The 72,089-nt window shown below is 42.0% G+C and overlaps 1 protein-coding gene across 1 annotated transcript; it reads left to right on the top strand.

Annotated features, from left to right (window-relative positions):
• Positions 1–37,730: 37,730 nt before the first annotated feature.
• TBX20 (T-box transcription factor 20) lies at positions 37,731–71,555 on the top strand. The gene is made up of 8 exons (XM_053988938.1): positions 37,731–37,857; positions 40,007–40,241; positions 41,539–41,703; positions 46,918–47,026; positions 52,568–52,726; positions 56,089–56,165; positions 66,804–66,913; positions 71,215–71,555. Exons 1-8 carry the CDS (start codon positions 37,731–37,733, stop codon positions 71,553–71,555), a joined length of 1,323 nt encoding a protein of 440 aa, XP_053844913.1.
• The last annotated feature ends 534 nt before the right edge of the window (positions 71,556–72,089 follow it).

The following is a 72,089-nucleotide window of genomic DNA, read 5'->3' as shown; positions in this document are numbered from 1 at the left end:
GCATTTTGGTTTGGTCAGGATAATGTCTAGCCAGTGACCTTGTTCAGCCCCAATTAGCTGATAACTGCCAGCCAATCGCATTCCTCATTGTTAGGAGTGAAAAAGGCAATCATGGGAGAAAGGTAGTAATAATAGGAACAGCTAATTAGACTGTGAGTGGTGCACAAGGCAAAGAAAGGAGGGAGAGGGATGTAAGAGTTTCTAGATGGTCTGGCTGCCAGCTGAAGATGAAGTGAGGATCTGGAGTCCAGTTCATAAGCATAAGGCTCAGATCAAGGTTCAACTCCCTCTGCTTCTACAGCCTTCTGTCCCAAGCCCTTTGAGCACATTTATGTCTTGCAGCACAGCACCCTCGCAGCTCTGCACAGATAGGCTCTGTCCTCATGACACCACAGACCGTGACACACAGGTGACAGCTCCTGGAGAAGGCAGCGTATTGCCAGCAACAAGCCAGTGCTCTCACACCTGTTCCCTTTTCCCTGAGCAGTGGTGGAATCGAAGGAGCACAGGGAGATATGGTCCTCGGGTGTTTTAGGGAGGTAATAGGAAAATGGCATGTTCTGTGGGAGCACCTTCAAGAAATCACAGAATCATTAACATTGGAAAAAAACTTAAGATCACTAGCTGTCTAGCTGCTAATTTAGCACTGCCAAGATCACCACTAAACCATGTTTCTGTGTGCCAGAGTTCTCTTGGGGACTTTGTGCCCACAGGATTTTAGTATCAGCAGCATTGATATTCATCAGATTGGAAAAATTTTCTTTCTGAAACGCATTTTTTGAGATACATTTCTCTAATTAATATAGGATCTGTAGAAAAGCAAAGCATCATTTGTAGAACCCAAGGGAATTCTTCATATACTGCCAAGATTTCCAGATGAGGGGAAATATTTTCCTTTAATCCTGTTGCCACATTCAGGCCTTATACTTCCTGCACAGTCACTCGAATTCCAGTTTGTGATATGTCACTTGGAAGAAAAATGTATACTTACTCTAGCTTAATTGTGCCTACAAAAATACCCAATCACAGTAGAATAATCCTACTGAAACTATGAGATTACCAATATTTCCTTACCTACAGTCTTTTTTTGTGTGTGCCATCAGAAAAGCCATTAATATGGCATTTTAAAAAAGTATTTGTGGTGGACTATACCCTGCTTTCACTAATCCTCCTAAAAATCTGACAATTTCTATCAAAGTTGCTAGAGCTGATGTGAACTTGCATCTGGGCTGAATAATGAAAATTGACCTTCTGCATCTATAGGAAATGTGGTTTTCCTTGTGCTGCTTCAGGAGAACTGTTTTTTCTGACTTGGATGGTGGGTATTCCAGGCAAAAATTATTGATTTGAGAAGGTACAAATCAGTGCATCATGAGAGGGTGGGGATGAAGCCTAGAAAGCTTGGTTTGAATTGCAGGGAGGCAGGGAAGTTACATAAGCCTGCAGAGGCTGTCATTGGACGGGATCCCTGAATTTAGCAGGGAACTCGGGGCATTACTGTGAGACAGATACAATAAAGTGTAAGTCGTTAGGCAGAGAAGATAAAGCACCACTTAAGGGAACCACTGACAGATGGGAGTGTGGCTCTGCAGCTCCGAGCAGGGAGAGACTTGGGTGCTTGCCCCTTCTGCCGCTGAACCTCCTCACAATGCCTGGAGAATAAAAGCCTCATGGCATAATGGTGGTGGTGATGACAAGGGTAATAAGGCTCATGATAATAAGGACAAGCAGGGTTTCCATTTCCATTACCAGAGCAATCGATTGGAGCTTAAGGTTTTTTCTGCCTTTTTTTTTTTTTTTGTCTAAAGCAAGTTCTATAAGGGCCATGAGATAAAACCCTGAAAAAGGCCTTTAAAAGAGTCTTTGGGAACAGTGTGGAATTTTAAAACCTAATCTGTAATTTAAAGAATGAAAACTAATGTAATTGGTGTACAGTCTGTTTCCATTAGGAGCAGGATACTGCTGAGTTCTTTCTGCTCAGTGTAGGCTGGATTAAACATACAGGTGAACTCTTCTTTTTTTTTTTTTTGGAGTTCCACGCTCTAGAGCATCTGCAGAGTAAAAGATACAGCTTTTTGGCCTTTATACACACACACACACACACACATATTTTGTTCCCCATCATGGAGAGAAAAGCAGCTGGCCTTTAAAACAGAGATAGTTTCAAAACTATGGTCATCTCAAACCTGCCTACATGCTTGAGGGTGGTGGCACCTTGCTGGTCACAAGAGATATAGGCTGCAGCACTAGGTGGCCCCTTGGCACAGAGGGGTGGTGTGATGCCCCTGAATCCCCACCACACTCCTTTGCCAACACCTGCCACAACTAACCACTGCAATCAGATAAATCAGCCTGAGCTGGCCTCAGCTAGAGTCCATGCCAGCAAAGTGAGGTAGAGACTGTGAGGGGAAGAGGTGCTGCACGATGCCTGGGGCCATGGAAGCACACAGGGGTTATCCTGAAGGGGCTGCTGGCAGGGAAGTTGGTGTGAGATGAGGGTGAGGGAATAACCTGGCTTCTGCTCAAGGTAAAACCACCTCTTTCCTCACCAGGAGCTTGGAGCCAAGGCTGAAACTGAAGTGCTAAAGAAATAATCCTTGCCCAGAGGAGTTGGCTATGTTTCAGGATTGAAACTGTGAGTCAAAGATGTTTTTATGTCAAGACTTGCTTGAAATCTCTCACTGTGGTCCATTTATTTTAGTCTGTGGCTGCTGGGGATGCAGTTCAGATGGATAATGATATTTGGGAGCTTGAGGATGAACTTCACTTCCAAATCAAAATGTCTTCTCTGTACTCTGCTGCCTCTTGCTCACAACTGTGAGATGCCTTAGATGCTTGCATACATTGTGAAGTTCTGAGTGTCACACAAAAAGCAGTTGTAAGCTGTATCTTGTGGGAGTTGTTAATGATGCAGCTTTTCTCAAAAACATGACATACATGGCCATCAGTCAGATGTCCATGCAGACAGCATGTTATCTAGAGGAGAAAATTAGCAACTATTACGTATTTTAACTCCCTCACACCATCAACTGACTAGATTGTATCTGGAACAGTAAACCTCAAGCAGATGAAACAAAGGAGAAGGAGCAACTTATTTGCTAAGTATCACATTTAAATAACTATCTTAATTTAAGGTCTGTAGTTCAAGCAGGACTGGGCAGAGATAACAAATATTTGGTAGCATGGGATTTTTCCAAGGTACTGAGAACAGAGAGTGCTTAGCACATGAGAGAGGCCAAGAGCAAAGAAGGGTACTATAGCAATATTACACAGACAAATAGAAATTTTGTCCCCTAAAAAAAAATCTGACATGAAATTGGAACTTTTGCTTCCATTAAACTTCAATAGTATAGTCATTTCTCCATCAATAGGATGCCCCTAGAAATCTCAAGCTGCAGTGTTTTATTGAAACCACTTATGCACATCAACAATACGTTTTTTGCAGTGGTCATTACGCCTCTACCTTTGCAACATGTTATTTTTCCCCTTCTATGAAACCGTGACTTAATGCAAAGTAATGGCATGTCAAAGGCAAAGTTACAGCCCCCGTCTTGAATGCAATGCTGAGTCTCCTGTCATGCGTGGAATGTAATTACCATTAAGGCTGAAAAATGAGGGAGATGAACAGTAGTGGCAGTTTTTCTCAAGTTTACATAAACACTGGCTGCAAGAAGAGGGCAGGAACATTAAAATCAAAGAGCTCCTGTCACATCAGTGCTTTAAATCTCTAAGCGGCTCCTTGAAAATCATCTGGCCTCGGTGAACACAAACAACCGATAAAAGCTTCAGTTAAGGTCTGCTCTTATCTGCTAATTTCAGGGCAGTCTTGCCCTTTACACACTGTCCCTAGGAAAGTAGCAGATTTGGCACTTTCTCTTGGCTTGCTAAACTCTCTGCCGTGGCAATAATATTAACTAGCTGGACAAGAAGTAAAAATGGGGTTGAAGGTGTTTGAAGAGGAAATCCCTGTATCACTCAGCAGCTGTGGGGAAACACTCTGTGTGCTTTGCCCATGCATCCTTACCGGTAAAGACTGGGTGATGGAGAATACCACTCCTCTTGTTCCTGGGGCTGGATGTTAACTCCTGGGCACAGGGCAAGCCCTAAGCCTGACCCAAAATCTCTCAGAAATGTGGGCAGCATGTCTCTCCCACCCATTCCCACTGAATCTGCAAGGTTTGTCTCCTACTGGCAGTGCCAGGAAGCAGGAATGCCTTGGAAAGAAGGAGAAGACAAAGGTGTTCTAAGTGGTTTCTCCACCCTTGCCTAGTTGTGGGGGTCGTTCTTTCCCTGACTTGTGCTGAGTTAACAGCCAAAGCACAAGCCCACAGGTTTCGGGTTTCATTAGGGACCTGAAGCTCTCATCAGGTTTGCCAGAGGATGTTTCAAAGGTAACTTGTCTGCACGAAACTGGGCAGATTTATTGTCTCTGTGGTTTTATTGAACGTTTTTGGCTTCTGTTTTCTCTTTTTGGTTTTTTTCATGTGAAACCTGATGGCTTAAGGCAGGATTTGTTTTGTGGCTTTGATGGATTGGAATCTCCTCATCCTGCCGCTCTTAATGGAGCAGAGCTGTAAAGCACTTCAGGTTCAAAAAATTCAGTGCTGGTAGGAAACACAGGTTGCTCGTGTCTCTGTCTCCTGGGTTTTCTGTGTTGCCCTCCCTCTCCTTTCTCTGAGGCTGGCTCTGGGCACTGTGCTGGAGCCACTGGCAGGCACCCAAGCAAACAGCCTGTGCCTTAGCATGGCCCTTTTGGTCCCCTAGTTCCCTGTGGCTACTCCCCATACCCAGCAAGGATGGGAGCCATGCCATGGAGATGCCCCTGTCAGTGTCTCATCGTGCTGCAATGGAGAGGAAGAGAGAAGGAAGCAGGCAGGAAAAAGACAGGAAAAGGGACACTATGCTGGCAGTCTGTGTACCAGAAATGTCTTCATGAAAGAAGGCAAAATTCTGGTCTTCTCTCTGGCAGTCTTTTCCTGCTGCCATTGCAGTCAGCAGCTCTGCCGCTTCTGAGCTGTTATGAAAATGGTCCTCTTGAGTCCAAATGGGCTCTTCTCGTCTTCCAAACTGCAGACTGTGTGGAAATTGTAAACAGCTGCAAGTGGTTTACCTAACAGCAGCAGAGAAATTACAAAAGCAAAGAATAGGAAAGTCTAAGGCAATCCTGATTGTAGGTTTTGAGACTGGTACTGATTTGCCACAAAATAATCATGTGTTTTCAATAAATATCTTATTTTTCAATAAAATATTGCTTTTTGTGGCAAGCATTTTTCTTGGCAAAACCTTCTCCCCACCAGTGTTTTGCTCAGCATTTGTTTCTGAGCTGATAGAAATTTGTAAGCTCCAAATATCCTGGGGAGAAAAGAGGGTTTCACACCTCAAATTTGCCAGGTTGAAGGTTCCAGGTGAAGCCAAACTTAAGATCTTATAATGCAGCTAAGACTTAAAAGCACAGAATCATAAAATTGTTGAGGTTGAAAAAAACTTTAAGATCATCAAGTCCAGGTGTGAACACAGAATTCCCCACCATGTTCACCATTAAACAAGTATTTCCATGCTCTTTGCAGAATTTGGATCTCCAGATGGGCTGGAGAAGTCTCCAGATGCTTGCAGAAGTCATCTCCACAAAGCACAGATTGAGTGCTGTGGCTCATCCCTTATGATAAAAATAGTTCTAAGCCCATACTTGCTGAATCTTTTGGGATCTGTCCCATAGTACTCAAAAGTTACAAGCAGAGCATGTCTGGGGATGGTTGCCAGGCTGAGATATGAGGAGCCCAGGTGAATGAAGGAGCCCATAGTGATAAAGCTGGTCCACAGCCAAGCCAAGATGTCTAGTCCAGGGGTCAGGGATGTTGATATATGAGATTGAGCACTGGCAACATAGCTCAGGCAGAGACTGGGGTGGAAGCCTGAGCTTCAGTGTAGATCAGGAGGCAAGTGGAGACCTGCAGAGACTTCTCACGGCCGGATGCCTAGGATGAAGCAATCCTCCCAGGGCCCTGACACAGATATGCTCACCCTTCAAAGTTGTGTGGACAGGTGTTTGCTGTCCTAAACCCTGGAGAGTACTTTCAGTACTATAAATCGTAAATTGTTCTGGTATTAATGTTCCTCAGCAACAGGAATCAATATGAACAACTTCAATGTTCATTGCTAGTGCTCAGGCAGCAGGACTTCATCCAACTTTAACCCCAGTCAGGTGGGGGGACATGCCATCCATTAAATATTATCTTAATGACATAGTTGGAATAAATGTATAAATGTAAACACCACAGCACTCAAGTAGAGTTGAAAACACCCCAAGGGACAAGTATTCTTCTGTACAAGTGAGACAAAAATTGGATACTTCAGAAATGGTGAGAATGTTCTTGAGAGTACAATCCTTTTTGCAGTGTCACACAACTATGATGGACTTTTATCAAACCACTATGGTGATAAAAGCCCAGAATTGAGAAAATCAAATGGAAAAACTAAAAGTGGGAGGAGGGTATCAGTAAAGTCTAATGTGTAATGTGCCGTGTATTAGTTTTTAATCAGGTTCTATATGTGGCCACAGTAAAGAAATATGACAAGATTCCTCTGCTTATATTTCACATTTTAGCTGCTGGTCTTATTTATTCATGCTTTGTTTTTCTGAATAAAAGCACTAGGGGTGGACAAGAAGAGGTGGGAAAAGCAGAGAGAAAAAAGCAAAGACCATGCTGGAAAAAGAAAAACCCCTCTGAGTATTCATCCTTTATATAACGCATTCTGCATTTCATTCCATGTGTGAAAACAAAATGCAGTTCTCCTGTTCCCCAAAGTATCAGTAGACCAAATGGGTTTGATTCCTTTAAATATAATGGAGTAGGATCATTCGGGGCTTGGGGTTTTATTCTATTACACTGAATTTTCTACTTTGCTTGTACTCAGATTAATTTATGCCTCTGTTTAGTCCTAGACAATATGTCCATTCAGATTTGTTCATTTTATAAATCTTTGACCTTTGATCTGTTTTGATACATGTAAAGGGATATGGTTTAGCAGCTAGAGGTTTTAGTTTAATTAACAGCTATATAAAAAGTTTTGAACTTTCCTAGCACTAGAGCAGCAGTTCTTGGATCACTGCCTCCTGGTTTGTCCCGCCAACCAGAGGGCAGCACATGCAGCAGGATGCATTTCACTGGCTAGCTGAGCAGAAAGGGATAAGCTCCAGTCTAAGAGGAAATCATCATGCTGGGGATGACTTTTATGATCTTAAGGATAGCAGATGAGACAATTTGCATGTAGCATTTCTGCAGTTAGGGCCTGCAGCTTTGATCAGACACACAGACACAGAGAATAGGTCCCAAAAGAAATTTTACACTTTCTTGTGTTTCTCTGAGTGAATTCTCTGCTGCCATGTTAGGCTTTTTCTGGATAGCTTCTTGCAAAGGTTTGAGTGATGGAGCTTTATTGGTATGTATATTCAAAGGAGGCAGCTTAGGAATTACTTCAACATGACTAAAAGGAAAATTTCCTTATGAAATTCTAGAGATGGTTGCACATTCATTATTTTAATAAGAAGAGGTGGTACTGTGTGGCTTGTCTGAACAAATTAATCTAAAAATTTATAATTTTTTTCCATTTATATTTGCTGGTCTGCTAAAGGATAATATCTCCTCCTGTGAGGATTGTCAAATTAGTACAGTTCAGACACTGAATATCAAACCTTGGCAAAGGACTTTGTGTGGTCTGAGAGAGAGAAATATTTGGAAATAAAGGACACAACACAACAGGTTTTTAGACTTTTTAAAGGACAGATATTTTGAGGAACATTTTAAATTACTATCAAAACTAAACAGGGGTGTTTTTTTCCCATATTTGCTTCATATTTGTTTATTTATTTATTAATCTGTATGACATTTTAAAGAAAGGACATCAAAGAATAGAGTGGTCCGTAATACCACCTATAGATAAAACCAAAGAACAGCCCTTTTGCTGCTATGGGACCCTGCTTCAGCCCAGACTATTGTCCAGAATGTGAAATGCCATGTCACGTGCATGAGATCACTTGTGGCACAGGGCACCCAACTGCAGTGGGTTTTTTTGGTTTTTTTTTCTCATGTACCATTTTTATAATTATTGTTTTTCATTTGGGTATAACATTGCACATGTAAGATACTTCATCACTCACAAACAGACAGAAGTTACTATTCAAAGGCCCAAGTATACATTATTTATGATTTGATCTAAGGGTGAGTGAAATATAAATTATACACAAACTTAGAGAAGATTCCCTCTCTCCCTAAAAAGCGGTTTGCACAAATATCTATATCTCCTCAGTTTTTTCTGGCGGTCACCCCTAGCTCACCATTTGAAGACATGAAATAAGTGCAGCTCTTTTAGAAGGAAGAAATAAAATCAGATTTTTTTTTTTTTTTTTTTTTTTGTTCCAGGGACAAGTGTCCTCAATTAACACTGACAGCTATTTAATTTCATTTAAAGTAGGTTGGTTTAAAATATGATTCTTATCTCATCACCGCAGGATGGACTAAGTCTCTCTTTTAGAGCCACCCAGCAGTGGGGATTAAGGGAACTCAGTTACATTTCTTTCTACAGAAACCTGAGCTCCATTAGCAAAATACAGATTTGAGCAGATATGGACCCAGCATCTGGCCCCTTAGAAATAAGATAAAACTGTGAGGAGGAAATTAGAGAAGATCCAAAGGCCATTAAAATCAATAGGGAGGCTCCATAACCTTCAGCAGATTTTGGATCCCACTCTCAGAGAACAGAAGTACTTGTTTACCATAAAGAAAGAAATCATTATCAGTTCATTAAGACCTTGATTTTGTTTTACTCTAAAATCTCTTATTTCTTTCTCTAACAGTAAGTAGCTCTTAAAACAAGCAGCAACCTATGCCATGGTGGAGGGGAGTATGTATTGTCCCTTGCTAAGAGGGTTGTTCCTAATCTTCTAACATATTGATCCCTTCTCAAATACTGCTCAAATTATAATTAAGCAATGTGCTGGTTTATGTGCTGGCCTAGAGTTGGTAGAGTAATAAAACCAACTACTGTAATGTTTTGAAAATGTCTTTTCATAGTAACGGATACTGATGTGCAGTGCTTTGGTCAGTTTGGTTTTATGGGCTTCTTATTTCTCATATAGGTTTTTTTCCTTTCAAAAATCACTGATCCTATTGGTAGAGACTTTTGGTTAAAACAAAAAAAACCTCCCGAAAAAGCATAGGGAGGCAAGAATGAGAAATACCTCTCTTACCCAGCCCTTCAAAAAGAATTTACTGATTTTACTGAAGTCAAAAGGACTGATGATGAACTTGTTGCTAAGAAGGAGTAATGTATCATATTGCATTTTATAAACTCATTGTTTGAGGTGATTACAAAATAGCTCCTTATCTCTGGGATTGTTTAACTCCTGAAACACAAGGCTTGAGGTCACAGCTACTAAATTAGTATTTGCTGGGCCATGGTCAGCCAGAAGAAATACCCAGGAACCAGGACAGCTATCACATGTGATGGCTTCACAACAACCTCCTAAGACATCAGGAAAGCTGTGAGGAGCACAGTCTCCATTTCTACCAAGATGTGGAGACTACTGGCAAGGATTCCAGCAGGCAAAATTGCCACTACTGGTCTTAATCCAGATCGCAGCTTGCTATTTGAGTAGTCCAGTCCTAGGTGTCTGTGAGGCTGTTTTCTCTGTCACCAATAAAGATGCAGAAGAGTTGCAGTACTGCTCTAGATAAGTGAGCGTGGTGAAGTTCTCTGTCAGCACTCACAAACAGCATCTACATGGCACTTAAAATCAGTAACTAGCATCCCTCTACCAGGTGTGGAGCTACAACACCTGCATACAAAGATATGATTCCCTGCGTGGGAGAGCATATCTGGACTAAGGAACGTGTTAAGTGCTCTCAGGTGCTTATGGTTTCATTCTAGGTACCCCTAGGCAGGTGTTGGCCTTGCCACAACCAACTGTGAAGAGTAGAGAAGTTGTGATATGCCTATTTCCTGGTTAGCAGGCAAGTGGACTGATTTGCTTCTGTCCATCTGGAGGCCTTAGGGCTGAAAAACATCTTTATTTTCTGTGGGATTAATGGTGTCAAAGATGGAAGGGCCATGGAAGGCTACCACTTTCTTGCAGGGACTTGAAGTGGTGAGTGGAGAGGAGATTTCTGAAATAATAGGGAAAGGGCTATCAATGTAGCACTAAAAATTTCCATAAAATATCTAACTTTTATGTGACGGGTCATCTACATTCATGCTTCCTGTATGCAACTGAGAACTGTACTCACAGAGTATCTCCAAGGACAGCTGTACAGAGATAACTCTTCTTGCTATGCCATTTTTTTCAAGTTGGTGCTATGTTGGTTCTCCCTTACTAAAATTGTCCTTTTTTGACCTGAGGTGCTTGCAAGCAGTGATGTTACAGCTTCTACAGCTGTGGTTAACAGGCTGTCTGGTGCTCCTGACAAATGCCTTTTAAAACTCAAGTTGATGCTGCATGTTTTAACATAGTTCTTTTTAACTAATGGGAGATTGAGTGTAGCATGGAGGTTTAGGAAAAAGTTGTCATTAACTGGAAAAATAATCGATTAGAATTTTTATTGTATTACAGTGATAAAATCATGCACTTTGTGAAGTGTCTCTGCTTTCTAGTTAGGGTGTTGGTCTCCTCCAACCTACATCCCATATTCATTCTTTGCACATTTTTTAGGATATGTTTTTGGGTGAAAGAAATGCTTCTGAGGATAGTCTTAAAAATAGATTACTCTGGGGGTTTGATCTGAATTTCTTAGTTACTAAATCTTAGTATAAAATTTTAAAACACAAAACTACTATTAGGATTAAATTATTTTTAAACTACAATATTGAAAGAGGCAGTAACAAACATAGACTCTAGAATACTGAGTTGATATACCATAGAATTACACTATGTCCCTAGTTTTAAAGATTATGTTTTTTCTTATAATCTCTTTTATACCTGTTTTTCAAATATTTGCTAATTATTAATATAGGCAGGAGAACACAACCAGCAGGCTTTCATGATGAAAGCAGTATTATGTTGAAACAGATAGGTGGGAATAAAGAAATGGAAAAAAGATATTGGTGAACAAGGGGTATAAAAGATTTTTACTTTTATTTTTTATTTCCTTAAGTGCTGCTACAGTGAACCAGACCAAAAGATCTATACAAGCCAATACTCTGTTAGTTGTTTTCCTACAAGCTGGCTGAACAAATAGAGAGGGATCCCTTTTCTGGCATATTTTTCTAGCTTAAAAACATTAGTTTTTAAGATAGAAAGACCACTATTTCTTCAATACACACTTGAGGTATGGATTTATCCTCTACAGGTTTGCCTAACTCTTCTCTGAATCTCTTTATGCTCCTGAACTTCACAGCCTTCTGTGGCAATAAGTCCCAGAATTTAACTATTTAAATCAAAAAGTACTGCCTTTCCTTTAGGATTGCTGCAGGGTAATTTCATCAGCTATACCTTCAAGTGCTTTGTGAGAGGCAAATATCATCACCTCTCTAGTTTTTGGTGTGACATCCACCATTTTTAGGAACAGTTACTCTTAAATATTGTTTAAAATTCCTACTTTACTAAAGAAAACATTTCTTGATGCCTCTCTGATGAGTTATTTTGTAGGGCTTAGTTTTATCTATCTTGATATGTGCTGAAAGTCAAATTGTAGCTACACTCTTCTTCCATTACATTCTGTCTAGATTGTCCTCAGTAATGTTGCCTTTATTTTAGTCCTTTTTTCAGTTGATGTTGTGTTCTTCTTCCTAACACATCCTTTGAAATGTATCTTTGTATTAATGTTTCACACTTGTGAAAAATTGTGTCAGGGAGACGGTGTCATTTACCTTAGGACACTGCTTTATAACCATGAGAGGTCTGATTCAATAAGGATGGAGGCTAAACTTTTGTAGATCACAGGAGCAAATAAACAATCACCCAGAACTTCATTTTTGGGTGAGGAGGCGGGGGCAAGAACTAATGAAATTTAGTTTTTGTGCTTACAAAGGTGAAATATCTTAGCTACCTCAAAGTAAATTATTCTACTTTTCCCTTATTTGGGCCCCAACATGAACAACATTGAATGAATACCTCTTTTTCTGTGAGGCAGTGACACATTCAGGGGGTATGTAGTGAGTTGTAGCTGAAATGAAGTTTTTTCAATAGCTCATTTGGACCAGTTGTCATGTGGAGATTGAATAACCCAGTGGTGTTGGGTTTTAAGGCGAACAGTGACCTAAGCTCTGCCTGTCTGAACTCTCTCCAGCTGCTCCATCGCTATCTCCAAAACTGGGCATGGCCCAAGTTAACCCACAGCTGTTAGTTAGCACAGATCATGTTAAACCCCCTCCATCAGCTCTTTCCAGCGTGTGTGCCCCAGGGTGGACGTGGGGATGTGAGGCATGGCTTAATGGTGGCCTTGGTTGTGCTAGGCTAATTGTTGGACTTGAGCACCTCAGAGGTCTTTTCTAACCTAAATTGTTCTTGGATCCTATGGAATAAGTGGTTTTGTACTTCAATGAGCTACTTCATCTTTTCCTACATGGAGATGTTCAGGAGGTCTTAAGGGCCTTAAGCATATCATAACAGGACCGAGAGACTGGCTTTTCCAATGTCACGGTAGTTTGTGTTAGTGAAAGGTGGGGACCAAAAGAAACAAAGAGAAAACTAAATAAGACCCCTAAAGTACTCAAAAAATAAATTATTTTAATGGTACTCAGCACCATGTTCAGGATTAATTCATTGCTCCTTGATATGAAATTTTATCAATTTTTATTTAAAAAAAATGGTAACATGTCAAAAAATGGTAAAGATTCATATGAAAAGAGTCTATTCACTGCTTTTACAACATTTTGAAAGGATTTAAACATAAGAGACTACTCACAACCCAGATTTCCGTTTGCAGTTATCAGGAGCGAGGGGTGTTTGTTGTGAACATCATGACTTTGGTTTTCTTGGAGTATTAGTTAAGGGGATGTTATTTGTTTTGGATTCTTTGGCAAACTGTTTGGCTACAACTGGAACAAATGCATCATCTCACTAATGATGTGTTAGAATTTCTTGCCTATTGGAAAGAAGCTTTTTTAGAAGGCAGAGCACAACACAAAAGATATCCAAAACTCCTTAGAAAATTCTGACAGACCTACCCTATGGCCAAGAGAGGCTGGAAAGGCTAGGACACTTCCAGCTTGTTAGAAAGGGAGCATCCTGATAATCCAGTGCAAGAAAAAAAATTAGGTGGAGTTCTCTGTGTCCTAGACTCCTAATGAGTCTGCTTATCTCTAGCTAAAGATAATCCCATCTTCTTCTGATTTAGCATGAGAGGCTGGGTGATGGGAACATAATTTTCTACTTCTCAGTCCTCCTGTCCTAGAGTTCAAGTACCCCAGTGCTTCCAAGTTCTTTGACACTCTTCCAGCATATTGCTCCCATTCTTCAAGCTCCTTCCCCATTCCCAAACTGTTCCCACACAGAGTTTTCTGTTCTTTCTCCCACAGACTATGACATTTCACCACCATCTATCCCAAAGTCCCCCCCTTTCCTCACCTTATCCATTTCATATTGTGGCAACCTTTGAATAAAACTGTTGGTAGCACAGTGTTTGGTGAGCTCTCCTAGGCTCTCCCTCTGTCTCCTACAGCAATTATAGCAGATGAACTATGAGCAGGTTTTCAAATATTCACTCCCAGCTGTCTACAATGGGAGCTGTTAGATGTTGAAATATTCATATAAACCTAGTCCAAATAGGACCCTATTATAATGAACAAAGGAAAATGGTGTGGATTTCCTCCTAAGAGACAAGAGATTGTGAGTTTGGGTGTGCATACTTGTGAACATCTGGTAAAATGTTATTTGGTGATGAAAGCTTCCTTCATATGCTCAAGTCCTGACAATATCACATGCTGTTTAGTCTAAACTTCTATTTCAGCAAGTGCTACAGTTTTGCTGTCAGTGACCTTGTACATCAGTCAGAGGGCATGCCACACGCACTGTGATTTCCACTCTGAATGGGGAGGCTGACGTTGAAAACTGCAGGTTGGAAACTCTACCACCCCAATACTCGGTCCCCATTGTTGCTGCTAAGCTTGTTATTGTGGAATAATTATTGTTATGTCGACAAACCAAGTGCTGGGCTGATGACCTCTGCCGTATCAAGGGTGCTGTTTTCATGAGACTCATTTCAATAGACATTTACTTGTGACCTTGAACTGCAGCAAAGATACCCCGCTGTTCTTTTGTGATTTGGATGGCCTACATGGCACAGGCATGATGCTGAAATAGATTCCTTCCACAACAATCTCTAAAAATCCTTGACTGTTGGTTGTGTTCTGATGTAGCCCTAATGATGGGACCTAAACTGTTATCAGAGCTGTGTTACCATTTTGCTTTATGCCCCTTTGCCTTATTTCTATACGTGAAAGAGAAGAGAATGGCAGGGGGGAAATACTGTGCCATCCATACTCTGGTGTTCTTGTTATAACCATTATCTGGAACTCTGGTATGTGGAGAGTTTTCCTTACAGATGTAGGAACTCTAGCATAAGAAGACAGCATCTCTGTCTTTTTGCATTTGTGTTTCTGATTACTTGATGCAACAGGAGATTTTAGAACTGTGGCTCTACCCAAGTTATCTGTATTACTCAATCCATCTTGTTGGAACATTATCAAAACATGCAGGAATAGGATGCAAGTAACCAGTTCTTTCAGAGATGGGAAGATTGCTGCTAACTTGTCTGACTGCATCAGAAGCCTAAGAGAAACCATTATTTTTTATCTGAAAGGAAAAGTTGAAGGGTCAAAACATAACACCTGATCCAATGCTTTGTAATGGCTCCCCATGACAGGATTTTGAATAAAGGCTTTGATCTGAATGCAAACTTAATGTAGGATAGTGCCTTCTAGCATTCTTCAGATCCCCTCTTTTCTTAGCAATTAATGAGGACATGTAGGGACAGACATCATGGCTGAACAGGGGACCCCATTACTTAGGTTTTCAAAGACTTTGTGCTCAAAGGGAATAGGTACACCAGGTATGACACTTTGTGACTTCTCTTTTGCATGCTTTCTTTTTTAAAAAAGCATGCAAGGATGCAACAGAAACAACAGAAACAACAACAGAAAGCTGTTTTCTGACATATATTGCTAATACACCTATAGATAAAGTTCTGCAGGAAAGTTTCCTGCAAGTCTGTGCTGATGTGAAGGTGAAGAAAGATGTTGAGGAGATAATCTTCCCCTATATAGAATGAAATTAGGGCCTACTGCAGATGCACTCAGTGACAGGGAAGCTGTTTTGCTGCTGAAGGGCTAAAATAGAGAACCTATGCTTTAAAAGTGTGAACCAAGGATGTTTTGTTATTTCCCATGTCATGAGTAAAAGATACCTGAGGTGAATTTTTGCCTGCTCCATCCCTTTTATTTCAGAAAATGTAGCAGGAGAAAGATTGTATAGTCTGTTATATGGCAGCTCTTGACACACATATGTTTGTAGAAAGTTTGAAAAAGTCTGCTTTCACCTTGAACCCCCAGAAGTTGAAAGATTGAGGTGAAATTTTTCTCTTGAGGTATTATAAGAAAGCAGTACTGGAGTAGTCTTATTCAGACTGGTAGGCTACTAAAACAGCAGTGCAAAACTCTTTTCAACCGATCTAAATACATATTACAAAAGGTGTGTGTGGGGGGGTGTATTCATTGATTTTTGTGGGTTTTTTAAGTATACATTAGCTCCTACCTATGTCAGAGATTTAAGATTGTTTGGATCTATGACAGTGCTTTGCTCCTCTGGACTCTCCTTTTGCTGGTTTCTCCCACCTGTTATGGAGTGCTGTCTCTCACTTGCTTGGACAATCTCACTGAAAAGGGAATCATATCCTAAGCAGAATTTTTTTTTTAAATGTCAGGTCCTGAAAGAAAATTTGAAAATCACATTACAAGTGCTGGGTAAAGCCCTTGTAATTTAGTAGTGACTTTTAAGAGAAAGCTGGTGTTTTGCATTCTGTACTGATTAATACATGGCCTTAGCATATCTCAAAGACATTTCAAAGGCTGGAATTTCATAGATCTTCAATAATTGCATAGTTCTTGTCCAGCCAGTTGAACTTCTGAAAAATTAATTTATTGAGGTTGAAACATTCTATCTTTATCCCTCCCACTAGCTTATGCTTCCATGCACTAAGGTGGACAGGAATATATCTGCACTTTGTCTAAAAATAGGCTTTCTGGTTGTCCAAATTCTACTGAGCAGACGATTAAGAACTGGAAGGTATATAGGCATGTGCATATGTACCTGTGTAGAACTCATTTAGTTGAAGGATGTTGGATGAAAGGAGCAGAGCAGTTGATGATCATTACTTCATCCAATAGAGTTCAAACAGAGATTTCTGGTAGATGTCATTGCTTGGGGTTTCTTCTCTTCTTGCTGTTGATTGTCACCCTTGCTCCAAGTATGACACAAGAACAGACGAGAGACCAAATTGCAAGAGATAAAAAAAAAGCTTTAATACAAAGGATTCTCCAGCTTATATAGACCGATATGAAACATTCTATTTGATTGGCTAGTTAATAAAAACATCTTTCTCACACACCATCCTTGAGAAGAACAGAAAAACAAGGTGGAACAACACTGCCTTCAGATTGTTTCTGCTAACAAGTTATCACATTCCCACAACTCCCTAAAAATTCTCACAAGGCACTGTGAGAAACGATTGCTGTTTCTCTCTCCCTGGCTCTCCCAGGCTGGCATCCACAGTTAATGTCACGGAATCGGGTCTTGTTCACTCTTTACCTCCAAGGTATGTTGAAGTCTTCCTGAGACCATCATGTCTGAAATCAACCCAAGACAGTTCTCAATTGGCTGAAAACTTCTGTTTCCCTTGGATTTCTATGCTCAGTGGGGTAGAAAGTCTGTTAAAGATGCACAATGCATCTTTAAAGATGCACAAGTCAGGCTCTGAGGAGGCTCATAGACATACAGTGATTTCCAAGCACTCTTCCCTCAAAATCAGAAAGCTGTGTCTTTCCACTCCTGGACCATTTTACTAAAATTAAAAGCATCAAAAAGAATAGAGGAAAAACCCAACGAACAAAATTGAAATCTTTCTTCCCTCTTTTGCAGAATTGTCATGCCTTGGTTGTAAATTAGAATTTTAGGACTTTAATGGGGAGCAGAGCATTTGGCTGCCTCATTTCATCCTAAATCAGAACTAGCATAATAGACTAGTTATTTCACAAAGAAAAGGACAGGAATTACTACCCAGAAAACTGCCAGTTTTGTCCTGTCTTTGCAGCCAAGCCCTTCGGCCCCTTTCATCTCAGCCTCTGCTATAATTGTAACACCTGCTCTGGAGTTACACGGAGAGCTGAGCCGATAAAGGTGGTTGTTTGCAGACCTGAGCACACTGGAGCGCCTGAGCTTTTTGGAAGGCCCTGCTTTCCCTGGCCCAAATCCAATACACCACTTAGACATCTGCTTAACTTTAAGCATGTGAGTATCCCCTTTGAAGTCCTATGTATATTGTTTTGCTGGACTGAGGTCAATGAGCTCAGTACCTTGCAGGATTGAGCTCCTGAATGTCAGATTTGATTAAATGCTCCCCTTTTCTTCCCCCCTCCTCCTCTCCTACCATGAAAGCCTGACCAGAGCTAAAACAGCCTCAGCAAAAATTAAAAAAAAAAAAAAAAAAAAGAAAAGAAAATAGAAAAGAAAAGAAAAGAAAAGGCAGGCAGCTGTTGGGAAGTGAGCCTGCCTCAGCTGTGGTAGCTTGGTTTTAAACTGTTGCAGATCTAACCAGAATAAAAGCAGAGCCAAAAATCCGATTTGAGATCGGGTTAAAAATTAAACCATCTACACTTTCCAAAGGGAGCTGGAGAATCCCAGCTAGAAGTGACAGTGATCATGATTGTGCTGCCTTTTTCTCCTTAAAATCTTGGTGCTCTTGCTTCACAGGTACGACTGTCTGTTTTATCTAAGTGCCCCCTGTTAATTGTCATCCTGTTTCTGTTTTTTTTCCATGTGGCTCCAAAACGCACTCTCCACAAGTGGAAAGGACCGTGCTCTCTCTCTCCCAGTCTGTTCCTTGTCAATTCACATCAGTTTAAGGTCAGGAAAGCTAACGGGGAACAAGGCACTGCAGCATTTGAACTCAACCTTGCCTTCCCAAGGAACAAACTGACAATTAGTACAGAGATCAGCATCAAAAAAGAGCAACCCAGCGTGAAGCCTGTCTAATTAGTCATATGAACGGAGGGCTTCCCCTCCACTTCCTCAGGAACACATGCCTGTCAGATCTGATACAAAGAGACTTCTCTCCCTAACATAATACTGAAATTAGGTTGAGAACAGGTAGCCCTGCTTGTTTAAGCAACAGGAGGCTTAACCGCGGGATCGATTTGCACACCCGTATCCCCAGTTTCAACGTGCTTACAACCATGTGCTTTGCAAGTGATTGCAGGATGTTTCCTTCCTTGCAAAACTCAGGGAAATAAAGAAAGAGTTGATCATGTTGCTAATCTTCTCGATTTAATAACACTTCTTGTTTAGATGGAAAAATGAGCAAGGGGAAAAATTAGAGATGAAAGCTGAATGACAGTCTCCTAATCTCAGAGAATTGTGCTGGTTGAGAGACTCCATGTGTCTGATTTTTTTTTTTCTTTATGAACCAAGCATGCCTTGATCCCCTACAATATGAAATAAGTATAACTTAAAACTTTGATTACTGCTAATTTTGCTGTAGGATTTGGATAGTGGATAAAAGCTTGAAACTAAGATCCTGTTGCATTCAGTCTCTGATGAAGGTGGTAATCAAAGCTCGGGCAGACTAACAGCTTGTCTAGACAGAGACACAAAGAAAAGGAATAAGGCAAATTAACTAAAGGTGTATTTTCTATGATTAGTTGTTTAAATTCCCAAGTCAAACTCCTAACTCAGAGTCAAAAAATCCTTCATCTTATTCTGTGATTCTGCTGAATTTACTTTGTAAATGAGGCAAATTAGATTAAATAAAACTGCTTTTACAATGTCCTGAAGCTTTTCTGATGTGGGCTGTAGAATGTATGTGGCATGCTAGCAATTCTGAATTTTCATTTTGTTCTTGAACATAAGGTATGTTTTATAGTGCTTTGGCTTATTTCTGAAAAGAAAAAGGAATAAGCTACTTGGACATCAACTTAAAGAAACATCTGCATAGCTGTTACATGCACAGAATAAGGAAAGGAGACACACACCTCCACCACTGCCACACTTTGTCAGTGCATCTGCTGTGTTTTTATGATGGTGACTTGTTGCAACAAGTCCCTCAGCAGTGGTTTCCATACAGACCATAGCCTAGACTGAGCTTGCTTCTCTCTCTCTCTCTTTCTCTTTCTCTGTCTCTTTCCTTTCTCCAAAGTGCTTTATACCTCAGTTTCACTGATACATCTGTCCTTTCAGACAAACTCTCTGCTCCTTCTATAGAGACTGCTAAACAGCCATCAGAGAAGCTTTGCTCCGACAGGGTACATAAGGCTGCCTGTTTCTGACAGGAGGCTGACAGCTGCATGTCCAGGTTTGGATTCCTGGCATGGCAGGAGAACACCAGTACCAGTTCAGGCATCTTTATTCAGGTTGCTCCTTTGTTTATATACCAAAAAAGGAACACAGATGTTTTTTATTTCATATAACGCTGGGCTGAGTCTTGGGAGACATGCATACACTTCCTACCATGCCATTTACCTTCTGCTGCTTCAGGGGACAAAGCTGGAACAGTTTATGTAGTTCTTCCTGTCCTATCTATCATGATCATACACTTATTTGCAAAGAACTTCAGCTGTCCCACTGAAAAGTGTGAAAGAAGGTCTTTTGATCATTAGTTATTGCTATTCATGCAGAAGCATAGGTACCCCTAGCTTGAGCTAAGTGTGGGCTCATGAGGAGCACCACTGTGCCCAAGCAGAAATGCCCAGGATCTGACTCCGTAATTCAGTTCTTTGTTTCCCCATGCACCAGGGTGTGCATGCATGTGTGTCGATTCCTCTGATATACTGCTTCAGAAGCAATGCCACATGCCTGCCAGGGAAGCTGCATCTCTCCAGTATTCAAAAACTGCTCTCTGCTTTGTTCATGCAGATGTTCCATGTATTAATTAACTGAAATCAGATACTTGTTGCTTTTAGGAGCTTGTATTTGAATAGACACTTGGTGGCACACTTTCTCTGAACAGTGCTGTGGAAATACTTAGCTCTTTTGCTAGAGACCCTTTTTGTTATCTTTCCTTGTCCTTGGCATGGTGTATCCGTACGGGCTGCCAGCCTTGTCCTCTGACTTTTGCATCTTACTTGGAGAGGATGAGCAGGTGCTTTTACAGAACAAACAAATAATTTCCCCACAGATTCCTTTCCAGTTCCCCAGAAAGAGGATATTGACAGAGTTTTCTGCAAGTTTTGATGACCACCTGTGTGACTCCAGCTCAGCTGAATTTCACTGTAGTCTGTGAGTGGTGGAAACACAAAGTCCTGCTCTCATGGATTTCCTGGGCATTCCTTCCTGCTCCTGCATTGCTGCTTTCTTGAGGGTACAGTACTCTTCAGTATTCGCATATACTCAACAAAACACCAGCATTTGCTTTAGCTAGTCTTAGTGACAAGTATTTCTGTTGCACTCACACATAAGGAAGAATCTCACTGTATTAAAAAAAAAATAGTATTTGTATAGGTAATAAGAGGATAAGTGCTTTTTGATCTTTCCTCATAAAAACATTTGTGGCTCATAAATAGTATTTATCCCACTGCCCATCTCATATGAATACTTGCCTAATGCTATTGCTCAGCCATAAAGCTGACTTTTGCTTCCAGCAGAGTTCAGTGCTGTGAGCTGGCTAATACAGGTGTCATCTCTGTGAATATGCATTACTGGATCACTAAAAGAGGAACTGTGTGTACATTGCCCTGAAATTTTACAGTTTTACATGGTGCACTGTTGCCTTCCTGTGCGTGGTGAAACATTGGCTGAAATGTGGGAAAAATATAGGCAGTACCCAATGTCTGTTGAACTTACAGCTCTGATCATCTTTCCTTTGGGCTGCTTCTAGCAGCTTCAGGGATGCAATGGACTGGGCGTGGGGGTCACTAATGAATCAGTTGTAAAGAACTCTGGCAAAAGCCACTGCCATTAGAGCACAAATGTAGAGAAATGGCCATACTGTAAAGTATTTCTTATATTTAGCCATGGACAAGAACTGAAGGGGAAGGGAAAGAACAGAGGGACAGTAGTATGTTACATATCAAAGATGCCTGTCATATGATGAACAGGTAACTAGTTGTCTGGTGTTTTATCTGCAGTTCCCCCAGCCTTGCAAGTAGTATTTTAATTAACAGGATAGTTGTCCAAAGCAGTCTTTGCTTATCTGCTCACTCTCGTTACTTGGCATATTACAGCATTTACTGCTCTGCAAAGTTCTGAGGACTTCTGTGAGGAAGAAAAGAAACAGCAGATTTGCTTCCCAAATGCTCTAAAGTTCCATTTAAAACCATAGAGTGAGTAAAGACTTCCCATCACTCACATGGGAAGGTTTCAGATGATATAATAGTGTCTTTTTCATCCTTTACAGCTCTGGTTCAGGTCTGTTAGCCATTTCAGCAGTGTCCCTCCCAGGGAACGTTAGCGATTCTGCTCCTGCTGACTCACAAAAGGCTCCACTTCCTTGACACATCACAGTGACTGCAAAGAAAGCCCTTCTCCATGTGAGCCATGCAGCAGCCCAGCCTGGTTCTTGTTATGTTCTTCTCCATACCACTATACTTCTGCATGGAAGCAGTACCCACCCAACTGGGGTCACGTCTGCTGCTAACAATCTGCTGACATATTAGATAATTTATACGGGTTTCTTCGCTGCTGCCAAGGGCAAAATATTCCCACATATACCGGGTTTTGTTATCTTTTTTTTTTTTTTTTTTTTTAAACCAGATGCAGGTCAAGCTGCAAAAGCAGGGAAAGTTCCTGAAGTATTGTGTGTTCAACACTGCTTGGTCTGCTCCCCAGAAGTGTAGGATATGAAACAACTGGGAAGGAGCAGTCAGAACTTTTCCTCTTGACATGTATGATGGGTCTTTCACTTCTTTGTTTCTTCCTATACTCACCTGATGTGGATACTGTGCAATTTACTATTGCTCTCTTTTAATTGAGGGAGGTCTAATCTAAGGATTCACCTACAGGATCTTCATCTTCAAGACTGAACACACAGACAGTTTGCAAGACATCTTAATGTCTCTCACAGAGTTTTTGAGCCCAAAGCACTGTCTTTGTTTATGTAACACAAAACAGATATGGGTCGTTGTGATATTACCATAAAGGAGTTATGTTTCTTTCCTATTTCTCAAAACTGTTCTCCTTAAGGAAACAAGATTGAAACAATTCTGCCTATCCCACCTCTTCTCCAACAAAACTTCTGAACTACTTGGGTAGTTTCAATTCATTTTGGAAACAAGGACAGGATGTCAACAAATTTCAATATCTACTTGTTTTGTGACTATAGACAGACTAATATATGAGGCCAGAATTCTCTTCATACTTCCATTCATAGAAGAATTACAGCATGGCCTGATTCTCTTATTAGAAAATTATTGACATAGCAAACTTTATCGCAAGACATAAATTCATGGGTGACCAGCCTTCATAGGTTCTACTACTTTCTACTACTAATCAAAAATATTTCTTTATGTCCCCTTTAATACATGCAATGGAGAAACTGTACCTAAATTTGCACATACTGCTGCTCCACTGCATCACAGAGGAATAGCCTGGTTCCCAGCAAACTGAGTGTGGGGTAGATGTACCAGCAATCTTGCTTCTTGAGCCTCAGCAACTGGTCTGGTTTCCCAACACATTAAGTTTTGTGAGCTCTGACATGTTCTTCCTTGCTTTGATTACACAGGTTTCACTTGTTATAAACTCCTGTTAATAAAAACAAACCAACCAACAAAAAACCAAACCAGCCAAGCAAAAAAAAAGGTAAATTCAAATTATACCACAGAAGGCAAAATTAATCTTAGTTGTTTGGCATGTGCTACTATCTCTTATATAATAGAGATAGTCCCTAGCATGTGGATGACTAAACAAGCTTGTTAGGAACTTCACTGTAAGCCTTCAAATAGGACCTCACCTCAACATGTCTTAAGCTATTTGGTATCAGTGGGGCACATGAATACCAAATCTGCTGAACAGATAGTAAATCTGTTTTCTGTCTTTTGTCTTAAGAAGGGAACCCAGCTTTTGTAAAATCTGGGTTCCATATGCAGAGCCAGCAGTGAAGTCTTTCCTTTCACAGGAAAAGCCTGCACCCGTGTCCTCAAAGTCTCATCAGCTCTGTTATGCCTCTCATGTCCCTTCCTTCCCCCCAGGAGATTCAAAGTGCCAGTGGTTTGGTCAGGCATGCCTTTTCTTTACTAGAGACAGATGGTAATAAGTACGTTTCATGTCCCCACTACCTGTTAATAAAGAGGCACATTGAAGGACCAAGGTGAAGAGCCTAGCAAGGCTCACTGCAGTTTCCAGTGGCAGTTGCATGAGTCAACAAAGATGATGTGAACAGGTTATAAACAGCCTACTAATAAATTCATGCTGAGTTTGGCTGCAAAAGTTTGTTACAATACTTCCCCCCTGATTTACGACTTTGAGAGGAGGTTATTTTAAGATATCAAGAGCCAAGTTCAGGAATATGGATAACTGATGAAATTACCCCATCTTTGCTAGATGGTACATGGCATGTTTCCTGTGGATAGCTGGGCCAAGTTCACCAGCAACTGTGTGTTAGCAAAGATCCATCTCTAAATAATGGCTTAAGAATGTATAACAGTGACACACCACAGGAGGAACACTGCAGTATGATCACTGTTTATTAACTCCTCTGGGTCTGTGGCTGGATGTGATGATGTTTCAGCTTTATATCAACATTTACGTGCTCCGAAAGAGCTAGCATTTCACAGCAGAAACTGCTTTTCTTTAAAATAAAATTTTAAAAATCTAAAATAAAATGAGAACCAAAGTGAGTTACAGATGTCAAGGACTGTAGGCTGCCAGTGATGACATGAGATAGCATTCAGATGACTTAGGTAGTGCATGAATAAACTGAAAATTCTTTTATTGAGAAAAAGGAAAAAAAAAATGGTTTTCACTTCCTCTCTTTCTCTAATGTACAGCCTTCCTTCTCTTCCTCTGTAGCCTAAGCATCTCTCCCTTACATGTTTCAGATGCATTTGAAAGTTGGTTCTTTTTGGTTCTCAATTTTCTGTGAAAGCCCTGTCATTTCGTAACAGTTAGTTCTCTGGATTTCAACATGGTGCATCTTGAAGAATGCACATTTGTGCTAACAGAACAAAACCAGGATAAGTGACATGGATACATGGATACATTTGAGATCCCACTCTGTGTTAAGTGGCTGCGTCTCCAGTCCCACCATCGCTACCATCTACACCACCATTGGTGAGACAAGTAAGTGCATGCTCCTCCTTCCACTGCCACCACCATGGAAAGCACCACAGACACAAATTTTAAGGCAAAAGAGCAAGGTGCAGAAATAGATAATAAATAATAAGGTTATAATGTTATTCAAAAGTGTACATACTCAGTTTTTAGTGGAGAAGACCAGCAAAGTGACGGTGACCATTGTGTTGTGCTTGTCACTGGTCTGCACCCATTCAGTTCTCCAGTGCTCAGGTCACACATTAGAGAAGGATCAGTCACTGTAGATTAGCAGATGTCATCCATTTTATTGACAGCAGAACTAAGTAATACTCCTTTTTCTGCAGCAGTCGGTAGTTTCTCTAAAGACATTTCCAAATTCAATTGCTGTTGGGTTAATTCCTCTTCTCTTATATCATACTGCAGACTGGACAGCTGCCTCAGCTGGTGTCTGAATCCTCAACAAAGAAGAGGTCAGCAAAACTATTTTTCAACATTTAGCAGAAATCTACTGAAACTGTCAATTTTAGAAAGCTGATGGCAAGTTGTTTGACAGATGCCAAGTGGTAAGAGCCCAAATATACTATTGGGAATGTTTATTTGTGGGCATAATCTCCCCTGTCAAACTGAAGAAAAGGAAACCATGCAGGTTTCAGATATTAAGTGACAGATTTCATGCAGTCTGTCTTTCGCTGGAAACATGAGTGCGTGTTAAACATAGAAGTGCTCTTCCCAATCCGTAGGAACACATCAGTGCAAAAGGTACACAACCCTTTGAAACTGAACTGAGAAAGTATAGGGTTCAAGTATTGGTTGTTTTGATAATAAAAATATTTTAAAACCTCTCTAAAAACTGACCTAATTGAATATGATTGTGTCATTAGCTGTTGGTGGGTAGGAAGGTCAGGTTTAAAAATAGACTCTCTTTTCTTTGTGAAAGCTCAGAGAGAGTCAACAAATCAAGGTGCCTTCCCAAGTGCCCTGTTTTATACACAGCACTTTATAGGCAGTACTACTATCTAGGTGGTACTTTTAATCAGCGAGTCTGATGCCTTTTTTGCAGCAGTTTGGTATCACTCCACTTGGGTTTGGGCAAGGCAAAGCAGGAACGCGGAGAGTTGCAGTTCTGGGCTAGAGTCTAAGACTAGTTAATTCTGACCTTGTGTTCTAGTTACCACATGGTACTGATCAAGATCAACTGTGGCATTGCCAAGGAAGGGTGGAGGCATCACCTGAGGTACAAAGCTGTCACTACAGCTGTAAAAGTTTAGCTGTGCTTAAGTCACTCTTTCTTCTTAGCATTTCCATCCCTGGAATTTAGCACTACATTTTTTCTCTGTCACTCTTAAACCTTTGGTCTTAAGTTTTTTCCCAGTACCAAATATCTGATATGTCTATACATCTGTTTATTTTGCCAGAATTAACCTTGGGTTTTCCTTTTTGACATAAAACACCTGTTATAAAGTACTCACTAAATTATGTCCTAACTTTCCCCCTCTTATCCCTCCTATAGCCTTACCGTACACCATTATCTTTCTTTTATGGTGCCAGCCTCGGTTTTATTATCTGCTTAGTAAATCCATATAATTTATTCTAGTAGGATAAAGGGAATTTTCTCTTCAATTCTCATTTATTCTAGGCCTTGTTAGGGAATCCATGCTAATCACAGTTAACAGTTTTAGTATTTTTTATACTCTATAAAGGTGAATATCACTTTCCACATGATCACTTACATCCAAGTGTTTCAAACCTGAGAGACAAGGTTTGTCTTGGCACTGGTACCCAAAGCATTCCTGGTGTTAGAAAGAAAAAAACATTAAAATTCTTGTACTGTACATTGGTTGCTGTCTTTGAAGTTGTAAGATGCAGAGTTCTGTATTCCATATTTGCTCGAGAGTTTCTGTAACAGAAAGAGGGATGTGAACTCAGTTATATGAAAAGGGGTGATGCCATAGAATTTTAAAGAGAACCCACTTATTTCAGCTTGTGCAAGACCTAAGCTCTTGATCAAATCCTTAATTTGCCAAAAAGTGACAATGTAAAATATATTCCTTCATTTGAAATATACTATTTTAACCTGTTTAAAATAATATTTTCCATTATTGGAAAAATATTTGAATTAATGAAATGTTTTTTTTATTTGATTTTTTTTCCTTTGAAATCCATGTACAGATGGATTTAAAGCCTATGACTTCGGGCTGATTTTCATCACAAAAATATCTCTTAAAGAGAAACAGACAAAATGTTTAGCCTTAAATTTAAGAGACGACCATGGAGACAAAATAGGTTGCCCCTAGTCCTCAACAGTGGTTATGGGGGAACACAAGGAAGCTAATCAACCTCTAGTGTAACACAGGGCTACCTTGGCTACTAATCATCAACTATATTGTGGCAGGATTTGGGTATACTGGGTAACTATGGATAGAGAGAAAGGCCAAATCCTGGTCCAAAGTCCTTGCAGTATCCTAGCAGGCAGACTCAGGGCAGTGGTGAATGGAGGAGTGAGCTGTCTTTTTCCACTGATGGTCACCTTGCACAAGAGGAATCTCTCCTGCCCAGCAGTCACTGGTGGGTTCCCTAGGGCCCAGTACTGGGGCCAGTCATGTTTGATATCTCTATTGATGATCTGCACAAGGGCTTGAGTACACCCTTAGTAAGTTGGCAGATAACAAGAAGTCGGGCAGGAGAGTTCATCTGCTGGAGGGTAGAAAGGTTCTGCAGGGGATCTAAACAGACTGGATCAGTGGGCTGAGGCTCAATAATGCAAAGTGCTGGGTCCTGTCCTTGGTTCCCAAGAAAAGTCCCTGCAGCACTACTAACCTGGGGAGGAGTGGCTGGAAAGCTGCCCAGCAGAACAGGATCTGGGGGTGCTGGTCAACAGCCAGCTGAACATGAGCCAGCAGAGCGCCCAGTTATCCTGGCTTGTATAAAAAACTGTGTGACCATCAGGACCACAGAAGTGATTTTCCCTCTGTACTCACCACTGGTGAGGCCACACACCTTGAGTATTTTGGCCAGTTCTGGGCCCCTCACTACAACAAAAACATTGGGGTGCTGGAGCCTCTCCAGAGAAAGGCAACAAAGCTGGTGCAGATTCTACAAAGTAAATCATATGAGACAAGTGGAAGCTCAGGGGTGACTTTACCACTCTCTCCAACTGTCTGACAGGAGGTTGTAGCAAGGTGCCTCTTCTCCCAGGCAGCCAGTGACAGGACAAGGGGACATAGTGTCAAGCTGCACCAGAAGAGGTCCAATTTGGGCATTGGGAGGAATTTTTTTCATGGAATGGGTTGTCAAGCATTGGAATGGACTGAGAGGTAGTGGAGTCATCATCCCTGAAAGTGTTTGAGAAATGACTGGAAATGGGACATAGTGCTAGGGTTTAGGCAAGGTGGTGATCAACCAAAGGTTGGACTTGATGATTTTGGAGGTCTTTTCCAACCTAAATGATTCTATATTTTTTTTTTTTAAGCTCCCCATTTATGTCCCTAATGCTGGGACAAAAGACCACACTGGAATGCAAATGTAGTTCAATCCTGGTGTAACCAAAGATCTTCTAACTAAAAGCCCAGGAAACCTGATTTTTCTGCTATGAGAAAAATAAGATGCATGATAGATAGTAAGTGTTGTCTCTCTTTTGTTAGAAAGGAGATATTCTCACACTTTTTAAATTCCCCTTGTTTTTATCCCTAAGATATCCAATGTACATGTCTTATACCCATTTATGAACTATATCTATGATTGTATTTCTTCAGCACAAGTAGTAAAGTATTATCTGATTAGTTAAATTTCATTTGTTTTATAGTAGCAGCAGAAACAATTCTGTCAAATCTTGTTAACCTTTCCTGTATCTTGAAAAACCCAGCCCAACCTGGTACCCTGCAAGAATGCTTGAGGTTAACACATCTTACTCTTGTCTGACTATATTTTAAACTGCCAGATTTGAGCACTACAAGATCATAAAGGTTCTTCATTAGCAAAAACTACACACTTACTTATATTAAATAGAAGCTGTTATAATCTCATGTCTGTCATAGGGCAATGTTTGTTTCTATGTCCCCCAGAAGCCTAATTAATTTGTATTTTCATTACTGCACTCATTATTGGTGAAGGTTTTAAGATCAACCATGAATACTGTACTATGGTCAACAATAAGTTAAGCTCTAAACCCAGCCAAAAATTCCTGGTAAGGTTGAACTGAAATATTGGTTCAAGCTCTTCTCTGATCCATGCTAAATGAACTGTTAACTTTAAAGGGGCCATAATTTCACCTCTGATCACCTGAAAGCTGATGGCAACCTACTTGGCTTGTAGCCACTTTTCATGGTGCAAATTCCAGGTTGATTGGTTTCCTCACTTGGATTTAACTAATGGAAGCAAGCTGGCTTCTCCTGCAAACCCGTGCAGGCAAGGCAGGAAGTGCTTACCTAGTAGGGTTGTCTTCACGCTGTTGAAATGAAAACCCTCTCGGTGTCAGTCTTCCAGCAAAGTGTATGCTGGGAGTTACACAAACTTGTGAACTGTTTTCCTCCAGTGTTATTTACGACCACATTATTTCAAATAAGCTTAGTTTTGCTCTGCAAGCTTAGCTGTTGCCAGATAAATCAGTGGTATGTTATGGGTACTGAAATATGTTATTCAAGCCCTAATCCCGAATGCTTTCAAAACTGCAGGCTTAAAAAAAAAATCCTTTTTATGCCAGAACACCCCCTGTCCTGTTCCCCATACTGTTAAAATAACCAAAAGCAATTTTTTTACTTTCACCATGCCATGGTGTGGGAATGCTTCTCCCTCCATCCTTACCGTATAGAAATAAGCCAGAAATATTTGGCATTTGTGGTGCCTGGTGGGTCCAGCAGCAAGACTCTCTCTTCACCCGCTGGATTTCTGTGATCATGGCTGTGAGACTTCAGGCAGCAGAAGGCTGCTGGAGCAGCTCTTCAGTGACAGCAGTGCTGCTCCCGGACCATATCACACACTATATTACAAGCTCTGCATGAGCTGGGAGACTTGTAAAGCACAGCACTTCTTCTCACTTTCCAAGCTCACTAGACCAGAAATTAAACCTTCTTTGTTCTATGTTCACCTTATTCCTCCTTGTTTTCTTTTAATTTTCTTTTTCTTTATTTTTTTTATAACTACCATTTTTCTTTACACCTACCAGGAGAGGTGGACACAAATTACATGCACATCACTGAGTAAAAATGGAAAAAGCACCACTACTGAAGTTTTTGGGAAGTGGCTGATAGCCTTCTTTTAATGCTTTCTACCACTGACCTTCAAAGCAGAAGTCGTTTTCTTTACTCATTGTCTTAGGGCGTATTCTACTGCTGTATGTTCACAGAGGGAAAATATGCAGAGATCAGCAGTTTCAAAGGCAGTCTCTAATTTTAGGTCCTTAGCTTTGGATATTCTGGGACAGAACTTTGGACGCAACAAAAAAAAAAAAAAAAAAAAAAAAAAGCGAGGAACTCTAAATCTAGATGAAGTAAGTAACACCCAAGACATCTCAAACTGGAGACCCCAAACTGGACTCTTCTATTTTTAAAAAAAAGTTTTAACATTTGCCAGAAAGTTTTTTTCTTAGTTGTTGAGGTTTCTATTCTTCCCAGCACTTTCCACTACTCCTATTTTCATAGTGCCATTACAGGCGACTCTGGAACTCTCCTATCAATCCAAGGGCTGCAAAAGTCAAGAGAAAAATTTGCCCTTTCTCATAAATGTGCACATGATCATCTTTGGGGCTGTGTAAAGTCTGATGACTTTTTTAACCAAAAAATGCTCCTTGAGACTTTTTTTACTTGGCTGAAATTGTTCTAAATACTTCTAAATTGCCAATTTATTGTTTATTAGTATTCCTTAAATGGGCAATTTCCAACAAACAGCAAATAAATTAGCTATTTAAATCTTGCTTGCTTAATAAAGCTCAAAAGTTCTGATTTATTACTTTTTAATGAAAAATAAAAATGAAATGAGGAAAAAGACAAAAAGGCCTGAAAGAAAATGAAAAAAAAAAAAAAAAAAAAAAAGAGGTTCACTTAAAATATTTTTCACAGATACAAGAAAAAAAGAAGAAATAAATATTGTTTCATGAGCTTGAGGAACATTTTCCAAAGCTCTTCAACTGAACAATCAAGTTGCACACTAGCTAGAGATTTACTTTAACTAACAAAGTGAGTGGCCGCTTTCCTGAAGACTGTAAGCCCAAAATTTCGGGTGGACTGTTATACCTGACCAAAGGAGAGTGAGTCATCATGTCCTTGCAGCCTGCCAGGAATTGCATCTTGACTTCCATCATCAGGGTAAAACTCAAGAAGAAGCTCCATCCTATCTCAAGGACAAACAGACAGACATACATATGCCTGTCAGGATATCTCAACTCCAGTGAGACTTCAAAAGTCAGGAACTAGAAGAGATTTTTCCAGCGCTCCAGCAAACTGCTTCCATATCATTGGCATGAATTTTCATGTCTTTAAAGTGAGCACTGAAATAAAGAAGTCTTGTTTTCCACTAAAGTTTTGGTCCAAAGCAGTGGTTTCAGCTTACAGTAAATTCTGTGCTGTGGCAGACCATGGGTTTCTTGTATTGTTTCATGGAAGGCAACTAAGAAAAGCACCACTGGGCAAGTTTAAGTGTATGGTACTGCAGATGTATGTATGTGTATAGAAAAGTGTACACACAAGCACATTTTGTTCATCTTGAATAACATTCCCATCTGCTAAGTAAACAAGTCATATTTTATGATTTATAAAATTTTGAAGTGTTCTGAAATGCTTTGTGAGTAAAGAAATTAATAATAGTTTTTGTGTAAAGAAACCAGACAAACAGATTCTGTTCCAAGCCATTGAAATGTAGTTCTCTCCAATGAAGAAGTTGGACAGACAATTCTGTGTTCTCTGTTGTCTTTCTTAAGACCTGTGAAGGAGCTTTTCTAAACTTATCTTTCCTCTCTAACAAGTCAGCCTTTCTGCTTAATTCTGCCAGTTAATTAATATTTCCTCTAACTCTGCAAAACAGGTGGAAGGGATCCTAAGGACTTTAATTTGGAATTGAGCATAAAATGGTTGTATAAAAATACAGTGTTAAAGAAGTGGCTTTTCATCACACTTCTGACTGTTGATTTAAGCCCCAAAGTCCAAAGCTGATGCTTGGTCCCTTCAAGCTTGGTGTGCATTGCATAGGTCCTGGCCGTTCTCGGTGTTTGGGAGGATGATTCGTTTTGCTTTAGTTTTCAGTTAAGTGATGTTGGGAAAGACTAACAATACAAACTTTTGTGTTAATTATTTATATGTGTATACCTTTAAAAAACCACAAAGGCTCATGATTTTTGGTAGGTGTGACATGAAAGGAGGCAGAGGTTCCCTCAATGAATAGAGTCAGGAAGGCCCTGCTGCCTCTGCCTAGCCCATCCTGCCATGGGGAGCCCAACCTTGCCCTCCACCACCCTCCGGTCCAGGACAGACTCTTCTGGAGCAGGATGTGGTGCTGCCCGGCTGCTGTGGAACATTGTCTCCCGGGGGTGCAAGAGCCTGTCCCCGCCGCGGGAAGGGAGGCTTACAGTCCCCACGCCTCCCAGTGCAGGCACGGCACCAGCGGCTGCGAACCCACTCACCCCATGACAAAGATTTTGTAATATTGGAATTAAATGATCACATACAAAGTCGTGTATTGCTTGATTGTGCTTCAAATTATAGCTGCAGAACGTTAGGAGTTTAAGCCCTTAGTGAAAATTTCGTCAGCTTTCAGTGACAGTTTTAAACCGAAAAAAATAATCTGTGGAGTACCCAAACTTGGCTATTTATTTTTAGTAAAAATGTCATCGCTGTCATTAAATATAAACTTTAGGTTTATACGGAAAATAATGCATTTTCTGCACGTGAAAGGACATTAAAATCTAATTGTGTCCAGCTGATGCGGCGATATGTGAGAGCTAGATGATCTTCCAAGCTATGCTGTACACAAGCCACGCTATACACACACAGATGGCACGTTGGAATAGGTGCCTCTGGATGCGCTTATCCTTGCGCTTTTGCAGCGGCTGTGCGTGCGCTCGTCAGCTTGTACCACAAACAGATTTACCACACGGCTCTGGGTCGGGAAGGATGTGTTTAATGATCCTCCTGGCTGCGAGACCTCCTGCGTGTGCATCTGTCCGTGCGTCCGTGTGTCTGTGTGTGTCTGCGGCTGTTCGCGCTCTCCGCGGACAAAGACGTCTCTCGTTCAGGAGCGCGGCAGCCTGCAAAGTGTGAATAATTTTCAGCGAGGAGTTACACTAAATGGGAAAGCTTTTAGCACATTATCCACTGGCAATTGGACTATAATCTAATTGTCAGCCCTCGGGTCTTAATAGAGCCTTTCTCTTTCCACCATTGGATTTGCATCTGGGAGATGCCTAATAGGTTTAAAACGCCTCGCATTTTGCTCCAATAAGCCACCTTCTCGCTGTAGGTGACATTGAGCTGTTTTTGTTGTGAAATTGGATCTCAGGTACCTGGGCTTCTGCCTTGCTGGCGCGGCTCTTTCCGTGAAGGGGAGAGCATGGAGCGGCGGCAGGGGAGCGACGTCCCCGCCGCAGCAAGAGCGCTGGGAGCGGGGGCTACTCCGAAATCGGGGAGCGCAAAGAGAGGGGGAATCCGGCGGTCAGAGCAATAGAATTACGTGCAGCGAAGGACAAAAAAGCTCTTGAAAGCAGGGCTGATAATCTCATGAGGTTGCAGGGGAGCAGAGCCAGAGCCAGAGCCGGGTAGCGCTGTAGCCATGGCTTTATAAAGTAGCGGTGCTCCCACAAGGCACGAACGGGCGAGCCGGAGACCCTGCCCGAACGAATAAACCCCATTCTTTATGCTGGAGAAACTGGTTTTTATCTACAAGGGTGAAAAATAAGAAAGAGCAAAAGATTTTAACTCTTCCCGCCTGAGGCAGGAGTAAACTCAATCCCAAAGCAGCGCTGTAGGTTACCTTGGAGAGGGGTTGCGGGTTGGAGGGTCAGACACACGCCCCGGGCAGCACCGGGCCAGCAGCGGTCAGGGTGGGACGGCGGCAGGGAGGGTCTCGGCAGCGGTACTCCGCACCCGTAGGCTCCTAATTAAACATGGTCCTTGCCCTCCGCACAGGCTACGGATCCGAAGGGGAGACGGAGAAGTGACGGAGGAAGAGGGATGGAGGCAAATGCCAGGTTATCCCAAGGGACACCGTGAGAAGAGCGGGTGTCAGCTCAGCTCGGTGCCGGGCCCATTTAGGGGCGCAGCCCCGCGGGTGCTGCAGCCCAGGTTTGCCTCTGTGGCGTGAAGTGTGCGGCGTGGGGGCTTTTGCGGGAACAAAAAAAAAACCTAAAAGGGCAACGGTCCCTCATCACTACGCGAAAGAGTTGCTTAAAACCTGAGCGTGGTTCCCCGCCTGGTGTGCGCCTCTCTCCGCACACCCCGCCCGCGGGCCTGCGCGGCCGCGCAGAAACGCGCAGCGTCGGAGCTCTTTGTCACACAAGCGAAGGGTCACCCGAAATCATCTCTCTGGACCCTAGGTTGCTCGGCGGATTTCTGCGGGTTTTCTGTCCCTCGTGTGTCGTTCCTGTCATGATTTTGTCTAGGTGAGGAAAGGGCCGGGAAGAAACGGTGCTCATGGCTTTTATGGGATCGAGCTTTCTCCTTGGCTCTTCAGGGATCAGAGAGGGGATTTAGAGGCGGGCTGCAAGCTCCCTGTTTGAAACCTGACGGCGAAACTGAGACCTAGTCCTGATTAAAGCTGGGAACCAAACGAGCGCGATGAGGTGTGCAGCGATTACTGCGCTCTGTTTTTTGCTGGTGCACAAGAGAGTAAGGAGCTTTTTAGGCAAAGGAAAGTGGGGGGGGGGAGAAGTATTTTGAAAGAATAATGAAGCCTAATGAAATGTCTCTGCCACAGCAGGCTGACACCAGCGACAAACACATGGATTTGCTAGATTAAAAACAAACTGCAGTGTAGATTGCGTGTTCTTCTTATAAGGATAAACAATAACGAAGGATTTAATGGAAACGGGTTCAAGCCAGGCAACCGCCCTGTTGGGGAGCAGCAGGCTTGGTAACTCTGCTCTCGGGAGGGGGTCGGTACAGTGGTGACAGCCGCTCTGTGCCTGGACGCGGCGGGGACTGGCAGCTCCGGTTCGCATCTCCTGGGAAGAGCGCGCCGACGTTTCTAAATACATCCACTTGGTTGGGAAAGCAGAGAGGCATCAAGAGCTTTAGGGTAGTAGTGTATTCCCCTGCCACCCCCTGGTCTCGGGAAGCCGGCCCGTCGACGGAGAGGGCCGTGGGCAGGGACGGCAAAGCAGCCCAGGGAAGCCGGGCTCTCACCCTTCCCGCACTCGGGTTGCCTGATCTCTGTGTCTCCCCAGATCGGCCCCGGCGGGGGAGGGAGCCGTAGCGAGGATTAGACGGCCGGAGCTGAGACCCATTCCCTGCCCACGGGGAAGGAGGGGGTGCTCTGGGCGTCTAGACAACGCTCATTTCCTTATCGGAGGCGGAGCGAGGGGAAAAAACCTAAAAAATATACAGATTCTCGTCGGAGAGAGCGAAAAATTGCATGGCTTAACTAAACAAAAGAAAAGCCATCCCGTGTGGACGGACCCGTTTAAAATAAAATAAAACGAAGCTCCTGGTTTCTTTCCACCCCGTTTTTGTTTGTTTTTTTTTTTTTTTTTTTTTTTTTTTTTACCTCCAAGGTACGAACAGAGATCTGAAAGCCCCAAAGCTCGTTCCTCTCACCGGGGGAAACCTCCTACCCGGAGGTGAGCAGCAGCCCCGTCCCAGCTGCACGGCCGCGCCGCGGCCTCGGTTCCCCCTCGCCCGCCGCTCCGCTCCCCTCCGCGGCCGGGTGCGCCGTGCCCTGCTCACCGCGCAGCGCTTCCCCCCGCCGAGGCCGAGTCCTCCTCCCCCAGGCCAAGGCAATGACCGGTCGCCCCGCGGGACTGGAAATCCCGCGGCGAGGGAGAGCAGAAATCGGTCCGGAGCTGCCTCAGCTGCCGGGGCTGAGGCGGTGTTTCTCAGACGGACGCACAGAAATATCCACGGTCACCCACCGCCCCTCTCCCCTCAGCCCCAATGGACCGGGGGCAGCCCCTGCTAGGGACAGGTATGTTACGACCTCACTGCTGGGGGACGGAAATAAGCAAGGGAAAAAGAGAGGTTGTTTGGGGGGTTTTGGTTGTTTGGGTTTTTTTCGGCTTTGTTTTGGTTTTTTGTTTGTTTGGTTGGTTGGGTTTTGTTTGTTTGTTTGTTTGTTTTGTATGATCTGCGCTGTTACTTTGACAGGAACCTGTGGGTTTTATTATCCTTACTTGCGCGGCGGGGACAGTAAGTAGGAAACCAAAGGAGACTTAGGCATCCCTGTTAACACCAGAGGAAAGGTGAAGAGGGTAACTTCCCTGGCTGTTTGTACCCTCCTTTGCCTTTCTTTTCAGGCAGGCCGGACCCTGCTTTTCAGGTAGGGCCAAATGAGCGCAGGGCCGAGAGCTCGGGACCAGTCCCGGAGGGGTCCCAGGAGCGGGGCTGTCGCGCAGCGAAACCGGACCCATAGTTGGCGGGATGTCCCTCGGGATAAAGTGGTAAAGTGTCAGGGGACTTTTTGTTTGCTTTTTTAAAGATTGGTGTCGGCAGAACCTCTCGTCTCTGCTTCCCTGTGTCAAGCAAGAGGCGATGCTTCGTGAGCTGATCCTCCCGGCTCGCCAGCCGCGGGACTGGCTGTGCTCTCCCCTTTCGCCCCTCTCCTCCCGCTAATGCCTGAGGCGAGACTTGGCCCCCAGACCGCTGTGGGCCACGCCGATATTCTCTGCCAGGCGCTTTAGGCGCTTCTAAATATGCACGTCCCGTTTGCGATAGACATTCTATCTATTAGCAAATTCAGGTAACAAAAGGGCAAACTGCAGTTGATTCGCGCTGATCTCAAAGCGATAAAGCACTATTTCGTCTTCCCCACTCCACTGGCTGGGAAGGGTGACCCAAATGATTCTTTCTCCATAATAATTAATTAAGTGTATGTAGTAGGAACGGGATCGACACCGGGTATGTATGCTCCTGGCACGAGCCTGCATAATAAGAGTCCTTGGGCTCTGTTCTAGGTTTAAAAGGTGGAACTTCATTGATAAAGTTGCAAGTCCTCTTGTGAGTCGGTCTAGCGAGTAAATATCTTCAGTGATATTTTTATTTAAAGGAATTTAATGAAACGCACCGCTTTTCTTTATTTAATTTATTAATGAGAGTATGTTTACATTGTATGTGTGAAAGAGTACTGGTGAGAAAGTTACTTAAATCACCGCCTTAGAATAAGCTACTTGTTGGTGCCATCAGCCCGTCCCGACTTTCTCTGTCTTATGTGCTTGATCAATGCCATCTATTTCGCCGCAGCCGATGAAACGGATTTGAAGAAAACTGTGCGATCAGCGGCCCACGCACTGGTTTGGCTGAGAAGGGAATGCTGCAAGGGTCTCACCTGGAGTCGGCGAAGACGAGTACATCTCACCGGGATGACAATATTTGGGATCCGGTGCAGCAAAACCAAGGGTACGATCAGTCTTAAGGAACATTCTGTCCCAACAGAAAGCACACAACGACGAAGACGGCTGCTTTGAAAGCTGCGGTCTTTTAATACTTGAATGTAAAAGAGAAAACTGACACTCACACACACGCACCAGAAAAATTCACAATTACATTTCATCCTTTCAAGCGCCTCTCCGCCGTTTCTTGCCTCGGCAAAGCGAATAGCCTAGGGACCTTCTCGGGAGCATCCCTGGCCGCGCGGCCTGCCCCCTCCTTCCTCCCTCGGGGCTCAGAGGAGCGGATGGCGCTCCCCGAACCGCAGCCGGGGCCCCGGCGGGGAGCGGGGCTGGGGTGCCCGAAAGGGGAGCGGCTGCAGGGAGCTGTCCCGAGGGCCGGCCGCCCCCTCCCCACCCTGCGGGCGGGCAGGGCAGGGCAGAGCCGAGCCCTCCCGTCCCCTCTCCTCCCTTCTCCTCCCCTCCCTCCCTCCTCCTCCTCCTCCTCCTCCTCCTCCTCCTCCTCCTCCTCCTGCTGCTGCTGCCCGCCTCCGCCCCCTCCCCCGCGGCCGGGCCGGGCCGGGCCGGGGCCCTTGACGTGTCCCGGCGCCGATTGGCCGCCGGCCGATAGGATCTCCGCGGCCCCGCGTTAAGGCGGGGGAGCGCGCGGCGCCGGGAGCAGAGCGCTCCCGGTATCCCGGCTCCGCCACCCCCGGCCGGTCCTCCCCCCGCCCCGTCCGGGCAGCGCAGCACCGAGCCGCGCCGCGTCCCCGCACAGTGGCCATGGAGTACACGCCGCCCCCCAAGCCGCAGCTCTCCTCCCGGGCCAACGCCTTCTCCATCGCCGCCCTCATGTCGAGCGGCAGCTCCAAGGACAAGGAGTCCCCCGAGAGCACCATCAAGCCTCTGGGTGAGTGGGGATGGGGGTGACCGCCGGTGTCCGTGGGGTCCGTCCATCTGTCCTGTCCGCCCTGGCTCACCCTTCTCACCGCTCCGGCAGCCGGGTCGGGCAGCGGCGCGTCCCCCCCGCCCGCAGGTTTCCCCTGCAGAGAGGAAAGTAGCACCACCTAAGCTTGAAGGTTGAGCGCCTTCATCACCCACGGTTGTTTTTAGGCGAGGCTGTTTATAGCATGAAGAGTTTCCTAAATTCCTCTAGTTTCAGTTATGCCTCTTATTCATCCAGCTTCGCCATTTGCAGAATAATCCCACACTCTAAGGTAGTTCAATTTATCTTCGCTGACATGAAATGAATCTCTTAAATATATATCGCAAATCCACTCTGGTTCTGAAGTCAAAATAGAGACTCTCCGTTGTCGTGCCTACGCTTACAAGGGGTAGTAAAACTTGTGTGTAGACCTGAAAATCCCTTCACTCCACAGTTCTTCGATGTAAATTCATATAGGCTGTTTTGCTCTACGTAGACCGGGAGGATTTTTTTGTAAGCATTTACTATTTTCGGGTAAGCGATTTCTCTCTATTCGGTTGCCTCGATTCAGAATCCTGAAAGCTTTTAAAAAACATTAACATCTTCCCCTCCTCCCCCCCTCCAAGTTTCTGCGGTTTGTCATCCTTTCGTGTATCCAGGAGTTCGCAGAAAACTACAAAATATGTGTTAAGCTTTCAGGGCGCCAATGAACAGGATTACACTCAATCTTAAAAGAATTCAGAAAAGGCAGCTCCTCAGTGTCTGTTGCACCTAATCAACTGTCTCAAAAGATTTCACGTAGTCTAGGGATTCATTGTGAACTTCAGTTTTAAGTCTGGGCGCTAATGTAGGCCGGGAAGGTTGTAGTATTCCCTGTCGGCATATTTACATGGGTTTGTGTTAAACTTAGTGTTAGTGCAATTGCTTTTTTTTTGTTTGTTTGTTTGGGTTTTTTTGTTTGGTTTGGTTTTTTGTTTGTTTGTTTTTGTTTTCTTTTTTTTTCCCCTGAAAATGCTTATTTAATTTAACTTTTCAAAAATTTTAACCCCTTCCCTCATATCGTTCAACTAAAACTCGAAGGGAAACGACTGTCTGTGACTCGGTTTTTATTAACTGGAACTTTAGGCAAAACCTTTCCCTGGAGGGGCAGGGTGCGTTCGTGCTCCTCCCGTTCTTTGGCGCCGGATCCGTCGCCGCATCCCGGTGCCGCATCTCGGGGCCGGGCAGAGCCTTCGCAGCCCTGCTCCCTTCTGGCCTCGCCTCCGGCGGAAACTCCCAACGGAGCTGCTGAAGCGCCCGAAGCCTCCCGGGTCTTGCGGGGGTGGGCGGCAGCGCCGGCGGAGCCAGACGTGGCGGGCGGCCCGCGTCGGCAGCAGCTACTGCACCCGCGTAGGTTGCGCGGCCGCACGCAGCTCCTCCGGAGCCTGTTTCTCCAAAGGAGCGGGTTCAGTGTCAGCAAACCGGCTGGCAGACCCAGCTTTCCCGAGAGAGTGAGCCCGTGCCCGCTGTTTAATTAGCATTTGGGATTCGCTTCCCCGCGAAGGAAGAGCGGAGCCTGCGCGGCCGCGCTCGAGCACTTTCTGCGTTGCGCTCTCTGCCAGCGGCGCAATCCAGGAGCAGCGTCCCGTGCTCCCCCAGCGTGACCCTGGCCCTCAGCAGCCCCTCGGCGCCCAACGCTCCCGTTTTAATGAGAATTAGTGACCTTCCCGTGGAACCCCTCGGTTAGCGGGGGGGCAGCGCGCAGGGCTGGCTCTGCCCCGCCGTGCCCCGCGGAGCGGATCACAGCCGGGCGGCGGCGAGGCCGGGGCTGTACTGCTCCCGCCGCCCCCCGGGCGTCTCTCCCGGTGCGTCTCTGGGGAGTGGCGCCGCTGCGGGCTCTTCCCGGAGCTCATCTCATCGAAAATCACCACAGCTGCCCTCAAATTATGAGGGGACGCCTGAAGAATCGGCCCGGTCTGCGGGTGTGCTGGGGCAGAGCGCGGGCAGTTGAACGATAAATGCCATATAAATATATATATATATATATACATATATATATATATATATATCTCGGTAGTCGCATTGTCCTGGCTGAATCCCCTCTCTCTCTCTTTCTCTTTCTCCATCTCTCTCTCTTTTTCTTCAAACCCTGCAGAACAATTCGTTGAGAAATCCTCCTGCGCCCAGCCTTTGAGTGATTTATCCAGCTTGGACCCTCACGGGGATTTTAGCAGCAGCCCTTCTTCCCTGTGCACCGAGCCCCTCATTCCCACCACCCCCATCATCCCCAGCGAGGAGATGGCCAAAATCTCCTGCAGCCTGGAGACCAAAGAGCTCTGGGACAAGTTTCATGAACTGGGTACCGAGATGATCATCACCAAATCCGGGAGGTAAGGCTGGGCAGCCCCTGAGTTTCCCTCTGGGCATCATTCGAAAAGCGGCTTTGGACAGGGGGAAAAAAGGGCGAAGTTACCTAAAGCCCGCAGTTTTTTTGTATCGGGAAAACAGCACGGCTGGGGGGAGGAGGAGGAGGATGAAGCCCCACGTTTGCCGCAGCCCTTGGTGGGCCCAGCCCGGCGCTGCGCGGTGTGGTGCGCGGAGCCCCGCTGGGGCAGAGGGAGACGCAGCCGGGGCCGGCAGCGAAGTGCGGGGCCGGCTGAAATCCATCCGAGGCGTCCTGGCGGCAGGGAAGAAGTGTTGATTCCCTAATAATAAGATTTGTGACTGAAAGCCTGCAGTGATTTTGAGTCGCTGGGTTGGTACAGACCGAGGGAAACGCGGGGTCGTGGGGAAGTGATTCTGCTAGAGCTTGGTTTGGTTTGTTCTTTTCTCTCGGTTGCAAAAATGCGCAAAAGAATTTCAGGCTTTCTTCTTACCTCAAGCTATGCCGTTTCTTCAATAAAGTTTGTGGGGTTTGGGTCAGTCAAACGCAGTTCGGAGGACCCAAATGTCTTTTCGGGTTTCTTAATCCCCAAAGTTACTTTTTATTAATGTAGTTGCCTGAAGATTTTTTTTTTCTAACTGGGGAGCTCTATCGATATATGTTGTTGTTTTTTTTTTTAATAGGTATAAAACATACAATTTACAGTTCAGTATTTTAAACTGTAAAAAATTATTTAACTTTATTTCTAGTCTACAGGATAACCTTACATTTTAAAATTGTGTTTTGTCAAAAGTTTAGTACGGAAAATAAATGTTTTAGTTTTGAAAATTCCGTTCAAAAATATTGTGAGCAGGCTTAAGAAAACACTATTGTAAAATATGTGAGAATAACAACAGAAATAATTTCTGGAATATTTCCCTTACAGTAGCACGGATCCTGTAAAATATAAATAAATAAAAAAAAATCCAAGTTCCTAAGTATCTATGTATCTTAGCTACAACTATTTTCTGAAATCGTTGTGTACTTCTAACTAACAGGCAAATAGTATATTTCTCCTTTCCTTATTCACTTTTTACCATGTTTTTCTTTTTGCTTCCCAAATATAATTTCGATTTCAAGCTGATTTTTGTCTCCTTATTAGAGAGACACAAGATTTAACTCCCATCATGTGGAAGCAAAATCAATACATGCTTTAAGTTTTTTCAAGGGATTTAAATACAATTCTTACTTTTAACAGCTTTTCAGATGCTATCTTATTTCTGTTGTCTGCCTAAATATTTATTTTCTGATTTGCCTTTTCTTAGGAGAATGTTTCCTACGATCAGGGTTTCCTTCTCGGGAGTGGATCCTGAGGCCAAGTATATTGTGTTAATGGATATAGTTCCTGTGGACAATAAAAGATATAGATATGCCTACCACAGGTCTTCCTGGTTAGTGGCTGGAAAAGCTGACCCTCCTCTCCCTGCAAGGTTTGTAGATTTTATTGCTGGTCTTTCATTTCTCTTTACTTTTTTTTTTCTTTTTTTTCCCCCTTCATGAAATATCTTGTATTAATCTTTGAATTCTGTTTTCAAACAGTTCTCTGAGATTTTGAGTCCATGTTCAACAAAGCTGGTTACAAAACTCGGATTACAATTTTTGTGTTGCAAAATCTGGCCTCAAATCTCTGCTTGAGATTTGATTTATACTGAGTATTCCAAGACATGCAGAATTTGGTTAAGAGTTCTTTTACACATACTGGGGTTTAAAAAAAAAAATATTTAAGTTTGTCATGATTCAGATAAGAAAACTGAAAAAAATTTGATGTGTCTCTTGGATTTTCCCCCCAATATTTGACCTCATAATTTAAAGCCATCCAGGCGCCACCAGCCAAGCCAAAGTAGAAATAAATTGCAGTTCATTGCTGTTTATACTTGAAATTATATTATTTCTGTAACATACCCAGTGTTTACTAACCAACAATTTTATTCTTGATTTTAATCATCTCTTAGGCAGCAGGCAAAGTACAGAACAGTTCCTCAGCACAGTTACTTTCCTTTTCGTTAAAAGATCATGACATATTCTGAGACATCAGGAAAAACCCCTCTGTAAAATAAACTCTCTAAAATAAATTCCCTTTTCTCTACAGAAACAAATGCTTTAGAAATTTAATTTCTAAAGTCATTCCATTAATGTAATTAATGACTGATTCCTTTAAGCACTGGGCAACTGAGGCTGCAGCGCTGGGCTGTACAGTGGGAGGGCACTTCAGAGGAGACCCACACTTCATCGTATTCAGCCCAGCACTTCTGTACCTACTTCAGTCCCCAGGTCCAGTGAGACTGCAGCACATGTCGAAAGGCTTTGCTGAGTCAGAGCCTGAGATATGGAAATAACGCGGATGCCTCTCTGGCTTCAAAGAAACTTTTTGCAGAGGGCTCTGCAGAGGAGCACAGATCTGCTCCAGGTGGCTTAGCCTGGGGTTAAGAACTTGCTTATTACAGAGGCAGAAAATATAACTGAAACACGAGAAATGGAAACAATTTTTTTTTTTTGGTCTGTGAGTATAGGCACCAAATTCTGCGTGATTTCCTTATATAAATAGTTGAACTGAAATCTTGGTGACTGGTGATCTCTGGAAGGCTGTTCAGGGAAGTAAACAAACAAAAAGCGCAAGCAGAGAAGCTGTGATTAAAGACAGCAACCTAGGAGTTATGTCTGCTTTGTTTTCATGGCCAAAAACTCCTTCTTGCAATGTGGTTAACGTCTGAGGGCTTCATTTGACGTATTGTAATGGGCACTGATCAAAACCCAAAGAAAAAACACAGATCCTGCTCCAAAGGAATCAGCATCAAAAGAAGAAATAACAGAAAAACAGAAATAATTTTAAGGCAGGATTTCCCCCTTCTTATTTTTTCTGTTCACACCCCTTTTGGGATACCTTTAAATAGATTTCTAATTCACACTCTCTCTGGCATGGACTTACTCAACAAGGAAGTACTAGAACATAAGAGAAGAGACTGGAATAATTAGCAATTGCCCTACTGAGTATTGGATAAATCCTCCTTGAAATTTAACAGTTATTTTTATTGTACTGTGGTGACTTTTGGTAGTCCTCAGCAGATCAGTGCCCCTATGTGCAAATCTGCGCTGTTCCATTTTCAGGATGCTTTGCCCCCACGTGTGAACGTACACCTTTCCTGCTTCATTTTCAGGATGATTAGTTAAACAGACTATTGACCAGAGCACAGGCAGAGATAGCTTTTTCTTTGTGCAGACGGTACTTACATATACATATTTATGCACTTTGTCCTCCTTATATGTCCCTTAGGTGAAAAAAGGATGTCAAGAGGTTCAGTTCCAGTGTTTGCATTACCAGTGCTTCTTCTAGAGAGTTAACGCATCTTTTCAGTCTTGCTTGAAAAGATTAAAAGTAATTCTCCTCCTGTCTTGAAACGAGTTTGGTCCTGCTCCAGTAACAAAACCCTTAAGGAAGTTATGATTTCTTGTCCTCCAAACACAGGGTTTTAGCTCTCCCTGCTTGAGGAGTGTCAGTGAGAGGTGTGTGTGTTTAGTGTCTGGGAACTGGTAACAAGGTACTTACTCCCCACACACACATTACTGCTTGCATCTGCCTGGGCATAGTGACATCAGGGGAATAATTCAGTAGTTGCATTGTGCCTGGGTGTAAGACTTTGCAGGATTGAACCAGTTTGATGGTTTTACTCTTTCCATTATAAAAATAACTTTCAACGCTATGGCAGTTTTGTAGGGTTTTTTTGGGTTTTTGGTTTCTTTTCAAATTAGTGAGTATTCTGTGATTCTGTTTGAAAGATTAGCCCTTCAGGGAACTTTCTATTAAAACCAGTTTTATCCTTGTCTTCCTGCTGTCAATGTTGAAGACAAGTTTATGTTGCAATGAACAAGTTTATGTTGCAACGAGCACTTAAATAAAAATACTTTTCAGAAAGTCTTTTGTAAATCTTCTAAAGTGGTATCTGGGGATAGAGTTCCTATGTGATATTTTGTGTTTGTCTTCCACATTGTTAAAACTGTGTGAAACATCAGTTCAGTAAGTTTTAGCATGTACCTTTATTTAATCTTCTTCCTTTTTTGCCTCATTTCTTTCACTCAAAAGTTTGTCCCTATATTTTTTTAAACTGTATTTGTCTACAATAATTTGTTCAATGAACTTAGTGTTTACAGACTTATGGAGAACTCTAGGCAGGAAAAACGGTATTATATTTGAAAATTATTTGAGACATTATAGTAAATAAAAGTAGCATGCAGGGGGCTTGGGGGACCAGACCATCTGTTAAAGTAAATAGAGGGAGTGCAGTGTTGCATTCCAAAATGCACAAGAAAGAAGCAGTACCCAAACCTTGTGTATATCATAAAACATTATATACCGTGGAGCAAATTCACACCCAAATATGGCTCCTAAATCCTTTGTGAATTGAAGTGAGGAGCCCCTCACATCTGGCTGGCCTTGGGCAGCAGATCCTAGGCAAACTTCAGGGAGAGCCTCGTGTGCTGTGCTGGAATGTGCACATTTATCTCACTGACCTGCTTGCTCGTGCACACACGTGGTCTTGCCAACAACTTCTGCTTTAGAAATTGCTCTGTCAAGTGTTCAACACGCTTCCCTGAGGGGTGCAAGCTCAGGTTGTGGGACAAGTGTGGGAAATAGGTGTAGCTCACCAGGTGGAATCCTGTGTTGCAGTGGGATTGTTGAGGTGTAGCAAATGGGCAAAGAAAAGTAAGGTCTGTTATTGTATTGTATACCAGTAATTGATATTCTGGTGCCCACCCTTCAGTGACTTTCCTGTTAGCACTCTGCTTACAAGCACTTAGTAACTTTAAAGCAGTGCCAAGCATTAACCATGATGGTGTAAAACAGTTGTGCTCAGCTTTTCAGCACAGGGAGGTTTTTACTCATTCCCTGCACATATTTGAAATACTTTGGCTTCTTGGTCCCAATTAGCCAAACCTTGCTGTGTCTGACACTCTGTGAGCACAGTAAACATTATTAGCTATCCAGACACTCAAAATTAGGAAGCAGGCTCAAAAAAAAAATCACAGCTCTAGCTGAAAATTTGCAGGGCATGTTTGACACTCCTTTTGTTTTGCCTTCCCTAATTCAGGGCTCTAAATATTGAAATTTTCACAGTTTTTTAGAGGAAGGTAAAGTTAGTTTTCATGAGAGCTAAGATTCTTTTGACATAACATGATTCCAGGTCTTGGTATTTCACAATACATCATTATTTTTTATGAGCTTTGCAGGGCAATCAGCAGAGTCAATAGCAGTAAGGACGCCTGCATGCTAGGAATATTTTATTGTGACAGGAATCCTGGCTCAGCATCCCTCCCATGGACAGAGCTAGAGCAGCCAAGCTGTGCTTTGGATCAATGTAAGGAAAACATCCTGCACATCTGAGGCGAGCTGTGCTGGTAAAACTTTAGTTTCACTGTGTCTTGGGGATTCTGCTGGCAAAAACAGAATACAGGATCAAATCTCCTTCCTCTTTGAGCAACAGGGCTGCTCTCCCCAGTGTCTTTAGTATGGGCATTCCTTGATTAGGGATCAGCGTGCTCTATTGGAGAGTTACGCCCCACCGTTTAGTGGTTTTTCCATTCTAAAATCGTAGCTCAACAACAAGGACAAATGTTTATCTTCCTAACCTGGCAGCTCAGTCCTGCCCCACCCACCTAATGGAAGAAAGTCATTTGTGAGGCCAAAGACATCACCCAAAATGAGAGTCAGGCCCTCAGTGAGTGATAACCAATGCAGGCAATAGCAAAACAGGGCTGGTTTGCACTAGCTGAAGATCTAGTCCAGTTGTTAATTTTCCAGCACGAAAGAACAGTTGAGTTAATAATTTTCAGCAATACATTTTTCCTATAAAATCATTGCTCTTCAATAGCATGGCACTTGTAATTAGTGCAGTCATAATGTATATATCATTGTATCTCCATGTCTTCTTGCTTCCTTTTCTTCTGCTTAATTTCCCAAGTGTAGGATTGTTAATAGCAGAGCTGCAACTAATTTTTCATGTCAGACCACTGTGCTGGACTGCAGCCTTCAACCTCTTATAAACAAACGTCACCACAGCAAATGTGTGATCGTGTGCAGGTTAAAATCATTATCACGGCTTAATGTTACATATAAAGAAAAATGCATTTTTATCTGCATTCCCCCACTATCTCTGTAATGACACCATGTTTTTTCTCTTGGAGTTGTAGTCATTGTTATTTTAAGTGCTTGTTAGTACAGCTGTGGGGAGAGACATGATCAATTTTTCATTTGGGAAAAGACACAACAGGGAATGTTAATGTCTCCATTTTAGATAGTGGGATAAAATAATAGTTATGGTTAAGGAGCAGTCTAGCACTCAGACACAGGATTCTCAATTATGTTCCAGTGAATTAAATAAGTCATCTGCTTTACTGTCCTTCATGAATTGCTTTATTTCAGGAATTCATTTATTTGGGGGAGATGGTATCATTCTAGCAGCAGATTTGTATTACCCTAAGTTCTTAGGAACTTTGTATTACCCTAAGGCCTCAGGATATGCCCGTGAAACCACTGCATATCCCAAATGCAAAATGACATGTGGATTTTGACTTCATACCGAGGTGGTGCCCACACACAAACCCAGAGGTGAGATTTTATTTTGAGCAGGCATTTCCCCTGTGTTTTTTAGGTTGTATGTGCACCCGGACTCCCCGTTCACAGGAGAGCAACTACTGAAGCAGATGGTGTCCTTCGAAAAAGTCAAACTCACCAACAACGAGCTGGATCAGCATGGCCATGTGAGTACCTCTAGGGGTGGGAAAGGGAAAAGAAATCACCAAGGAATTGCTTGCTTGTGCCACAGGGCTAAATGGGAGAGAGACTGCCATGGGGAAAGGCTGCCATGGTCCCCATGTTACACCTCTTTTAGCCAGCCCTTCATACCACAGGGGTGGAAGATGTTGTGTGAAGCTAAAATGTGTTTGGTTTAACATGTTTAAGGGTCCTTTTGGGTTCCTTTGCTCTTGAGGAACAGGCAACTTTCAAAGTCAGGATTTTCTGTAATATTTCATAAGGTGGAGCCTGGATCAATGGTTCAAATCATGCTCCTACTTCCATTAGAGGCAAAACATCCATCAGGGACAAGTTCAGGGTAGAGCTGAACATCAGAGGAAGGGATAGAAGGAAGGCAGATGAGCCTTTTGTTGTGCTTCTGCTTGCATTTTGCTGTGACTTGGCAATATGCTCTGCCACGTGCCATGGCCAGCAAGCCCACATGCTTTTATATGTGTGCTTGGAAGCTCCCTGCAGGTCACTTCAGGCCACCTGTTAGGGTTGGGTCTGTCAATAAGAGCTCTTTTACTTCCAGACTCATAGCAGCATGGGCTCAGAGTCAGAAGAAAATAATGACCTGACATCAAAGCAGGGTCTGTAGAATTATAAAATGTAAGTGTGCCTCAATTGCCCTTGAAATAACTGTAGGCTAACTGCAAGTCAAGGTGCCAGAAGGTGGGCTTGGGCCTCTGAAGGAGACAAGTCCCAGCTCTGATTGGTGCCAGTTTGTTGTCCCAAGTCCTGAGGCTGGAAGATGGTGAATAGGATTCAGAGCTGCTTGCCACGGGTTCCTGCTATGCTCCATCAGTGGGGACAACTACTGTAGTTATCTGAGCGCCTAGTGGTAGGTGGTAAGAATAGGTATTGTCTGTCCTGTTCTCTCCTCTAGAGTGCCTGTAAAATGCAGGAACGACTAGGTAGTGCTTCCAAATTGCAAAGAAAGAGCTAAATTTCCTCTGGTTTGGTGATTCTCTCGGGGAAGGCAGAAGGAGCAAGGGGACAGATTTGAAAGAATCGTTGGCTGGGAACAGGGCAGTTCAGTTCAGAAGAATGGGCATAAAGGCAGGATTAGTAAATGAGGTGTTGGGAAGACAGGAATGATTTTGAATTCTAAAGCATGTGTAGGGGTAACTAATTCGTTCAGCTGAATAATTGCAGAATACAATGTTTCAGAAATCCCTTCTCTAGCGTGGTATTTATTGCCTGGACTGTGGGAGACCCTGGCCATTTGTCTCAGCTGTGCTCTGTGCAAATGTTTCTCATCCAAAAGAGAATTTTCACTCACTTCAAGAACTGAGAATTGAACCACAGCCGTGATCATTTAAAATACATCCTGGAAATAACAGCATCAAAAATAGCTGAAAACCCCAAACAAATAAACAAAAAGAAAGCCCAGATAGATGCCTCTGTGTCATTCTTTTGTAGAGATCCATCTGTGTGTGTATTGTTCTTGAACCCAGTTCCCACCGTTGTTCCCTTCAGGAACAACGTGGAGAATGGTTTTGCTTTTTTCCTCTCTTTTATTTCATGATCTATAGAAGGGCGAAGCTGAAGATTTGTTGGCTCTATCACTGAGTGATGATAGAGCAGTATACGTGAGCACTTAAAAAGAAGCATTTTTCATCATAACAGGGGCCATGTGTGCCTCTAATAAAGGGCTCGCAGCAGTATATTGCAAGCTAGTTAGGAGAGCTGCAGTTCCCAGAAGCCCAGAGGAGTAGGAAGAAGAAGTAGGTCTGAGGAGCTGTCGGGAACAGAGACATGTGGCAGAGCAAGAAGATGTAATTGTCTCAAATACAGGCAGCAGAAGAAAATGATCCATAGTGTTTGAGACGCAGCCTTCCCATTAATTTCCGGAGAAGCAGAGGTTGATCCCATTCTTTGCACAAAGGCTCTGGACAGCCAACGACAATGGAAAGTTTTGTGTGCTCAGTTAAGGATAAGCCCTGAAGGCTTGATCCTGTGTTGAGATTTGAGTGACAGGTGTTATCCCTTCACAGAGCACTCTCTTTTATATTTTGTGGGGGTTTATGTTCCAGATTAGGATGTCAGGTTTTATGAGCTGCCTTACTGAAGCTATGCAAATGCCATCATTGGATGATCAGTAGAATTAAGGAAGAAGTCAGTTCTCTGGAGCCTTTAAGGAGGGTGCACTGTGCTATGGCCCATGGCATTTCTGAACTCCTGTGTATGAAGAGAAGAGGAGAATTGAAACCCCTCCTGAAATCTCTCCCTTCAGTTTGAAAGAGCCAGTCTTCACTTTTTAATTATGTTTGATAAGACATGTTGGCTCCTGAAGAAGTTTGGATGACCCAAAAGACGCCTTTAAATACTAGTCACAGGTAGGGAAAATGGACCCAGCCTGATTCCAGTTTGTTCTAGTTGCTTGCTTTCTTCACCATCCAGAAGACAGTTTTGGGTGTTAAGGTAATTGTGGTTTGCTTGTAGGGTGGTTCCCTTCCTGAAAAGGAAGAAGTGGCATTTGGAAGTGGAAGAAGAGAGGCATTTGTTTGTTCTAGCATATGTTTGTTTTCTCTTATTCTGAGACTTTTGGGATTGGCAAGCATTTCTGATTGTGTACCTTCAGCAGCATGTGTAACCCCAGAGTTATGCACATATTCTCCCCAAGCCTCAGGCAGAAGTCTTAACTCTGTGTGCATGGCATACAGCTCACTGCATGGAAACACTTTCAGATATCCTTACCAGAGGAAGGAAATGGCTCCTATCTCTAGATTTTTACAGCCAAGCAAGAAATTGCCATTTTTCTGTCTGTGAAATATTTATGAATGTGACATTTCCCCCCATTTTTTTAGTGATACTATTCACACACAGTACTTCCTTTAGGACTTTTCATTGCCGTTCATTGGAGAGCCATCATTTCTGGATTATGGTGAGGTGAGCCATGAGTGTATACATTATTCTAATAATGTACTTGGCATTATTTTTGGCATTTATTCAAACACATGAATCTATGCAAAAGCAAACTCAAAGCTGTGAGCATGTTTAATAAATAACTGTGAAAACTGAAAAGGGGTCATGGAATAGCCACAAGGAGTTATGCCCAAGTTTTTTTAGTCAGAAGTTAGGAACCTTTGTGCTTTCAGAAAGAAAATTTTACATGGTAATGCTATTATTTGGTGAATATGGAAGTGGCACTCACAGCACAGTTCCTGAATTCAAACCCATCTTGGAATTTTGCAGCTGGTATCCAGATTGCCTCTGGCGACTGGTCTGCAGCCAGTGGGAGCCAGATGCCTACAAACTTGCCTGACCTTACAGCAATCAGGAACCTGTAAGGAGGTATCCTGGTCATCTCCCCTGACTCAGGCTGTCAGCACAAAGGTAGATGGGGTAGCTGAGGGCCTGTGGCTGCCAGCAAGTATGTGCAGGGGGGCTGCCATGAATATATGGGCACCTGATGTACCTCTTGGGGCATGCCAGCAGGATTGTTACTGAGCTGGCATAAGGGATTTTCTGATAGCTACACCATGCAGGAGGGGACTGCTTGGACTTTGAGGCCACTCTTGCAGTCTGCTCTGTGAGGAACACCCTGTGAATCTAACTCCTTTGGGCTGTTTTTATATGGTCCTAATGCAAGAAGTTGCACAGATATTAAGGAGTGTCTTTGTGTGTCATCAGCAGCTTGTGTCAGGGTGCAGGTGGAGAACTACACATACAGACCCTCACATGAAGGAAATGGTGACATTTACCTTGGTCATGGGTGTTTTGTGACCTGGCTGCATTCAGTACTTGTTTTGTACGTGAATGACCAGACTTGCCTCTGGTGGGAATGAGAAATGTAGAGTACCACGTCAAGGGAAGTTATCCATGTGCATTCTATTTTATGGAAAACTTTCATAACGGATTACGTGGTCTTGTTTGAGAAATGTAGTTCCTTTATCACAGTTTGCATTCAGAGAGGAGTGAAAGGAAAGGGCATGTGTGGGAGCTGCTCTCAACTTTTTCCTCCTTCCGCCTGACTGCTGCTCAGATGTAATGCTTTGGTGTGGATATCATGGCCATGAAAGGCAATGGAAAGCACCAAGGTCTGTGGGCTAACCCCTCAGTAAGCTCATCACCATCCACACACCCTGCTTTAAAATGTCTTTTCCATCTGCTTAGAGCACTCCAACTAACTAGGATGGCAAGACAAAATTTTCCAAAGAGGGGGAAAAGTGCTAAGGATATTAAAGGCAAGGTCCATGGCCACTGAGTATATTCCTATATAAAATGGTGAAGTGCTTTGACAAAGGACCTGAGCTGGTTAAAGCAAACATGCAACACTTTCAGGATGATGGTTCACTGTCATTGCAATGTCTTTCTTGCTGCTCTGTGCCTCCTCACAAAGTCTCAGTGTGAGTCTTGGCAATATTGGCCCCAAAGGAGCAGCAAAGAAAAACACTGATGGAAATTGTAGCCATGATAGAGCTGTCTCTAAGCTCTCCACTCCAATGCAATGTGCAACCTTTCTCATTGACTTAGCATGAAATACTGCACTGCTCCTGCTATGTTCAGCTGAAGTTAACGCTTCCTGAGGAATGCACATTAGCTATTCCAGATGTACGGAGCTGACTGTAATGTCGTTATGGCCCCTGCAAAATAGAACCACCCACACCATTGCCAATTTTGTCTTGTGACTGTGATTATATCCAAAACAAGGGCTGGTGTGAGCTGAGCTCTGTATTTAATTCTTATATTGTAATACTGTGGTTAGAGACCGCTGAACAGGCCTCCAGCCAGTGGTAACTAAAGCAAGGGGGACTCTTGGTTTGACTCCAGTGAACGTTGAAATTGGTTGGTTGGTACCTTAGATTTAGAATTGTTTTGGGAGCTCGTAAACAATTATTAATGAGGATAGAATAGCAAAACCCAGTCATCTGGGGGTTCTGTACTGGTTTCCCTCCTTGCTCTCATTTTTGGTAGTCTGCGGTGAAGAGCACCCCTGAAGGAGTTTGTTTTAAAGGTTTGCCACAGTGAAAGGCTACGTGGAGTTTTACTTTTGGTCAGATGGTTTGTGCTGCTGTTGGTAGGTTTTTGGATGGGTCTAATTTTTTCCGTTATTTTTTTTTCTGAGGGATTTGTGACTGTTTTCATTCTGCACATGTGCGTTTTTGCAAGTGGGGGCTCTTGGCCATTAGCTTTCAGGAGTTACATATTCACACCTGCCAACCAGGGCACACTCTGGCAGTGACTAATTCTGTATGTAAAACACCTCACCTGTAGGAACAGGTATTTATGCCTCAAGAAATGCATGCTCACCAGTGGCGTAGGAGTGAGAGGAGACTAGCTCCTGGGATGCCTGCTTTTCCACCTTCATTTCCTGGAACTGCCCAAAGGAACTGGAGAATTTGCTCTGAAAACCAGCCCCTGGCTGGGTAGATTTCAGATGCTTCCCCTGTAGATCTTCCCCCCATCCCCCTCTCCCCCACCCCCTCCATGGTTTTATAGCCTTTAAGGGCTCTGTCACCCTTCCTCTCAGGACAGTACTCCATCATTCTTCCTTGCAGATAATTTTGAACTCCATGCACAAGTACCAGCCAAGGGTGCACATCATTAAGAAGAAGGATCACACAGCTTCTTTGCTAAATCTGAAATCAGAAGAGTTCAGAACATTCATCTTTCCAGAGACAGTTTTTACTGCTGTTACTGCCTACCAGAATCAATTGGTGAGTAGAATTGCTAATTTCCACAGATGTAACTAGATACCACCCTGCTGAAAACTCCTTCTGCCCAATCTAAACTAGAAAAATTTCTGCTATAACCTACCTTTCTATGCCAATCTTATTCACATTCATGAGTAATTCCTGAAGATACAGCAGTAGTACAGACTTCAAAGAGCAGTAAGGATTATTCATGAGAGTGAAACTGGCAAGTAAGAGGCTTTCTTTTGTCTTCTCCTCTGTCTATACAAAGCTGCTTGCATATTAACATTTAGTCATTTTCTAATTATAGCTCATTAAAGAACTGTTCTTATTTGCAGTGATCTTTCATGCCACAAGCTATAAGCTGAGAGAGATTCTGGTTTGCACATGATGATTTCATGGGCTTAGAAAGTTGACTAAGTAAGCTGTAAAGCTCAAACGTAGGGAAAATCACTAAGAGATATGCTTTTCAGAGGCTGCCCAGATTACATCCAGATGTTTGAATTTCAATTTGCATGCCAGTGAATAATATATACAAAATGGAGGAGATCATAACAATGGATTGCTAATGAGTAATTTTAGGAAGTCTATAAACAATCAGAGAACAGAGAACAGAGGCTCTGCTTGATGGTGGATTGGCCTTTAATATTTAAGTCAAAAATATGCTGTTGCCTTCAGTGTGATTCAGAGAGTGCTTTAAGGACTTACTGACTATGGTACTTCAAAAAAACCCACCTATTTTGCTCCTTAGTTCCCTCAAGTTAAGAAAAATATAGGCATTGCCCAAATATGTGGGCAGGCAGCATCAGAGAGTTCATGTACCTGCTGGATTATTTAAAGAAGTAGGCATTTCCTAATATGAAGCAAAAGCAATTTTGAAACTAAGGCATAGGGTGCCATGGAAGCTCTGAAGATAATATTAGTAATATTAAGTCAGTCCTTATGACAGACCCCACATCCTGCTTTAAGGCTTTAATGTATTGATTTAGACTTAGATTTGTATCTGAATGCTGTAGAAAACATACTCAGCACCTGGTAATCCCAAGAAAATAATGTTTGGACAGACAGATAGATTTTTCCATGTAACTTTCTTTAGAAACCAGCAAAATAGTAACAGGCACAAAAACAGCTAAACCCAGAATTTATTTCTGTAAGATGGATTTTTGTCTACCAACGATATTTACACTAGAGATGTTTCTAAACTAAAAGCACATACATTCGGTCCTGGAAAATTTCTCAATGGAACATCTCCGGAACCCCTAGAGGTTGATCTTGTCATTTTATTTATGACTAATGAAAATTGAGCCTTTTTTCATTTTTGCCATTTCTTTCAGAACTGTTTTAAGAAGGGATTGATTACATTTCTGGAGGTTATTAGATAAAAGCTAAATACATTACACTTTCAACAAACTATCTCATAATTTAAGATTTAAAGGGCATGCATTTATTTAAACAGTCAAACCACTGCCACAGAGTTGAATTGTAGGTCAGATTTCATTTTAAAATGCTTTCTAGCAGATGTTCTCTGATTGTTTGTGAGACAGTCTCTCAGGAAAAATATGGCCATAAATGATTGTGAGTCTCATCTGGCTTTGGTGGATACAAAAAGTTTCTTCTGTGATGTCATACCAAAACTTTAATATCAGGAAGATGGAAGTTTGATTGGTGAAAATATACTCAAGAGATGAATAGACATCCTTATTGTTCTGTAGTGCAGTTGGCTTGGTGTGTCGGTGATCTCAGTCAATGGAACTAGTTAGAGCTTGCCTTTTTTCAAGGTGATTTTCAAAATGCTGCCGTAAAAATCTTCACTGGATGTGAGGCACTAACTTGCCACTCTGCAACATCACCATAAGCTAAGGGCTTATGGATGGAAGTAGAATGAGCCTATAACTAATTTTCTGAGCTGTTTCAAGTCCTTGTGACAAGGCTTCAAGGTTGTTTCCACCAGCTGTATATGAGTGATGAGACAGCCTCAAACCCTCCACCATGGACCCTCCACTCAGGTCTATGGCGTTCGACCACTGACAGACTGTTAATTAAAAACTCAGAATTTCCCGTTGTCAGCATGTCCCTTCCTCTCTGTGTTTTCCTCAGAAGACCTCTTTCTCAGAATTAAAAGTTGGTTCCAGTTGTCCTCTTTATTTTTTACATTTTATATAAGTATGTATTTATCCTCTTTATTATTTTTTTTATTTTGGGGGAGAAGCCACCACATTTTGAAATATATCTGTTTGATGAGAGTGTTTCATAGTTTGAGGATTTGGAAAAGATCCTATTTCTTTTTTCCTGAGTCTTGAGGCCCAATTATTAAAAATGAGGTTGTAGCCTCTTTGATACAGGGTTTTTTTGAGGAAAGTCAAGCTGACAAAGCCCCTTAATACGAAATGTTTAGAGTTGTTGATTTTCATAGGCTTAAGCTAGAGCTGGTGGCATTCACTGCCCTGCAGGATAGGTCCTGTGTTTTCTCTCATCAAGCTCTAACTCCCACTTACAATTTTATTTTTAGCTCTTGCAAGAAGTATGGCTGGAAAATCCAAATATTACAGTGATGTCTCAGGTTTTATGCACCAAATCTAAATTGGTTGGATAGACTGAAAATTTCACAAGAACAATGGTGCATTTTTTTTCCTGGTCCTCAAAAAAACATATTGAAAGCCATCACCATATGCTTGAAAAGTTTCACCACAAAGGGGAACTCATATGTTTTGGGGCAGGAGGGATTCCTGGTCAATGGGTCAGTCAGAATGGAAAGGGTGACTGAATGAGTGCACAGGTTTACAGCTACTTTTGAAGAAGTTTATGTTCATGATCTGTGGTTTTTCAAGACTCTGATACTTTCAGTGGGGTTACTCCTTCAATCCAAGTTCTGTCACTTTAAATCTGAGCTCTCCCCACATTTTTCCTACCCTTCCTCTGCCTCTTCTCAAACAAAGCCAGTTGAACTGCCCCTGTGTGGCTGCTGGAAAAAGTTGGTGGTGAAGTGAAGCCACGGCGTCAGGTCGCTGGGGCTTGTGTTGGTTGATGTGCAGGTCCGCCAAGCAGGCTCAGCTGTTAGCAGGGTGATTTGTGCTGCTTGTGGAAAAGACGACCTGATTGATGCTGGTAAAGTGTTTGGATGCTGTAATGCTGTCTGTGGGTGGGTTCCTCCTGCTCTGGGCAACAGGAAGGCTGAGCCTGCTGTGCCCTTTGGTTTTTCCACTGCCACATGTGCAGTGCGCCCTGGTTTGCCTCCTCAGCTTTGCAATGTCTCAGGAGCAGCACATGCACGGGGCAGGCGGATAAAATGAGCAGTGGAGTCACAGGGGATGGATTGGTTAACACTTTGTACGCTGCAGTACCCTGACACTGTATTCGTGTAACGTTGCTCTTTTTTGTGTTCCCAGATAACCAAGTTGAAAATTGACAGCAACCCTTTTGCTAAAGGATTCCGTGACTCTTCCAGACTCACTGATATCGAGAGGTAATGGGGACTTTCTGTTTACTTTCCATGCAGATAAGATAAAGAGAAGAGAGAGTTTGTGGGAAAAGCATCCTTTCAACTCCTGAAAACCTGTGCATTTTAATGTTATCTTGCTGCATATAGTAAGACTCCTCCACATCCTTTAAAAATACTTATAAACTTTATGAAGAAAGAGCTGTTTTGAGTTTTGACATCTGTTCCAGTTGGGGCCTATATATTCATCTTCCTCAGGGGGCTTCTTGAAGGGGGAAGAGGGTCAGTTTTACAACTTCAGAATGAAAAGCTTTTTTCTTATCATGCCATTTAATCCTGTTGAGAGCTGTGAATTGGGTCAATGGGAAACAAGGGCAGTGGTCCTGTGAAAAACATCTTTACAGCTCCCCACTGCTCAACATAGTGGAAAAGAGAGAGGAGAGCTCCCAAAATTCACTTCAGCAATCCCAGACACCAAATTGGCAATTACTGCCATGAGGATGACTCCCATAACTCCCACTCTGACAACAAAGATGCCATTTTTGTTTCACCAAAATTGTATTACAAGCTGCATCAGGGGAAAGCTTTACCCAGAAACTGTTTTGTGTGTGTACAGCTCATTACAAGCAACTGCTGCCATAGGGACAGAAGCATTAACCCACAGCTGAGTTAGGAAATAAACTTCAATCTCTTGGTAGCTTTCCAACACATCACATTTTTATGGTATTGTGTCAAATAACTTGGCAAATGAAGCAAATTAAGCTGCTTGTGTCCTTTAAGCTGGAAGAGAACTTGATGGAGATGGATATAGCACATCCAATTTTTCCTATGAGCACACAATCATGAAAGAAAGTTTGGAGAGGCCAAAACCCTCCAGGCTCCTATGTGGAGATATCCAGATGTATCTGTGAATTGTTTTTCACAGGTGCATGCAGGGGACAAACTGCTCAGTGAAGTCATAGCCACAGAGCTAGAGAAAGTCTTTACATCAGTTCAAAAGTACATCTATCTAAGCAGGACCAATGAATGGGAAATAGTGGTATCCTTCACACACTTACTAGTGACTGGATCATAAGTGATCTGTTGAGTAAATGGGTAAAAGAACAGTAATTTGACGAAAGAAAGCTTGTAGGCTGCAGAGCACACTTGCAAAGTAGTTGAAAATTGTTTCTTAAGTGAAAGCCTTAATTGAAAACAAACAAAAAAAGAGGCAAATTTAATAAAATAGCATGGCCTGCTGTATTGAAAGAATACTGAGGTAAACAACAGCCAAAGCTCAGGTTAGTATGCAATAAATAGTCAAGGAAGGACCTGTCAGAAGAGGTTTCATTATTTTACAGACAAGAGACATCTAACGACACAGCTTTGCAAGGGCGGAAAGAGTCTGAACAGATAAGCTGGGAGAAAAACTTAGTTACCTCTGTGCAGATGAACTGACTATCATGGTGCTGGATATGAAGGGAATTTTTCCAGAGGACATCTTAATATAACAGCACATGGCATGGAGTCAGAAATGCTGAGCATAAGCTGCAGTGCCCTTTTGTTTATTGATAAGTGTAAGAATAGAGCCTGAGACAGGCAGCCGAGCCCAGGAACAAATGTTGCCATGAAGATAAGGCAGACAAATGTGAAGCCTACAATAAATACAAGAAAAGAGAATGTGAAAAGTATTAAACTTACATTAAAACTCTGGATTTGAGAGCCCAAGTTTGGGTGAGGTCTGATTTTGACTTAAGTTACAAAGCTTAGCCCTGATTACTATTACAGTAGTATTTAAAAATTCAAAACCTGCTGCACAATACATCAAGTAATGAGATAATAAAAGTGTAACAGGCAAGTGGGCTGGTAAGAGATTGTTTGAGAATTGCCGAATTTATACAAATGGTGCAGAAGTATCAAGGGGTTTATTTGGTTCTTCCATTAAAATATTCAAGCACATGAAGACATCATTCTCTAAGTGCCCACTGGTTCTATAGATTTCATCTTAGCACCAGCAAAATCACTTAAAGAAATCCGAAACAAAGCAAAGGAAATAACAAAGTGAGATATGACAACAGGAAAAATTTCTTATTTGATGTCCATTGCAACATTAATTGCAAATAGGTGAATCTTGAACAGCACAGCATGACTCTTGCTCAGTCTAATTGGAAACTATAAGATCACTGCTGGAGAAAAATACTTATTTTCCAGGGAAAACACACTTGCACAGCTCTTGAAAATTGAATGGTTCTCTAGAAGCTGTGAAATTACTTTCCCTGCACTGCTCCCTCAGCAGGCGTGCACTCAGCATGTGGATGTGTAGTCTACATTGTGGCGTGGTGATCCTAATGGCCTCCCGTAAAGCATCCCATGATGTTGGGGCCAAGACAGCACTCATTTATCCTGAGTTCTAGCTTTTCCAAATGACCTAAGTAGTGTGAAAGCACACAGAGCTTTGTATTTCATTTCCAAGTATTTAAGCCTGCTTTTTCCTAAACAGCCTTTGGGGAGGGAAACAAATCAGATCAATTGATCTTTAGAGACCTAAAGAAATTAAATTAGTCTGGAGTCAGTTACTGCACTAAACCATCCAGTAATTGGATTGCTTCTTGTAACTGATTGGAAACAGCCTCTATCTGTAACAATATAGGGAGCTTTTCTTTATAGTACATCTGAGAGAAAAACACATCTTTTTATGACATGATGACAGAAATTGCACTTTTTTAACCTAATTGAATATGATTTTATAAATATGTGACTTTAACGATTTCAGGCTTCCCATTCTAGATTTATGATCCTTATGTAAGAAATTCAAGCTGCAAATGCCTTCAGAATTAAATCTGTTGACATTGTATGTGTTGGAGTTGAAATAATATATATAAAGGTAGTGAAATTTGCACAGCAGCAGAGGAGGTAGGCAGCAGCAATGCTTTTGAAATGCCCTGTGTTTTATTTTGTTCCTGTCTAAAGACCATAGAATGGTTTCCTTGTACTCATAGATATATGCAAGTCTTTTAACTATCAGAAAAAATCTTTGGTGAGTTTGGTATAGACTGAACTTTTTGTAGGATGCAAGGTTCCCATCACAATCAACCCTCTCCCTACATTACTTGTGGTAATCTATTTATAGCAATGGGGCAGACTTTATCTGGGGCTACTGGGATTTAGATAAGTTCCTGACTCACCTTTTGATCTTTTTACGTGGTATTTACATCTCCTCTACTATAAAACGGCTCCCACTGTGGTTGTGAATGAAAAAATTGAACATTTAGCAGCAATTACCAGAATGTGGAGCTTAGCATACTGTGGTGTTGACTTTGGGATGCCAAATCAAGTAATGAGGCATTTCTGCTGAAGAAAAAACTGCCACAGGCATAAAGGATGCAGAGGCAGAACCCAACAGATGGATTTTTTTTCATCTTGAGTCTGAATTTATCTTTTGAGTTGTTGTGAAGAATTAGCCTGTTAAAAATAAATAGATAAATAAAGCCATCATAATTACACACTATTCAAAAAATCCAGTGAAAAAGGTGATATTTTCAAGGACAGGAGACAAGTATGTGATAGGCAAGTTCAGGATGTGGATTTTTAATATTTAAGGAGAGAGTTGAATGAATATACCCATCTGCGTAAGTCCAATAATGCTTCTGGGATACTTCAAGAGGAAATATGGAGAAGTAGGGTTGCACACCTAAGTAATTTTTAGGCAGAGAAGGGAAGTATTGGGGGATGGGGAAGTTAGAGAGCAGCATCCCAACTGGATTTGCATGGTAATAAAATTCCAGATTTTCCCCTGAGGAGCTTCATCTCTGAGATGTGGAAATACATCATGCTGGCTTACAAGGCTGTAAGCAAAGTTCATGCTAATGCCTAGATAGGGGCACTTCCCTCCTGAAGGATCAGTCAAAGCCACATGTTCAGGGATGGGCTGAGCGCAGCCTTCATCTCTCCCAGCCCTTCCCTGCTCACCCCACTGAGTTGCCTTCTTCCCCATTCCTGTTGCCTTCTGCTGGTCTAGAAGAACTTCTCAGACTCTTGAAAGCCCCCTGCCAGCAGCCAGAAACATATACAGCCTCTATGACCTACCCCCACATCCATGGTTAAGTGGGGCTTTGTCACAGTTCCCCAGTAAGTCAGACTGCTGGCTGATCCTTTATTCTCAGCCAGCTGTCAGTCTGTGAATGTCAGCAACCAGCCATGAGATATCATCTCTGATGTTTAGGTTCAGAGAAAAAAAGAAGTCCTGAATTTAGGGAGAAATACCAAGGACTCTGGCATCTAAATGCCTGGTATCTAGTGCCAGTATTCTAGATGTTGCTGAGGTTATTCCAGCCTTCAGCTGCTGCCCCAGATGGGTGGGTGGATTGTCTGTATTTTCTGCATCATCTCTTCCAGAACACTGCAGGTGGCTTGGATGCCTTAGCAAATCTTGAAAGCACTACCTGCCTATGTTTAAACACCTGAATTATTTCCTTCAAATCTGGTTCATCTGACTCTGCTTATTGTTAGCCAGGCAACTCTTCCTTTTCACCCAGCAGCAAGCCCCCCTGTGCCACTTAAATCCTCTTTAGTTCCCAAGTTTTTAAGCACTCGTACTCTGGCTCATTTTCCACTTAGGTTGTCTATCTTTTTACTTGGGCAAAATGGCATAAAAATATTATTCTAGTTGTTTCCACTCACCTCATGCAGATGTAGTGTGGGCATAACAGGTGGGGATGATGTCAAATTAGATCTATGGTTTCCACCCCAGAGAAAGTTTTCCAGGGACTTCCCCCTACAACTTCACAGGACATCTTTGTATTCACCTCTCATAATTTGGTTACAGTCAGAAAGAAATGGTTGCTCCACTGGGTGAAGTGGAGCTCCACGGGTCTGGCTATGTAAGATAGTTTTCTCATTTTTATTTGCAATTGGGAGAAGTGGTGTGAGTGTGTTGATAACTTCATGCCCCTTCTTCATAAATGTCATTACTTTTCCCATGCCATGGCTTCAGCTAGGCTTTGTCACATCCATGCATATTACAGCTCATCTACAAGTGCTGGATTTTTACTGAGAGGGTGACAGTAAACATCATCATGGAGGTACACTTGTCATCAGTCCCTAGATTTTTCCTAATTTAAGACTCATTTCCCTTCTTTCTGGTAAAAATTCTTGCAGTAATGCATCCATCCAACACTTGCCCAGCAGTTTTGACTCTGTGTGAAAGTGTTTTGCAGCTCTGGATTAGTTTTTGGGCCAAGGTCACATGAGCTACTGTAGCCTGTAGGCTTTGTTTTGTCCCTGGTTGGTTCAGTTCTAACCTAAGCAGTGGAACAGAACTACTTTGTTCTGTTCAAGGATTTGGTCCATACCATGGACCATCCACAACCTGTGGTCAGCCTCTATCTACCAGTCGGAGCAAGTATATGTAGAAAATTAATATGTCTGTATGTTTGTGCATATGTAAAGTCATAAATAAAAGCCACAGGAACATAAAGGCTGAGTGATATCTGAACAGTGGCTCTGACAGCATAAGTTGTTCACTCGTAGCTGCTGTTACAGAAATCTATTTGCTCTTCCTGCTATGTCGTTTTGTTTTTTTGGGAGGTGAGTGGTTTTTGTTGGTTTTTGGGGGGTGTTTTATTTGTTGGTTGGGGTTTTTTTTCTTTTTAAGAGACTTGTTTTTAGCACTTGTGTCTTGGATAAATTAGTCATCTTTTCCTTTAAAAAAGTCCTACTACAGCGCAACTTCCGACAAGTTTATTTTTGTGCCTCCTCAGCCCATTTATTCCATCTGTCTTCACCTCACCTCACTTCTGACATCTTCTGTTATCTGGGCTTTCTTCCAAACATACTAACTGGCAGCTACAAAAAAAAGGAAACCTTTGAAATGCAGAACTAAAGAAGTCATTCAGGCTGAAAACTGATAATTCATACACTTTATATCCTGTTCTGTTCTGTATTTTTCTTTTTGTTGGAATGGTCAAGCAAAACACGATTGTCAGTTTTACTATTTTATTATTTTCCTTCTTATTTTTTAATTTTTTTTTTAATTGACATTGCCTTTCCTTGCAAAGAACAAGAAAAAAAAAAGTAGAAAAAAGCAAACCCCATAACACCAGGAACAGGGAGCAGATTCTGGGAATGTCCTTACCTTTCCACATACCTGGCCCTTGGATAGCAAGGGGTAAAAAAAGAGAAGTTAATAATAAGAGGCTTCTCAGCTCTACTCTGAATTTTTTACCTCTTGTAGCCATTTCTGACACAGTAACTTGTGCAGAAGACATAAATTCAGAGTGCCTAGCTCAGTTGTAGTGATCACCAGGCTGCTATGCATGCACAGCTGAAGTAGAGAAATAGCAAAAGGAGCAGAAAAAATGACATCAGAGATGCCTGCTCCCACCTACAAAGAAGCCCTGTTCTTTTATCTTGATTAAAGATCCTGCTCAGGGTAATCTGGGACTTTATCATCTCCTGAGAGAATTTCTGTAATCTGGGTTGACAGCAAAAGAAAGTGAGCACCCTCGTACAGAGCCTCAGCTACTTACCAAGCCAACTCTGTTTTCTGCCCTCTCCTAGCTCAAATCCATGGCAAATCTTGGGTTTGGTCTGTAAAGTGTTAGTGAATCATTTGTCAGTAACATCAGGATTTTGGTCCTTCGAGGCTACTCTGTACATACAGGGCATTGTTAGCTACACAGGGCCAAAGACTCAGCTTGGAACTCTATGACATAAAGCATCCCTAGCCAGAGGTTTCATTTTGGAATCGGTTGCCAGCAGGGGCAAGAGTGAAATGTTTAATCAGGAGGTTAGAACCTGCAGAATAGCAAGATGTTCCCTGTGCACCCTAAACCCTTTCTTATCGATGAATTATTTCAGCCTTTCTCATGCTTTGATTTCAGGTTCAGATTTTGCTGTTTTATTTCTTGGACAAAGGAGACAAGTGCTTCATTCAAAATAAGGTTTATTAACAGGACTGGGCTCAAAGTGTGCTTCTGTTGGAATGCAGATTATTGGGATCAGCCTGAGCTCCTTTTCCTATTATCTCTCTTCACATGTGTCCTTCCTCAGCATCTTCTCTGTGGGTGTGCTTGCCAATACGAGTTTTGTTTTTTCCTTTCTATTTGGCACATGGATCCTTTTTCTCAAGCAGCATCAGTCTCTAACTTGATCTTCTCCAGCCTGTCATCTCCTCCTATTATCCAGTTGTACACATTGCACAACTTAATCATAGTAATATATTGTGTGTATGTGCATACTTTTCCCCTCCTCTGGGTATTTCCAAGATATCTGTGAGTTGAAGAACAGCATGGAAGACTGCATTTGTTGGTAGACCACACAAAAACATTTGACAGAAAGATGACATCTTTCCTTTATTCAATTGGCAGCTTGTGATCTCTGTCAGAACAAAGTTTAATGCTAATTTCTTGCTAATAGAAGAAAATGTAGAGTTCTTAGACTCATTAAAAGGTAAAAATTGTCAGGTCCCAGTATTAGATAACAAGTCTCTGATTTCAAACAAATAAACAGGACAGAAGTTGAGTATTTGAGTTACTGGAAGTCTCTTTGTTCTTCAGACAACATGTTTACTATGGAACACTGCTGAAAAATAAGCAAAGACAGCTTTAAAAAAACTTCCACCATATTCTTCACTTGCTATTTTTTTAAATTAAGCATAGAATTATAAAGTGGCAAGTATTAATTTATGATTCAGTAATTTATAAAATTATTTCCATAAGTCCTTGGAGGCACATTGAAATATCTGATGTTGCACACAGAACTATAAAGCCAGAGGTAATAATGTACTTATCTTTCAGTAGTGTTAGTGTAATATTTTGGGACTTGAAAAAAATGTATTTTATTAATCCACTCTCCAGAGAACCATATTTGGGATAACCTAAAGGGTTCATACTTCCATATGGAGAATTTTCAGAAGGATTTTGAGATTTAAGTCCTTTTGTACCCAGTGGAATAAGGATATAAGAAGGAATGTGTATTGCAGATTGCCAGCTTTGTTCCTGCATTTTGAACTAGATTTCACAGTCACTTAAGTCTTGTTGTTAAAGTTTTGCCTCCTCCTACCTATCTGTGTTCGAGTAAGTCCTAAAGCACCTCTGTCTTTAGAGGGTGGAGTAAATTAGTCTCCTCTTTCCAACCTGTGTGGGAAAATCCAAATGTTTTTATAGTTAAATGAATTGCAACTGCTGTCTTCTCTATCCAGACTCCAAGTGGTGTTCTCTGAGGATGGAATATTGCAGCATGGTGCACAGGCCACCACGCCCTTTCCTTTGAAACACAAGGGGAAGGAAAGAATTCTGCTCTTGTTTTTCTAAGTAGAAGAAACAGTGCTTGGAGGATAACAGAGATATGCCTTTTGAGTGGAGAAAATACACTGCTTCTTTTCTCCTGTTTCCTCTTGCACATTTAGGTGCGCTCAGCCTCTTGCATTTTGTAGGTCTGTTTGGAGGTTTATATGCAGTATGTGTTGTATGTGGAAAGAAGAGGAGCCACCTGGAGACTGTGGGGGCAGGTGCCTAAACTCTGGCGTGAATCTCAATGCTTTGCACTCATGATGAGAGTCACAGCCTCAACCTGTAAAATGAAAATTCAGTAGGTGTAGCATAAACAACCAACGTGGTTAGTTCAAGATAAGCTCATACAGTTTTGAATATTAAATCTCAGCTGCACAAAAGGAACTGTTTTTGTGAGATTAGTTGCTTTCCATGATCCAAATTTCCACATTCCCTCTGCCATAAAAACCTTTGCCTCTTGTGCCGATGAATGAGATTAATCTTCCAAAACCTTTTGCATACTATCTGCAACACTACATCATAAAATAAATAAATAAACCTACCACATAGTTCCCTGGTTTCAAACTTTGCAGATTCAGGGTTCACTAAGAAGTCATCTCTCTTTTTCCTTTAAAAGAAGACAACCATATAGAATAATAGAGTTCTCTGTCTAGCATACAAACCCATCTGGAAAGAATTTAGTCTGCAATAATTGTGGGCATTTGATTTAGCTTTAAATCCCTGTAGGTAATTCAAATGTAAATTTATTAGGGTGAGTTTATCCCCAAGCCGCCATTGGATCCAATGTTTTAGAGGTGAAATTGGCCCACTAAAACTACAGCCTGCATTGTTTCTGGCTATTATTATGTGCTGTAATATCTGCAGTAATAAGCAGACCCTTACTATAAATAAAGTCAATAGAGACAATACTGACAATCACCTGTATTAAATTTATTTTTCAGACCTTTATAGGCTAGTAATTCTTGGATTATGAATATGTTTATATACCAGTATCTAAATCTCTCAGACAACACTGGTTGTCTTGTTATTCTGTTATGTTGTACTCATATGAAATAGTCCTTTTCAATCAAGTAAAATTCTGTGCATTTCACATTCTGCTTCAGAAAAAAGTCTAATGTTTCAAGAGGCATTCAGCACATAATGTAAACAATGCCATCTGTCTTTTTCTTTGGAAAATCTTCTTCAAGATAGCCCTGATATGCCTACTGTTTTCAATCACTTAAAAGGCAGTAATCCAATTATATCATCCTCTATGTAGGAACTGCCATTGCTTTCAGTCCACTTCCAATCCTGACACAAGTAAATCACTTTGATAAGATCCTCTTTTTATTTATTTTTTTCTGAGAAGACTAGCATAAGTAATGATGCCAGTGATAGACCAAGGACAAAATGACCATAATGGACTTTCTGTAGGAAAGGAAAACATGTGCCACTGTGATTTATCATGTTACTTGAAAAATATTTTTCCTTGGAATTTCTGGAACAGGCGCACTCTCTAAGCAAAGGGCGTTAGCAAGTATGAATGGACAACTGGCAAATTCAGACAAAACATTCATCAAGTAGCAGATTTAAACAACTATTGCTACTTAGATTTCTTAAACAGGAACAGAAGGTCAAAGCCATTTTGGAAATGTGCCTAGGTCATTTTCATCTTTGGTATAATGCCACCTACTTACATGGAAATGCGCTTGGAATGTGTAAGGTTGGATCTTCCTTACAAACTACTAAGGCTTATCATGCAGATATGCCTTCCGTCTATTTAAAAATGGTTTGGGTGACTTCAGTGTTTTGTGCTACCAGCGAGGCCGGGGCCTGGCAGACACATCTAACCTCCCAGAATAGATGTGGCACGAGATCAGTAGTATCTGCAGACTTCCTGCTAAGAACTGCCCTCCACTCTGATGCTGAGAGAGCATAGTCAGAGCTGAGTTGTCTCTGGATACACCTATCTTTGCCCCTGCTTTCAGAAAAAGGGGAAAGCAGCAAATGAGGTGGTCATGTGCGATGCAAAAGCTTGTTTGAAAGGAGCTGGACCACAGGTGTCTCTTTGAACCCAGACTCGTCGCTCAGCACAAATAACTTGCAGAGTTTGCATTTTCAAATTTATGAAGAGTGCTGGTCTGATATTCACTGTCTGAGACCACATCCAGGAAGCACAGTAGGAAGTTCACTCTGCTGAAGAAGCTGGTAAGCGGTGATTTGCAATATTAAAAAAATGCAGGCCAAATCTGGCATTTCCAATGTCATGCTATGAGGTGAGTCTTTTGTTAAGTAACTTTTGGAGAGCCTGTGTGAGAAAGCTGTGATCTGGACAGGAAAAAGCATTGTATTTACCTTAACAAATTAGAATGCTGCTTAGGATGGTATTGACATATTAGGTTGTTTCCTTTTACAGAGAAAGTGTGGAGAGCCTTATCCAAAAGCATTCCTATGCTCGATCCCCCATTCGGACCTATGGAGGAGAAGATGATCTCGGAGATGACAGCCAGGCAACACAAAGCAGAGGTAGGAAAACATGCTCATGATGTAAACTGTGATGACTCAATTATGCTTGAGAAAAGCAGGACCACAGGCAGTACTGTGGTACTCTAAAGCATTTCTCTGGTGTGTCTCTTTGACACAAAGTCATATAATGAAGAAGAATACTTGTTATCTTTTGGTTCTTTGGGATATCTGATATGCCCACAGCACTGGTGTGGGTGGTTCAATTCAGGAGGCAGTTCCGGAGACAACCATATAATCTTTGCCATCAGGAGAGAATTAATTCTGCTTCCTCTTCAAGATGTTTGCAAACCAGAAAACTTCATTACTGTGGTGCTGAGAACAAGCTAATACTCCACATCTCTTGGCAGGACTTACTAGCTGGGCTCCACACCACTTGTGAAGTACCATGTAGATGTGCCACTTGCTGCCCCCCCAACCCTCTGTGAACAGAGGACTTAGTCCTAACCATCTTCAACCAGCCTATGGTTAATCTGGTTTGCCTCCTCAGGAAGAAAATTTGGTAGCTCCCTGAAAAACTGTTGTTTAATTGTTATCTGTTACTCTCTTAAAGGTGCTGTTCCTGCTGAAGCAATTAGCCCCAACTTGCTTTATCAAACAATTTGTCTGTGTTAGCAGTAGCAAAAGAAGCAGCAAGACAGACTTGTTCTTTGTGGGGATACTTACTGGAGAAATTGCATCTGTCATAATTTACCACTGGAAATAGAATTCAAACCCTTCCTGTAGGATTGCTGACTAGCATAAACTTGTGTTACATTATACTTTGCATGTTGACTTTGTGACCTGTCTGATATGCCACAGCCACTTGAGGTAGAGCAGTTCTATCTGTCTTCCGACTGGCAGTGCCCTTGTCTTGTCCTCTAACTTCATACAGTGTTGCTAAGATAACAGCATTCTTTCTGGTCATGAGCTCTTTGGACTTGTGCAGGAAAAACACACTTATTTTTAACCATGACTTGCTCTTCAGCAAAATGTGATTAGGTGGGCTTGTTTTTACACATCTATTCTAAGAGCAGGTCCTTAGATTATGAAGTTTCTGAAGCAACTTCACCTGCTATGATGCCATCCTTTCACATAGTTCTGGGGAATAACCTTGCTTCATGTCAACTTAGATCCTAGGCCAACTATTGTTGAAGACAGTATTAAATTTTCCATTGCTGGAAGTGCTCAGAGCAAAGCACCTTCTCTTCAAGAATTAAATTTCTCCCTAGTAGGATGTCCTCCCTTGGGAGTGATAAAATGAACCAGGTGAACCTCAGTGTGACAGCTGGCCATTAAATCTTTTCAGAAGAGAGTCCTTAGAAAGGTGTTATGGGGGATATACTACTTTATTGCAATTAATTTTATGTGTAATAAAAGGGTACTGTTCTGCATTTGCTTGCAATATGGCAAATGAGTAAGTGAGGAAAATTGTGAATCATGGCAAAGAAGTTTTTTCTAATCTGGGAGCCATATGCTACATGGGACGTGAGTGATCTGGGCAACCAGAGACATACACAGAAGGTAAATCAAACTGCTCTTACACATGGGTAACTGGTACTGCCTTTGCTCTTTCTTTAGGTCTAGTGTCCTTAAATAAGGAAAACTCCTTCAAGATACAAGGAGAGAAAACAATGTTCTTATTGAAATTACATAAATATTTTCATTTTTGCCGATGAATTTTAAAATTACCTTGCATGCAAAACTGATGGGTGTTCCCCTACAAAAATAAGAATTGAGAGCCAAATACATATGCATTGCTGGGTGGTGTGTGTTATAAGCTCTTTGGGACCTTGATTGTCTCAAAAGTACTAATTCCTTTGGTGGTGGCAAAAGTGGTATGTGGAGTACTAAGCTGCAATTAGAGACCAAATCAGCTGGAGCAGAAAAGGATGCCTGAGGAAGGCCTCGTGAAAATAATTGGATAGTTAGTGTTGGAAGGGACTGTTAAAGGTCATGTAGTGCAAACCCCCTTCAGTGAGCAGGGTCATCAACTAGATCAGGATGCTTAGAGCCCCATCCAGCTCGACCTCACATATTTCCTGGGATGGGGCATCTGGCCCCTCTCTAGGCAATCTGTGTTTCACCACTGGTGTTTCACTACCCTCATAGTAAAAAATTTCTTTCCTATATCTAGTCTAAATCTATCCACTTTTAGTTTAAAGCCACTTGTGACAGATCATGATAAAAAAATTTTTCCCAGCTTTCTCATAGGCCTGCTTTAAGCACTGACAGGCTGCAATTAGGTGTCCCAAAAGTCTGCTCTTCTCAAGACTCCAGCCTAATTCTCTAAGCCTTTCCTTATAGGAGAAGTGTTCCAGCCCTACAATCATTTCACAGTCATTCATGAGAAAGAATCACATACCTTATTCTGCATAAAACAAAGAAATAAATAGCAGTGATAGACTTGGTAATTACCTCAGCAGCCTCCCAGAGCATTCTCTGCTCAACAAATTTCAGCCATCTAAAGATGGAAGCAGCTAACCTACAGTACAAGATATCTAATTCCAAAGGAAATAACAAATAGGAAATATATAAATTCAATGGAAACTCTTTAATGCTTAATTTCTCTGTTCCTACATCCACACACATCCATAGGATTCATAGTAGCCACCTGCAGAGCCAAATGAAAACCTTCTGGGCAAATACAGATTCGTACCCTGCTTTCCTTGTAGTGCAGTAATGCTCAGATACCCTCTGATTTGTCAAGGGTTTTGCTGTGGTCTCTGAGTAATATATCATCCTTAGACTTTGGCTCTGGATCTTAATTTCCCAGCAGTTAGGATTTGGTTCAGTGGTAGGACCAGGATTTGGTTCAAGTTTATCCGCACTGCTAAATTGGCACAATTTATTTTTCCTGTTACTGGGCTGTTTTACTTGTTTCATTAAGCAGAAGAAAAATAATTCATGGTTTGAAAATATATCCCATAAGAGATTTATGATTTAAAAAAAAACACCCCAACAATATACACTTTTTTTCTGTTGTTTTTTGCTTATAGTTTTGGGTTGAGCATGTGGCCATGATTGGTTACTTTACTTAATTCCAGTAAGTTTTCCTTGATGGATAGAAATCTTCATATGTTTTCATTCTACAGTTCGGATGAACCTCCCTTCTTGAATTAGATTTATGAAACTAGCACCTATTACAAAATTTGTTGTCTCAGAATGTTTTGCAATACTGAATTGAAATTATATTTTGTCAAATAGTCTTTCAAAAAATTTATTTTCTAAAGTAAGAAAGTTGGTCAAGTAAGAAAATACATAAGAGACAAGAGTTAAATTATTGTTTAAAGAGGAATACAATGAGTTTATTTATAGCATTTTGTTGTTTTCCTAAAAATCAGACATATGATGATGATCAGATGCATATAGGAGCTACAGAGATGAAGGACAACACAGTCATCAGATTATTTGAAAATGACCATGTGTAATTATCCAAATGAATTATTGTTTCCCCAAAATTTTACTGTCAACATAAGTAATTAGTTCTAATTTTAAGAAACCTTTTTTTTTTTTTTTTTTAATGATTCTTCAATCTTCAGGAAAAAAAAAGTATTTTAAAGAGTTGCAAGATTTGTGGAAATAGGTTTTGAAACTTTTTAAATTAAACAAACCCAAAACAAAATTACAAACAGAACACTTCCATTTGATCAAAAGTAGATAATTACCTTCAGAGCAAGTTCTGCACCTCTTACTATGAATTAGCACTGGTATTGTTTATTAGAGTACTGTACACAATTGGAAAAACAACAAATACTTTGACATTTATGTTTTTAGGATTTTTTGCTCTAAATTATGAAAAGAATCAGGTTGACTAGAAAGATGTAGTGTTGACAGTTTTTACTGTGATTAAAAAAAAAGCAAGACTTGTAGAGCAAATTACATTTTTCTCCATTTTTGCCACACTGAACTTTTGGGAAAAAAACCCAGAACATCTACTAAGGATCTGATGTAATAATCTACAAGTATGTCTTCAAAACAGGGATGTAATACAGTGAGCTTCCATGTGAGAGTAGATATTTCAGTGTTTAGCAGCAGCATTACAAGGTGCTTCAGTGTTTCATATCTAAAATGTTCAATGTGCAAAGCTGATTTTACTGTTGAAACCACTGCAACCAGCTTCTGAAAATAGAAGTTTGTCCAAGATGTAGCGATAAAGGACAACAACAAGCAAATAACATTTTAAAGACAAAGTATTTGGGAAGTATTTCCAATGACAACTGGTCATTGAAACCAGGCTTGCTGTGAAGGACTCATTTTCTCCCTTTTCTCTCCTTTACCAGCTTCGTGTGCCAATGTTAAATATTCTTTCTCTTTGCTTGCAGGGTCAGCCTTTACAACATCTGATAACCTGTCCCTCAGTTCCTGGGTTTCCTCTTCAACCAGCTTCCCAGGGTTTCAGCATCCACAGTCTTTGAGTGCCCTGGGTACCAGCACTGCATCCATAGCTACACCCATTCCTCATCCGATCCAGGGATCTCTGCCTCCATACAGCCGCCTGGGAATGCCTCTTACACCCTCTGCTATAGCCAGCTCCATGCAAGGTAGCGGCCCCACTTTCCCATCCTTCCACATGCCAAGGTACCACCATTATTTTCAGCAGGGTCCTTATGCAGCTATCCAAGGACTGCGTCACTCTTCCGCAGTGATGACACCATTTGTATGAGTGACGTAAGACAAGAGGAACACAAGATTTAAAATGTGCAAGTTCGCTATGAAAAATACAAGGGACCTTCCTGAAAAACCTGTGGCAGTAGTGATGAACTCATGATAAACCAGCTAAGAAAATGCATTGTGGATATAGATTCCTCTTTTGAGGGATCACAAGAAGAGAGCATGCAGCTTGGAGCTGCTCACAGATCTATGTGTAACACAGCTAAAATGGATCCCAAAGTCCCCAGGATCTTTGGTCGCGTGCAGCTTGTTCCAAAGGTGCATTATACCTAGTGGAAAGAGATTATCTTTAAGCAGCAGTGTACAAACTAATTGTCTGTAGGTCTTTTTTCATATGCTAGATGAATCCTAAAAAAGGCAATACTCTTACTCATCTTCATCTCTTCTTGTGACTGATGAGCATCTAAACAGAAAAATGTATTGCTATAACTTTGAGCATGTTTTAGGCTATCTCAGCATACATTTGCTGAAAACAGGACAAAGTGGAGAAGACCACTGTCCTTTTTAAGACTGGCATATATTCACC

Source organism: Vidua macroura, chromosome 1, assembly GCF_024509145.1.
Source record: "Vidua macroura isolate BioBank_ID:100142 chromosome 1, ASM2450914v1, whole genome shotgun sequence".
Taxonomy (NCBI): Eukaryota; Metazoa; Chordata; class Aves; order Passeriformes; family Viduidae; genus Vidua; species Vidua macroura.
The sequence above is the reverse complement of the archived record's forward strand: the minus strand, read 5'-3'. Positions and strand labels throughout refer to the sequence as shown.

Excerpts from the sequence above, each read along its gene's own strand:
- TBX20 (XM_053988938.1), top strand. The coding sequence starts at position 37,731 with ATGGAGTACACGCCGCCCCCCAAGCCGCAGCTCTCCTCCCGGGCCAAC. Across the intron at positions 37,858-40,006 it reads GAGCACCATCAAGCCTCTGG|AACAATTCGTTGAGAAATCC; the intron begins GTGAGTGGGGAT and ends CAAACCCTGCAG. Across the intron at positions 52,727-56,088 it reads CTGCCTACCAGAATCAATTG|ATAACCAAGTTGAAAATTGA; the intron begins GTGAGTAGAATT and ends TTGTGTTCCCAG.